Source organism: Bubalus kerabau, chromosome X (assembly GCF_029407905.1).
Source record: "Bubalus kerabau isolate K-KA32 ecotype Philippines breed swamp buffalo chromosome X, PCC_UOA_SB_1v2, whole genome shotgun sequence".
NCBI classification, from domain to species: Eukaryota; Metazoa; Chordata; class Mammalia; order Artiodactyla; family Bovidae; genus Bubalus; species Bubalus kerabau.
The window spans coordinates 5,905,829-5,976,689 of NC_073647.1; the positions used below are offsets into that span (position 1 = coordinate 5,905,829).

Sequence of the window (70,861 nt, forward strand, 5' to 3'; positions counted from 1 at the left end):
TGGACAGGGAGGCCTGGCGTGCTGCAGTCCATGGGGTTGCAAAGAGTCAGACACGACTGACCGACTGAACTGAACTGATTATCCCTAGTTCCTCAGATGTAAATTATCCCATTTGTTGACTCTTCTGACTCCTCCCTCAAGCAGAGGGAAGATTTCCTGATGTGGTCTATAATCTTAGCTATAAGCCCATATTCACTGGGCTTGCTCTCTGTAGAAGTCTCATGTGTCTGGGTATAAGAATTTCCTTACAGATAAATTTTATGTTTGCCTTTACTGGGTCCCTTGATTTCCACCAGTTCAGGTCTGTTTTACTGTCATTTTTGTTGTTACTATTGTTTGTTTCTCAGCTTGAGGGACCCTGCATTTTGCAGGTGTGAAGAATTTAAACTGTACTCCCAAGCACCTCTGGGCCTGATGCATCCTTGATGTTGAACCCCTTTTGCAATTGTTTGCTGCTGCTGCTGCTGCTAAGTTGCTTCAGTTGTGTCCAGCTCTGTGCCACCCCATAGACTGCAGCCCACCAGGCTTCCCTGTCCCTGGGATTCTCCAGGCAAGAACACTGGAGTGGGTTGCCATTTCCTTCTCCAATGCATGAAAGTGAAAAGTGAAAGTGAAGTCGCTCAGTCGCGCCCGACTCTTAGCGACCCCATGGACTGCAGCCTACCAGGTTCCTCCGTCCATGGGATTTTCCAGGCAAGAGTACTGGAGTGGGGTGCCATTGCCTTCTCCGTTGCAATTGTTTACCCTTATGCAAACTACCTCAGGCCTCCTGGGATTCTGTTTTGCTCTTCTGCTTCAATGCGATCTTGTCTCCTTTTGGTCTTCCCAACTCAATTACTTAAGATTAAATTTAATACTTTTTAAAACAAGATAAAAGTCTATTTGTTTCTCCTATAAATGAAGTCAGAAAGCATGAAGTCCAAGGTGGGAATAGTGGCTTCATGTTCATCAGGGACACAGGCTTGTTCTCTATTGTTGCTCTACCATCCTTAGCATGAGGCTTCTGTTTCATGTCCAAAATAACTGCTTGAAAACAAACAAACAAAAAATCCCCAAATAGCTGCTTGAGCTCCAGCCAATTCATCTGCATTCTAGCCAAAAGGAAGGAGGAAGGTAAGAAGAACATGCCCTCCTCTTTTAAAGGACACATACCACTTTCACTTATATCACAAGACTAGGACTTAGTAAGGGAGGTTGAGAAATGTTTTTACTAGGCAGACATCAGGGCTTCTTTTATTCAAGACAAAAGGATAGAAAGGATAATGGAGGATAATTAACAGTTTCTATCACACCCATTAAATTGTAAACCACCCTAGAATTAGGATCCTGCTTTATACCCTTTATGAAATTCAGTGCTCAAGGAGCTCAATAAAAATCTCTTAATAATGATGATTAATCCTTTTAGCAAACATTTATTCAGCACCTATATTTTAATTTTACCTTTTCTTCATTCAGCACCTACTCTATGCCAGGGACTGTGTTAGGTACTGGAGCTTAAAAAAATGAAATTAAGGTGGTCCAGTAGTGACTCTGCACTTCTAATGCAGGGGTCACAGATACGATCCCTGATCAGGGAATTAAGATCCCACATGCTGTGTGGCATGGCCAAGAAAAAAGAAAAGAAATTAACACAGGAAACAAAGACTTTACCCAAGAAAGGTGTTTTAAGCAGGTATTTGAACCATTAACAAATGTCAGGCAGAGGAGGAGGCGGGAAGATATTACAGATGAAGGAAATAGTTTATGCAAATTATCCGAGGTATGAAACAGCATGTCATGTGAGGGAATGCAGGCTGGCTGGTATACCTAGACCAGTGGTTTCAACCAGGGGCTGTTTTTCTAGAAACAGGTGCTAACCTCTCTGCCATAGTGACTTAGTTTCCACTACCCCAAAATTAGGACCCCTGATCTGACAAGTTTGATTTTGTTTTATTATCATGAGATAATATTTATTAAATGCTAGCCACACATGTCTCTATAAATAGTAGCAGTTGTATGCTGCAGAGAAATAAAATAAGGTAAATTCTAAAAACTGTAATTTGGAACTGGGTTATACTTTAGAAAAGTATAAACCTTTTGTTAAGACTGGGTGACCTTAGCAAAAGTCATTACAGTGGAATGCTGAATTTGGGGGGTTCAGATGCAAGTAATAAAGCAGGACTGAAAATACTGTGTAAAGATGCAGAGATCTATAAGAATACAAATGCAGGTTTGCTTGTCTTTGAAGTTCAAAGAGAGGAAAATAACCTAACAGCAATTATGAAGGGAGTGGGGTGGGAATAAGGAAGAGGGGAGGACTAAGGCCTTTTTAAGTTTTGGGATATTTGAACTGTGTGAATGTATTGTCTATTCAGACAAAATTAATAATCATTTAGCTCTACATCTGTTGAAATTAACCTCAATTCTTCATATACTGACCCCTCCCGAGCCCTCCTTTCCCCAGGCTCAGGACTAACCTGATTCCCCAACACTTAAGGCTCTATTTTGTTCACTTGACCTGCCTGCTCTTGTCCATGGGGAAATCCAAGGTTCCTGTTCTATGTCCATCCCCCGCATTGCTCCATCTGATGTTAATTTGGTATAAGTCTCGTGTTTCTGGCTGATTGATCCTAAAACTGTAGTCCACCATTGCTCTGACTATGCCACTAGGGTCCTGGGGATTCCTGGGGACCCTAAGGTACTATAGGGTGTCCGTCCCGTCTGTGTACCCAGGACCAGCTTTTACGAGCTCTGACCATGTGCCAGGCACTATTATCTAGGTGCCTGAGATGTGGAGTCACCAACTTGTCCCCATCTGCCTAAGACCTTCCTGGTTTGAAGACTAAGTATCACATTCCAGGAACCCCCTCAGTCCTCTTCATGTCTGCTAGCCTGTGTCCTCTCAGCTTCACTCCCCTTCCCAACCTCGGTGCAGGTGCTATCATGATGCCCTTTACAGAGATGGGAAAACCAAGAACCAGGATGTGCATTCAACCTCAGGAAACTCAGTGCAGGAAACCAGGCTGCCAACTATACCCAGCCAGGCTCACCAGTCTTTCTACCAAAGCATAACCTAGGAAGGCCTGGACCTGCTTCCACCCCTGACCTGACTGAGAGGCAGGAGCCCCCAAACCCAGGTCCCTAACTGGCATCCAGGCTGTGAAGTTGTAGGAGGGGAACTTGGGCCAGAGTGGGGATCTGCAGAGCCAGGAGGGAGGTGCCTCCCAGCCCCCATTCCAGTAGGCGTGTCTCAGCAGACCCCAGTCCCCGCTGTCAGTATGGGACTGCTACCCCCAGCTTTCAGTTATTCAGCTCCCTCTCTTCTGAGCCTTGGTAACTGGCCAGAGGATTGCCCCTATCTAGAGCTTCCCAGGGACTGGAATGGGTTCTGAGGGTGGCCAGGGACAGTGTCTGAGCTTCATGTCCTCAGGGACCTTCAGGCCATCCTGAGGTGGGGGATTTGTGTCTCTTCTACAAAAGGTAAAACAGGCTCAGAGAGGCTAAGTAACTTGCCTATGGTCACACAGCCAGGGAGACCTTGGGTTTCAAACCTAGTTGTCCGTGTTTAGTCACTAAATTATGCCTGACTCTTTGCAACCCCATGGACTATAGCTAACCAGGCTCCTCTGTCCTTGGGGTTTCCCAGGGAAGAATACTGGAGTGGGTTGCCATTTCCTTCTCCAGGTGAATTTTTTTAACTTCTTTATTTTTTGGCTGCACCACACAGATTGTGAGATCTCAGTTCCCCCAACTAGGGATCTAACCCAGGCCAAGGCAGTGAAAGTGCCAAGTCCTAACCACTGGACCACCAGGGAATTTCCTGGAATGCTGAATTTATCAAGACAGGGTAGATGATGTTGCAATACAGACAACACCAGAAATTTCAGTGGTGTGAGACAAGACTGTCCCTTTCCCTAAGTCTGCATCAGGTCCAGAAAACTCATCAAAACAGCTGTCCCCCCTGGGGTGACTAAAAATTGATTATGCTTTGATATGTTAACTTCACCATCTCAACAGGAGGCTTCCAGGTTCACTTGGGCAGGGGAAGGGAGAAACTGGAGACTCACATAGAGGCTTTGTGCAGATATTGCTTCAGTTCACATTTCCTTGGTCAGATCTAGCCATGTGGCATTGTGTAATTCAGGGTATTTAGAAGTGTAGTCTCCTGTGCCCCAGAAGGAAGGGAAACAAGATATTGGTCATCACTAATAATGTCCCTGAGAAATGGTAAGGCCAAAAGAAGGCTTTTTGGTGAGCTAAAGAGGAAATGGGAGAAAAGACTGAATTCTTATAGATGGCATGAGGAGCTCCATGGACCCATTCCCCAGTGAAACTGGTGAAGATTATTAAAAAAAAAACAACAACCATTTACTGTCTCTGGAAATAATCCTAAGAGTATACACCAAATGAAGAAAATACCTATCCAAGAAAATCTACTGGGACCTCCCTGGCCATTCAGTGGTTAAAACTCCATGGTTCCACTTCAGGGGGCTCAGGTTTGATCTCTGGTTGGGAAACTTAAGTTCCCATGTGATGCAGCAAAAAGAAAGAAGGAAGGAAAGAAAGAAAGAAAGATCTACTAAGATTCTATAAGAACAGCAAGAGCCTATGGTATTTGAACCAAGGCTGCTCTCTTCCTCCCACTTCCCAGCTCAGTGAGATGGAAGCTCCATTCCAGACTGGTGTAGCCAAGAATACAGGGCTCCCTCTCTTTGTAGCTCCCATAGAGGGCTATCTTCCTCGGAAGGGCAAGACATTGCCATTTCTCATCCTGCCTCTGGCTACCTGTTGCTATGGCTAAGTACTGGGGTAATGTGGGTGAAAGGTCGGGGTCCCTTCTTTCACCCAGCTCCCTCTGGTGGGACAGAGGCTCTATCTTGAGCACGGTGGGGCCGAAAATACTGGGGCCCTGATCACCACTGCCCTGGCTGATATGGTGGTTCCATACTGTTAGAGGCAAGCTGAGAAGACCTGAGTCTATTGCTGCACCTCTACCTAGCACTCAAGTCCTAAAGTGTGGCGGTTGCACAGAAAGAAACAACCTCAGCCCTCAACCCCAGAGTCTTGGCTTGGAGCTTTTTCTTTGGGGGAGGTCACAAAACAGTCGGTAATCTCATCCCAAAGGAACTGACTTCATTAGCAACACGGGATGAGGAAATTTGAGCTTTAAGGGTATTCTCAAACACAGTGGCTGCTGCTGCTGCTAAGTCACTTCAGTCATGTCCGACTCTGTGCAGCCCCATAGACGGCAGCCCACCAGGCTCCCCTGTCCCTGGGACTATCCAGGCAAGAACACTGGAGTGGGTTGCCATTTCCTTCTCCAATGCATGAAAGTGAAAAGTGAAAGTGAAGTCACTCAGTCATGCCCGACTCCTAGCAACCCCATGGACTGCAGCCCACCAGGCTCCTCCATCCATGGGATTTTCCAGGCAAGAGTACTAGAGTGGGAAACACAGTGGAGGTCATGGTAAAAGGAGGAGTTTGCTCTTTGGGAGGATTTAAGATTATTAGATTCAGTGGAGATATAAACTAAACTGTAGGCCAGCTCCTCTAAGAAGAGAACTGTGTAAGGAGCCCTCCTAGGTGCAGAACAAAGCTCAAACATTGACCTCAGGAACTGGTCCTCCAAAGGAGCTCTCGTTTGATTGGGATGGACAGTAGAGCAGTTTATGCCTCAGGGTGCTGTAGAAGACAGTAGAACAACAATCTTGCAAATAAAGGAGTCTAGCAGCTGGGTACTGTCAGGAAAAGAGAGAAACCTGTCAAAACCACTGTCATCTTGGGAGACTATGGGTTCACCAAGGCCATACTCCTTGAGGACCAACATGAGAGGTGTACACTGGGAGGGGTACAGTGGGGCATGGATAGCAAGGAGAGACTTCATTAATGATCCAGCCTCTCAGTAAGCAAATAACAATAAGAAGCCCAGAGTGGTGGCTGGGGAGCCTACACCCAGAGTCAGTATATTACCTAAAATGCCCAGATTCCAATGAAAATACTAGGAGATATACAAAGAAACAGAAAAGTATTACCCACACACTTGGGGAGGAACAGGTAACAAAAACTATCTGTGAGAGTAATCAGGTGTCAGATTTTTAAAAAATATTTATTTATTTGACTGTGCCAGGTCCTAGCTGTAGCATGTGGGATCCAGTTCCCTGATCAGAGACCAAACCCAGGCCCCCTTGCATTGGGACCACAAAGTCTCAGCCACTGAACCACCAGGGAAGAACCAGGTATCAGATTTAACAGACTTCAAAGTATCCATTATAAATACATTCAAAGAACTAAAGAAAACCATGATTAAAGAAATAAAAGTATGAGACAATGTTGTATGAAATAGAGAACTCAACAAGAATAAATTATATATAACGAATGAAAATGAAAACACAACAACCCAAAACCTGTGGGACACGGTAAAAGCAGTCCTAAGGGGAAAGTTCATAGCAATACAGGCACACCTCAAGAAACAAGAAAAAAGTCAAATAAATAACCTAACTCTACACCTAAAGCAACTAGAAAAGGAAGAAATGAAGAACCCCAGGGCTAGTAGAAGGAAAGAAATCTTAAAACTTAGAGCAGAAATAAATGCAAAAGAAACAAAAGAGATCATAGCAAAAATCAACAAAACCAAAAGCTGGTTTTTTGAAAAGATAAATAAAATTGATAAACCATTAGCCAGACTCATCAAGAAACAAAGGGAGAAAAATCAAATCAATAAAATTAGAAATGAAAATGGAGAGATCACAACAGACAACACAGAAATACAAAGGATCATAAGAGACTACTATCAACAATTATATGCCAATAAAATGGACAACGTGGAAGAAATGGACAAATTCTTAGAAAAGTACAACTTTCCAAAACTCGATCAGGAAGAAATAGAAAATCTTAACAGACCCATCACAAGCACGGAAATTGAAACTGTAATCAAAAATCTTCCAGCAAACAAAAGCCCAGGTCCAGACGGCTTCACAGCTGAATTCTTCCAAAAATTTAGAGAAGGGCTAACACCTATCCTGCTCAAACTCTTCCAGAAAATTGCAGAGGATGGTAAACTTCCAAACTCATTCTATGAGGCCACCATCACCCTAATACCAAAACCTGACAAAGATCCCACAAAAAAAGAAAACTACAGGCCAATATCACTGATGAACATAGATGCAAAAATCCTTAACCAAATTCTAGCAATCAGAATCCAACAACACATTAAAAAGATCATACACCAGGACCAAGTGGGCTTTATCCCAGGGATGCAAGGATTCTTCAATATCTGCAAATCAATCAATGTAATACACCACATTAACAAATTGAAAAATAAAAACCATATGATTATCTCAATAGATGCAGAGAAAGCCTTTGACAAAATTCAACATCCATTTATGATAAAAACTCTCCAGAAAGCAGGAATAGAAGGAACATACCTCAACATAATAAAAGCTATATATGACAAACCCACAGCAAACATTATCCTCAATGGTGAAAAACTGAAAGCATTTCCTCTAAAGTCAGGAACAAGACAAGGGTGCCCACTTTCACCATTACTATTCAACATAGTTTTGGAAGTTTTGGCCACAGCAATCAGAGCAGAAAAAGAAATAAAAGGAATCCAAATTGGAAAAGAAGAAGTAAAGCTCTCACTGTTTGCAGATGACATGATCCTCTACATAGAAAACCCTAAAGGCTCCACCAGAAAATTACTAGAACTAATCAATGACTATAGTAAAGTTGCAGGATATAAAATCAACACACAGAAATCACTTGCATTCCTATACACTAATAATGAGAAAACAGAAAGAGAAATTAAGGAAACAATTCCATTCACCATTGCAACGGAAAGAATAAAATACTTAGGAATATATCTACCTAAAGAAACTAAAGACCTATATATAGAAAACTATAAAACACTGGTGAAAGAAATCAAAGAGGACACTAACAGATGGAGAAATATACCATGTTCATGGATTGGAAGAATCAATATAGTGAAAATGAGTATACTACCCAAAGCAATCTATAGAGTCAATGCAATCCCTATCAAGCTACCAACAGTATTCTTCACAGAGCTAGAACAAATAATTTCACAATTTGTATGGAAATACAAAAAACCTCGAATAGCCAAAGCGATCTTGAGAAAGAAGAATGGAACTGGAGGAATCAACCTACCTGACTTCAGGCTCTACTACAAAGCCACAGTTATCAAGACAGTATGGTACTGGCACAAAGACAGAAATATAGATCAATGGAACAAAATAGAAAGCCCAGAGATAAATCCACGCACATATGGACACCTTATCTTCGACAAAGGAGGCAAGAATATACAATGGATTAAAGACAATCTCTTTAACAAGTGGTGCTGGGAAATCTGGTCAACCACTTGTAAAAGAATGAAACTAGAACACTTTCTAACACCATACACAAAAATAAACTCAAAATGGATTAAAGATCTAAACGTAAGACCAGAAACTATAAAATTCCTAGAGGAGAACATAGGCAAAACACTCTCTGACATACATCACAGCAGGATCCTCTATGACCCACCTCCCAGAATATTGGAAATAAAAGCAAAAATAAACAAATGGGACCTAATTAACCTTAAAAGCTTCTGCACATCAAAGGAAACTATTAGCAAGGTGAAAAGACAGCCTTCAGAATGGGAGAAGATAATAGCAAATGAAGCAACTGACAAACAACTAATCTCAAAAATATACAAGCAACTCCTACAGCTCAACTCCAGAAAAATAAATGACCCAATCAAAAAATGGGCCAAAGAACTAAATAGACATTTCTCCAAAGAAGACATACAGATGGCTAACAAACACATGAAAAGATGCTCAACATCACTCATTATCAGAGAAATGCAAATCAAAACCACTATGAGGTACCATTTCACACCAGTCAGAATGGCTGTGATCCAAAAGTCTACAAGCAATAAATGCTGGAGAGGGTGTGGAGAAAAGGGAACCCTCTTGCACTGTTGGTGGGAATGCAAACTAGTACAGCCACTATGGAGAACAGTGTGGAGATTCCTTAAAAAACTGGAAATAGAACTGCCTTATGATCCAGCAATCCCACTGCTGGGCATACACACTGAGGAAACCAGAAGGGAAAGAGACACGTGTACCCCAATGTTCATCGCAGCACTGTTTATAATAGCGAGGACATGGAAGCAACCTAGATGTCCATCAGCAGATGAATGGATAAGAAAGGTATGGTACATACACACAATGGAGTATTACTCAGCCATTAAAAAGAATACATTTGAATCAGTTCTAATGAGGTGGATGAAACTGGAGCCTATTATACAGAGTGAAGTAAGCCAGAAAGAAAAACACCAATACAGTACACTAACGCATATATATGGAATTTAGAAAAATGGTAACAATAACCCTGTGTACGAGACAGCAAAAGAGACACTGATGTATAGAACAGTCTTATGGACTCTGTGGGAGAGGGAGAGGGTGGGAAGATTTGGGAGAATGGCATTGAAACATGTAAAATATCATGTATGAAACGAGTTGCCAGTCCAGGTTAGATGCACGATACTGGATGCTTGGGGCTGGTGCACTGGGACGACCCAGAGGGATGGAATGGGGAGGGAGGAGGGAGGAGGGTTCAGGATGGGGAACACATGTATACCTGCGGCGGATTCATTTTGATATTTGGCAAAACTAATACAATTATGTAAAGTTTAAAAACAAAATAAAATTAAAAAAAAATAAACTAAAGTATAAAAAAAAGAATAAATTATATATAAAAAAAGAATTGGAAATACTGGAATGAAAGGTACAGTAACTTAAATGAAAAACTTACTAGAGGGTCTTATATTAATTACCTTTGGCAGGCAAGTTCTTTACCACTAGTGCCACCTGTTGTCGTTGTTCAGTCTCTCAGTCATGTCCAGTTCTCTGTGACCCTGTGGACTGCAGCATGCCAGGCTTCCCTGTCCATCACTGTCTCCCCAAGTTTGCTCTAATTCATGTCTGCTGAGTTGATGATGCCATCCAGCTATCTCATCCTCTGTTGCCCACTTCTCCTCTTGCCCTCAGTCTTTCCCAGCATCAGGGTCTTCCCCAATGAGTTGGCTTTTCACATTAGGTGGCCAAAGTGAAGTCACTCAGTCATGTCTGAATCTTTACGACCCTATGGACTGTAGCCCACCAGGCTCCTCTGTCCATGGGATTTTCCAGGTAAGAATACTGGAGTGGGTTGCCATTTCCTTCTCCAGGGGATCTTCCCAACCCAGGGATTGAACTCAGGTCTTCCACATTGCAGGCAGACTCTTTACCATCTGAGCAACCAGGGAATCCCATCAGGTGGCCAAAGTAAGCCCTATATTACCTTGCTAGGACCGCCATAACAAAATACCACACACTGGGCAGCTTAAACAGCAGATACTTACTTTCTCACAGTTCCGGAGGCTAGAACTCCAAGATCAAAGCGTCAGCATGTTTTATTTCTGAGGACTCTCTCCTTGGCTTGCAAATGGCTATCTTTCACTATGTTCTCACATGGTCATTCCTCTATGTACATGCACCCCTGATGTTTCTTTTTTTTTTTTTGGCTGTGCTTGTGTCTTCCTTGCTGTGCACGGGCTTTCTCTGGTTGTGGTGAGTGGGGGGCCACTCTCTATTTATAGTATGCAAGCTTCTCATTGCAGTGGCTTCTCTCGTTGTGGAGCTTTAGAGTGCAGGCTCAGTAGTTGTAGCATTCAGGCTTAGTTGCCCTGAGGCATGTGGAATCTTCCAGAAGCAGGGATCAAACCCATGTCACTTCCACTGGCAGGCAGATTCTTAACCACTGGACCACCAGGGAAGGCCCCTGATTTCTTGTATCCACATTTCTTCTTCTCATAAGGATACTGCTCAGTGGTAAGTAGACTTATTATGGTGATCATTTTGAAATGTATATAGATATGGAATCACTATGCTGTATACTAGTAGCTAACCTAATATTGTAAGTCAGTTAAACTTCAAAAACAAACAAATTCACAGAAAAAGATATCAGATTTGTGGTTACCAGAGGTGGAGGTGGGGGGAGGGGGAGTTGAATGAAAGTAATCAAAAGGTACTGGAAAAAACACAATGTAAAAACTGTGAGTTAAATCTACTCTGACTCTTGCTGACGACTGTAGCCCAGGAGACAGCCTCTCAGAAAACTCGGAGAAATAGTTTCGAAAAGGTAGGGGAAGAGCTAGTACATATAGTGCAGTCAAGATCTTGGTGAAAGTTTACTGCTCATGAGGATCAGTATCTCAGTTAATGATTTTAGTACTTTTCTAAGTATGGGAAGATGCAAGATTAATGGAGTCATTGAAATTCTTCCTTAGATATGCATTTTAACTATCTGGGGGCCCATATATCTAAAACACACAATGTTTCATCCTAAATTCTTTCAGGGTGCCTTGTAGGTCAGTGACTGCAGTGGCCAATGACTTGATCCTTGTAGAACTGGAATGGCACTCCACATTGTCTGTTTACAGTACAAACTTCAATTTATAAGAAAAATAAATGTAATTAACACTGCTGTACATTATATATGAAAGTTGTTACGAGAGTGAATCTGGTGGGTGGATGTGGGATTTCCTCAGCTTGCAGCTACCCAAGACAAGCCTCCTATGTAACTTCCCTTGCTTATTAAAACTGCAACCTGAAAATCTGGAGAGGTCTGCCTCTTTTATTGGTCTCTCCTTATGCTCCATGTAAGGGGGTCAATTTCAGATTTCACTCAGGGAACTCCTGAGGTTACAAACCAATAGTAGTTGTATAATAATTTTTTTTGGGGGGGTGCTCCAAAATCACTACAGATGGTGACTGCAGCCATGAAATTAAAAGATGCTTACTCCTTGATAGAAAAGCTATGACCAAATTAGACAGCATATTGAAAAGCAGAGACATTACTTTGCCAACAAAGGTCTGTCTAGTCAAAGCTATGGTTTCTCCTGTAGTCATGGATGCATGTGAGAGCTGGACCATAAAGAAAGCTGAGAACCGAAGAACTGATGCTTTTGAACTGTGGTGCTGGAGAAGACTCTTGAGAGTCCCTTGGACTGCAAGGAGATCAAACCAGTCCATCCTAAAGGAAATCAGTCCTGAATATTCATTGGAAGGACTGACACTGAAGCTGAAACTCCAATACTTTGGCCACCTGATGCAAAGAACTGACTCATTTGAAAAGACCCTGATGCTGGGAAAGATTGAGGGCAGGAGGAGAAGGGGACGACAGAGGATGAGATGGCTGGATGGCATCACCGACTCGATGAACATGAGTTTGAGCAAGCTCTGGGAGTTGGCGATGGACAGTGAAGCCTGGTGTGCTGCAGTCCATGGGGTTGCAAAGAGTCAGACACGACTGAGCGACTGAACTGAACTGAATTATTAAAAAACAGTATAAATGTGTATTTCTTCTCCCTTCTTCTCTCAACCAATTTATATATTAACTGTATAAAATAATATATCTGTACTGTATTGTTGGGTCTACAACAGAAATGTAATATATTTTCCAATAATATCACAAAAGAGGTGGGTGGAACAAACATGTATTGGGCTAGAAAATGACTCCAGATGGTTTTTCAGATCTACCAGAATAAATAAAGAGAATCAGAAATGATAAAAAGAAGGTTAATATAACAGAAGGTATAAATATATAATTGTTTTCATTTCTTAGGTCCTATAAAAGTCATAAAAGTATATAAATAATATAATAACACAGCGGTCCCCAGGGACCAGTTTCACGGAAGACAATTTTTCCATGGACTGGGGTGGTGGTAGGGGTGGTTTCAGGATGACTCAGATGCATTACATTTATTGTGCTTCTCTGAGAATCTAATGCTGTTGATGATTTGACAGGAGGGGGAACTCAGGTTCATGTTCCCGGGGAACTGCTGTAAATACAGATGAAGCCATGCTTGTTCACCCACCACTCACCTCCTGTTGTGTGGCCTGGTTCCTAACAAGCCACAGAGTGGTATCAGTCTGTGGCCTGGGGGTTGGGGACCTCTGTAATGATGTATTGTTAGTTTGTAACATTTATAGATGTAGTATGTATCATGAAAAGGGACAAAAGAGAATAGAAGTATATAGGAATGTTTTATGTCTCACTGGAATTAAATTACTATAAATCTGAAGCTGATTCTGATGCACTAATACATGAATGGTGGGCTTCCCTGGTGGTCCAGTGGTTGAGAATCTACCTGCCAATGCAGGGGTTTGATCTCCTGGTCCAGGAAGATCTCACATGCCCCAGAGCAACTAAGCCTATGCGTCACAAATACTGAGTCCACGTGCTGCAACTACCGAAGGCCGTGTGCCCTAGAGCCCGTGCTCTGCAATAAGAGAAACCACCGCAGTGAGAAGCTCACACACCACAACAAAGAGCAGCCCCCTCTCACTACAACTAGAGAAAGTCTGAGTGCAGCAACAAAGACCCAGAATATCCAAAAAACAAACAAACAAACAAACAAAAAAAAACCGCTGGAAAAGTGTATTTCCCAACTAGACCTAAAGCAAGCATTAGGAAGGCAATAATAAAAACTAGAAGGAAATTAATGAAAGAGAGACTAGAAAAACAACAGAGAAAAATCAATGAAACCAGAAGTTGGTTCTTTGAAAAGATCAATAAAATTGGCAAACTTTTAGCTAGATTGACTCAAAAATAACAAAAGAGAAGAGGATTCAAATGACTAGAATCAGAAATCAATAGGAAATTTCCTGACAGTCCAGTGGTTAGAACTTAGCATTTCACTGCCCAGCCTAGGTTTAACTTATATCCACAAGACATGCAGCATGGCCAAAAAAGAAAAAAAAAAAGAAATGAGGAGGGCACATTACTGCTGATCCTATACAGATAAAAAGGATTACAAATGAACACCTTGAATAATTGTAAAAGAAATTAAAGATTAAAATGAATGGAAAACCATCCTATGTTCACTGAGTTTGATTAGATTACTATTAATTAATATTGTTTATTTATTTATTTTTGGCCTTGCCACCTTTCAGCTTTCAGGATCTTAGTTCCTGATGAGGGGTCGAGCCCAGACCCCATGCAGTGAAAGCATGTAGTCCTAACCACAGGACCACCAGGGAATTCCCCATATTAGTTAACATTATTTAGATGGAAATAATCCCTAAATTGATTTACAGATTCCATGAAATCTCTATTAAAATCCCAGCTGATTTATTTGTAGAAGTTGATGAGCTGACTCAAACATTCATAAAGAATTTTGGAGATCCAGAATATCCAAAAGGATAGGGAGGTTCACACTTCTGATTTTAAAACTTTCTATAAAATGACAGTAATCAAGACCTTGTGGTACTGGCATAAGAATAGACATATAGGTAAATGGAGTAGAACTGAGAGTCCAGAAACAAGCCCACTTGGCTACAGTCAACTGATTCATTTTAAAAGAGTGCCAAGAACATTCAATGGTCTTTTCAACAAATGGTGCTAGATCACTAGATAGCCACAGGCCGAAGAATGAAATCAGACCCTTATCTCATGCCATACACAAAAGTTAAAATGGATCAAAAACCTAAATGAAAGAGCTAAAACTATAAAACTCTTGAAAACATAAGGGTAAATCTCTATGACTTCAGATTTATCAATGTATTTTCAGATGTGACACCAGAAGCATGAATAACAAGAAAAGTGGTTAAATTGTACTCCATCAAAATTAAAAGTTTTTGTGGTTCAAAGAATACCAACAATAAAGTAAAAAGACAACTCAGATTGGGAGAAAAATTTTGTACATTATATATCTGATATGGGCCAGAATATATAAAGAACTCTTACAACTGAACAACCCAGAGTCAAAAAACCCAATTAAAAAATCTGTAAAGGACTTGAATAGACAGTTCTCCAAAGATGACATACAATGGCTAACATGCACATGTAAAAATGCTCAGTCATTAGTCATTCAGTTCAGTTCAGTCGCTCAGTTGTGTCCGACTCTTTGCAACCCTATGAATTGTAGCCAGGCCTCCCTGTCCATCACCAATTTCCGGAGTTCACTCAAACTCATGTCCATCGAGTCGGTGATGCCATCCAGCCATCTCATCCTCTGTTGTCCCCTTCTCCTGCCCCCAATCCCTCCCAGCATCAGAGTCTTTTCCAATGAGTCAACTCTTCGCATGAGGTGGCCAAAGTACTGGAGTTTCAGCTTTAGCATCAGTCCTTCCAAAGAACATCCAGGACTGATCTCCTTTAGAATGGACTGGTTGGATCTCCTTGCAGTCCATGGGACTTTCAAGAGTCTTCTCCAACACCACAGTTCAAAAGCATCAATTCTTTGGTGCTCAGCTTTCTTCACAGTCCAACTCTCATATCCATACATGACCACTGGAAAAACCATAGCCTTGACTAGACGGACCTTTGTTGACAAAGTAATGTCTCTGCTTTTGAATATGCTATCTAGGTTGGTCATAACTTTCCTTCCAAGGAGTAAGTGTCTTTTAATTTCATGGCTGCAGTCACCATCTGCAGTGATTTTGGAGCCCCCAAAAATAAAGTCTGACACTATTTCCCCATCTATTTCCCATGAAGTGATAGGACCAGATGCCATGATCTTAGTTTTCTGCATGTTGAGCTTTAAGCCAACGTTTTCACTCTCCTCTTTCACTTTCATCAAGAGGCTCTGTAGTTCCTCTTCACTTTCTGCCATAGGGTGGTGTCATCTGCATATCTGAGATTATTGATATTTCTCCCGGCAATCTTGATTCCAGCTTGTGCTTCTTCCTGCCTAGAGTTTCTCATGATGTACTCTGCATAGAAGTTAAATAAGCAGGGTGACAATATACACCCTTGACGTACTCCTTTTCCTATTTGGAACCAGTCTGTTGTACCATGTCCAGTTCTAACTGTTGCTTCCTGACCTGCATACAGGTTTCTCAAGAGGCAGGTCAGGTGGTCTGGTATTCCCATCTCTTGAAGAATTTTCCACAGTTTATTGTGATCCACACAGGCAAAGGCTTTGGCATAGTCAATAAAGCAGAAATAGATGTTCTTCTGGAACTCTCTTGCTTTTTCGATGATCCAGAGGATGTTGGCAATTTGATCTCTGGTTCCTCTGCCTTTTCTAAAACCAGCTTGAACATCTGGAAGTTCATGGTTCATGTATTGCTGAAGCCTGGCTTGGAGAATTTTAAGAATTACTTTACTAGAGTGTGAGATGAGTGCAATTGTGTGGTAGTTTGAACATTCTTTGGCATTGCCTTTCTTAGGGATTGGAATGAAAACTGAGCTTTTCCAGTCCTGTGGCCACTGCTGAGTTTTCCGAATTTGCTGGCATATTGAGTGCAGCATTTTCACAGCATCATCTTTCAGGATTTGAAATAGCTCAAGTGGAATTCCATCACATCCACTAGCTTTGTTCATAGTGATGCTTTCTAAGGTCCACTTGACTTCACATTCCAGGATGTCTGGCTCTAGGTCAGTGATCACACCATCATGATTATCTTGGTCACGAAGATCTTTTTTGTACAATTCTTCTGTGTATTCTTGCCACCTCTTAATATCTTCTGCTCCTGTTAGGTCCATACCATTTCTATCCTTTATTGAGCCCATCTTTGCATGAAATGTTCCCTTGGTATCTCTAATTTTCTTGAAGAGATCTCTAGTCTTTCCCATTCTGTTGTTTTCCTCTATTTCTTTGCATTGATCACTGAGGAAGGCTTTCTTATTTCTCCTTGCTATTTGGAACTCTGCATTCAGATGCTTATCTCTTTCCTTTTCTCCTTTGCTTTTTGCGTCTCTTCTTTTCACAGCTATTTGTAAGGGCTCCCCAGACAGCCATTTTGCTTTTTTGCATTTCTTTTCCGTGGGGATGGTGTTGATCCCTGTCTCCTGTACAATGTCACAAACCTCCGTCCATAGTTCATCAGGCACTCTGTCTATCAGATCTAGTCCCTTAAATCTATTTCTCACTTCCACTGTATAATCATTAAGAAAGCGAAAGTGAAGTCACTCAGTCGTGTCCGACTCTTGGCGACCCCATGGACTGTAGCCCACCAGGCTCCTCTGTCCATGGGATTCTCCAGGCAAGAATACTGGAGTGGGGTGCCATTTCCTTCTCATTAGGAAAGTACAAATCCAAGCCATGATGAGATACTGCTTCACATCTACTAGGATTGCTATTAAGAAAAAGGGAAATAACACGTGCTGGTGATGTGGAGATATTGGAGCCCTCTTACACTGCTGGTAGGAATATATTGGGTTGGCCAAAAATTTGTTCAGACGTAGAGGGGTGGGAGGGAAGTTCAAGAGGGAAGGGACATATATATACCTATGGCTGATTCACGCTGATGTATGGAAGAAACCAACACAGTACTGTAAAGCAATTATCCTTCAATTAAAAATACGTAAATTAAAAAAAAAGTTTGTTCGGGTTTCCTAAATAAAATGCCTTAGCTGCTAAAAGAAGACAGTTGCCAGTGCTTCAAAAAGTTAAAGATAGCATTACCATATGACCCAGCAATTCTACTTCTAGGTGAATACTCAAAAGAATTAAAAACCAGGTACTCAAAGATATATACACTCATTTTTCAGAGCAGCACTATTCACAATTGCCAAAAGGTGGAAAATACAAAAATATCCATCAATAGAAAGATGGATAATAAATTGTGGTATATACATACAATGGAATATTATTCTGCTTCAAAAAGGAAGTGCTGATACATACACATACTACAATGTGAATGAACCTTGAAAACATTGTATTAAGTGAAAGCCAGACACAGGACTATATACTGTATGATTCCTTTTACATGAAGTATCTAGAATAGCTAAATCCACGGAAACAATGAAGATTGGTGGTTGCCAGAAGATGCTGAGAGGAGAGACTCGGGAGCATTTACTTAATGGGTATGAGGTTTTCTTCTGGGATGATGAAAATGTCTTGGAATTATATAGAGCTAGTAGTTTCATAGGGCTTCCCAGGTGATGCTAGTGGTAAGAAACCTGCCTGCCAATGCAGGGGACATAGAGATGCCTGGGTCAGGAAGATCCCCTGGAGGAGGGCATGGCAACCCACTCCAGTATTCTTGCCTGGAGAATCCAGTATTCTTGCCTGGACAGCAGAGCCTGGTGGGCTACAGTCCATGAGGTCACAAAGAGTTGGACATGACTGAAGCGACTGAGCGCACACACACAGTAGTTTTACAACATTGTGAATGCCACCAAACTGTTCACTTTAAACTGGTTAATTTCATGTTATGTGAATTTCACTTCAGTTAAAAAACAGTTTTTAAAAGGTTAAGCATTTAACCATATAACAGCATTTCCACTCCTATATATCTCCCCAAAAGAAATGAAGATACACCTAGACACAGAAGTATGTGTCCATGAATGTATCATTATTCATAATAGCCAAAATGTGGAAACAATCTAAAGTCCATCAATTGATAAATGGATAAACAAAAGGTAGTATCTCCGTAAAATGGAGTATTACTCAGCCACATCAAGGAATGTATTGATATACTTGACAACATGGATGAACCCTGAGAACATGCTAAATGAAAGCAGGCAGACACAAAAGGCCACACATTGTATTGGGTTGGCCCGAAAGTTCAGTCCAGGCTTTCCATAAAAAACCCAAATGAACTTTTGGGCCAACCCAATATGATTCCACTGATACAAAATGTCCAGGAAAGGCAAATATATAGAGACAGAAAGATTGCTGGATGACTGGGGAGATGAAGAATGACTGCTAATGGGTATGCTTTTCTGTTTTATCATTAGCAAAAATTTTAAAATTTTAATTTTATTGGAACATAGTTGATTTACACTATTGTGTTAGTTTCAGATATAGGGTATGCTTTTCTTTTTGAAGTATTGAGAAAATGTTCTGAAATTATAGTGGGGATGGTTGCACAACCTTGTGAATATACTTGTGAATAAAAGCCACTCAAGGGCATATTTTAAAACGGTGAATTATATGATATGTAAGTTGTATCTCAGTAAAGCTGTTATAAGAAAATGAAAGATACTAAGTATACATTATTCTTGGCTTGGTGAGAGGGAAGGAGAGAGAAATAGTTAAAGAGGAAGATCAATGGAAAAAGCGCAAGGGAGTGATTACCATAAAAATCAGCAGAGTGGTTACCTGTGTGTGCCATCTGGAGAATCCGGATACTTGAGGGGCTTCTTGAGCATTGTTACTTTTGTATTTCTTGACCTGGGTGGTGGTTATGCCAATGCTTCCTATGTAGCTACTTGTATACTGCAAAGTTGTGTTTTATGTACTTTTCTGTATGTGCCTCTCTCCATCTCACTAATTGGTACCACCTTCCACCCAGTTACTCTAGTCAAAAATCTTGGAGTCACCTTGACTCTTCTCTTTATCTTACACCTCATATCTAAGACACCTTGTCAGTTTTACCTTCAGACAACATCTAGAATCTGACCCCTTCTCATCACCACCTGGTTTGAGGCACTTGCCATCTCTCACCTGGACAATAGCAGTAGCCTTCTGATCTCTCCGCTTCATCCCTTGACCTGCCTACCCTGGAGTATTTTCTACACAGCAACCAGTTTCTTTTTTCTCCTTTGACTTGAAGGTATTTCTTAATGAAATATTAATCACATACAATGAAATGCACATACATGTACATTCCAATGAGTTTGACAAATGTAGACACTAGTGTAACATATACCCCAGTTAAGATATAAAACATTTCCACTACCCCCCATAAGTTCCAGAAGGATCCTCTCTAAAGCCAGTGTCAGATCATGTGAGTCCTCTGCTTAAAACCTCCCAGTGACCCTCCTTGTCACTGACAATAAAACCTCAAGTTCTTGCAATGGCTCATAAAGCTGTACACAGTCTGCCCTCACCCCTCATTACCTCTCTTATCTCATCTTAGCGTTCTTTCCTCTTCCTTGAGTTCATTCTGTATGGGCTCCCCAAAACAGATCATTAAATTTCTTCCTCAATGTTGTCAGGACAAATTGGGCACTTTCCTGCCTCAGGGCTTTTGTACTGAGTGTCCTCTGTCTGGAATGCTGTTCTCCCCGATTATCTGCTTCATTTAGGTCTCCGCTCAAATGTCACCTTATCAGAAAGAGATCCTCCCTGACCACCCTATATACAATAACATGCCCCCTCCCTGCTGCCCACTTCTCTCTCATCCCCTTACCTTGCTCCAGTGTTCTTTATAGCACTTAGCTCCATTTATTATATATTATGCATGTGCGATTCTGCTACGCTCTCTCATGTAAGTTCTAGAGTGTGGGGATTCGAGTGCCTTTGCTTTGGCTGTATCTCCAGTGCAAAGCACCTGACTTGGTGGCTCAGACGGTAAAGCGTCTGCCTGCAATGCGGGAGACGTGGGTTGGGAAGATCCCCTGGGAGAAGGAAATGGCAACCCACTCCAGTACTCTTGCTTGGAAAATTCCGTGGATGGAGGAGCCTGGTAGGCTACAGTCCAGAGGTCACAAAGAGTCGGACACGACTGAGCGACTTTCCTTTCCTTTCCAGCGCATAACTCAATGCATGGCATATAGTGGGTGCTCAAAAACTATTTATTAGGCCAGCGGGAGCCCCGGAGGTCGGCGGTGCAGCCGAGGGGCCAGCACAGACCGCGGGCGGCCAGGGCGTTGGTCCTGGGCCGCGCCTTTCTCCCTGCTCGACCTCTCCGGAGCCGGGGGCGGGCCGCGCGAAGGTGACTTAGGGAGACCTTGCGGTGTCGCCCTGGATTGCGCCTCCCGGCTGGGCTGAAAAATAGGCGGAAGAACAGTCCGAGCGCATTCGTGCGGGAGCCTCGAGCAGCCCGGGGCAGAGCGAGCAGCACCAGGCGGAGTGCGCCACCAGGCAGCGCCCCGGCCCCAGCCCAGGGGAGGAATTTGAAATTGGAACAGGAACAAGAAAAAAACAAAAACAAAATTTTATCACAAGCGCTGGCGACTCTAGCCACTGAACATCACGAATTAGAGCAGTCTCTGGTCAAAGGCTCCCCGCCTCTGAGAATCTTTAGTGAGGGTGAGTTCTGTCCCTGAGCAGACTGGAAGCAGTGACTGACCACGCACTCCTTGGAAGAGGAAGCAGAGCACCCGAGCAGTAGACAGCACAGAATGTCGGAAGGCAAGGACTCTGGTGGTGGAGACGCATTCTCCAAAGGCATCAAAAAACAGAGAACAAGCCTGCCCTCCCCTATGTTTTCCAGAAATGACTTCAGTATCTGGAGCAGCCTCAGAAAATGTATCCGAATGGAACTCTCCAAGATCACCATGCCAGTTATATTTAATGAGCCTTTGAGCTTCCTCCAGCGACTCACTGAATTTATGGAGCTTGAGTACCTCATCCACAAGGCCAGTTCGTTTGCAGATCCTGTGGAAAGGATGCATTGGGGAGCTACCTTTGCTGTCTCTGCTGTTGCTTCTCAGTGGGAACGCATTGGAAAGCCTTTCAACCCACTTCTGGGAGAGACTTATGAATTAGTTCGAGATGACCTTGGTTTCAGACTCATCTCTGAGCAGGTCAGCCATCACCCACCCATTAGTGCATTTCATGCTGAAGGATTAAACAATGATTTCATCTTTCATGGCTCAATCTATCCCAAACTGAAGTTCTGGGGGAAAAGCATAGAAGCAGAACCCAAAGGAAACATAACACTGGAGCTTCTTGAACACAATGAAGCATATACGCGGACAAATCCTACCTGCTGTGTGCAAAACATCATTGTGGGAAAGCTCTGGATCGAGCAGTATGGGAATGTGGAGATCACAAACCACAAGACTGGGGACAAATGCATGTTGAATTTTAAGCCATGTGGCCTTTTTGGTAAAGAATTACACATAGTTGAAAGCTACATTCAAGATAAAAGCAAAAAGAAGCTCTGTGCTCTCTACGGGAAGTGGACAGAATGTTTATACAGTGTTGACCTGGCCACATTTGATGCTTAGCAAAAAAATGATAAGAAAAATACTGAAGAGAAGAAGAACAGCAAACAGGTGAGTGCTTCTGAGGAGTCGGATGAAATGCCAGTGCCAGAATTCCAGAGCGTGTTTGTCATCCCTGGGAGCGTTCTCCTGTGGCAAATAGCCCCGCAGCCTCCGAATTCAGCCCAGATGTATACTTTTACTAGCTCTGCAATGGTTTTGAATGAAGTAGACAAGGAGATGGAGAGCATGCTTCCTAAGACAGACTGCAGGCTGCGACCTGACATCAGAGCCATGGAGAACAGGGAAATGGATCAAGCCAGTGAAGAAAAAAAGCGACTCGAGGAGAACCAAAAAGTGGCACGCAAGAACAGGTCCAAGTCAGAGGACTGGAAGACGAGGTGGTTCCATCAAGGCCCTAATCCCTACAGCGGAGCCCAGGACTGGCTTTATTCTGGAAGCTACTGTGACAGAAACTACTTCAATTTGCCTGACATTTACTAAAATGTAGACAAATTGGGGTGTTTTGGCTCATCCACAGATAAGTCTTAAATCTATATTTTAAAATTTTCTTCCTTAGTTTCTCCTTATCTTTTTTCAAAGGGAAAAACCGTCTCGTGATAACTTGCACTTCACCCAAAAATAGTGGGGCATAGGGTGATACTGGTGATGAAAGTCTTAGGTAAAATGGGTAATTCTGCTATCCACTCATGCTTCTTTGGAATACTATTTTATACAGAGGTATGGGAAACTGCTGGCAAATATGCTTTTGATGTTTGCTGTTGCCATATTTACTGAAAGTTTATACTTAAATGTAACTTTAGCTTTATGGAATTATACAGTAACCCAAATCAAGTTTTTTGAATATTTTTATGCTGTCATGCTTGAGTGTTTTAGATTTAACTTTGTAATGGTTAGAATTCTCCTATATGAGGTTTATATGCTCAAATATAGAGAAGGTTTTATGTCATTTTTGTAAAGACTACATTGAAAAGATGGCTTTTCTTCATACTAATCCTATCAATTTTACTCCTTCCCATTCCTAAAAAGAAAAAAAAAATGCCTGAATGTTTGGAAGAGACAGTCCTGATTTGAAAATTCTAAACTGGAAAAAGTATTTCATTTGCTTATTTTAGTACTCTGAACTTACTTGTACAGTTTTCTATAATTAATGTCATTAGAATTAAAAAGTGAATAAAACCTAGCAATTCACAAAAATACCATAGAAATTGAGGTTTTAGGCACCATCATTACATAATGACAAACCTTTTTAAATGCTTCAACTTCCATTGACAAATGCCACCAGAGAAACTCAGTTGTATCCATGTATTATAAATATCAAACTATATAAAAGGAGGTCTTGTGCATTTCAGGTTTGCAAGGCACCTGTGTACTTAAGATATGTATGGAGACCTACTGTACAGTAGCTTTGCTCCTTTAATTGGGGTACATTAATTTTTTGGTATTTATCTACCCAATCCCAGACTGAGATTTTGCTCCTATGGGCCTTAGGTAACCTCCAGCAAGTTATTTCAATGGCTGTCTTGAAGTTAAGAAGTTATAATGAAATAATCTACCTGATGCTAATAAAGGCTTTAGAAAGGGAAAAAAACAAAAAACAAAAAACTATTAAATGAATGTCTGCAGTCCCCAGTCTAGTCCAGTCTGCCATGATATCACGTGGACTGGTGCACCAGCCTCCAGACTGGTCTGTCTTGTGTCCAGATTCTACAGTCCATTCCCCACACTGAAGAATTATCTTTTTAAAATTCAAATCTGATCAGCTCACTTTCTTTCTTAAAACCTTTTGATGGCATCCCTTTGCCTTTCTGATAAAGTCCAGAGTCCTTAACATGACAGCAAGGTGGCTGTTCTTTGGCCCTGACTACCTGGCCACCTGTCTTTTTCCTCCAGCATCCTGGACTGCTTGGAGTTCTTAGCTGAAGCCAGTCTCTCACTTCAGGTCCTTGGTATATACTGACCCTCTGATTTGGATACTCTTCCTAATCCCCATTTACAGGTCTCTAGTTGAGGGTCATCTCCTAGGGGAGCCTCCTCTGAACTCTCAGACTAGGTTAGCGCCTTTAGGGTCCAGCTGCAACTCATCTCAGCTGGCATGCTCTTTATCCCCCCATATTTATTTATTTATTTTTGGCCATGCTGCAAGGCTTGCGGGATCTCAGTTCCCTGACCATGAACTGAACCCGGGCCATAGCAGTGGAAGCCCAGAGTCCTAACCACTAGGCCACCAGGGAACCACCCCTGTATTTAATTTTTTTCTAATTTGTAAGAAGAACTATTTAGTTTTCACCTATGAAATGAAGTTGCACCATTTAATTAGAGTAATAAAATAGTTCTTTTAAAAATTTTAATCATAAACTTTGTAAACATGAAAAATACCTTGAGTATACCACGATTTTTGCTACTCATTGTCCTGTTTCTTTCCATAACATTTGTTAGAACACTGTTTCCTTTGCCTTCCACCTTAGTGTGTGTGTTAAGACTCTCTGTGACCCTATGGACTGTAGCCCGCCAGGGTCCTCTGTCCAAGGGATTCTCCAGGCAAGAATACAGGAGTGGGTTGCCATGCCCTCCTCCAGAGGATCTTCCTGACTCAGGGATCAAATCTACATCATTTTACATCTTCTGCATTGGCAGGCAGTTTCTTTACCACTAGCGCCACCTAAGTTTCTCTTTCTCCAATTGCCTCTAAAACTTTTTCTTTCCTGTTCTCCTGGGTTTTTTTTTTTTTTTTTTTTTTGTCTCATCCCTTAAATGCTGTTTTCTGTGTCATACTTTCTTAAGCCTTTTTCCTGCTAGGCTTCTCATGTATCCCCACTGTACTTAATACATTCTGTTAAAGAATATATGACATTGTATGAAATAACTTTGATTCTGAATTCTCTCAAGGGCTGGAATTGGCTTAATCCTGAGAGGTCAGCCCAGTGCACTTTTGTTTTTGTACTCATCAAACATGCACTGTGTAATGTCCAGCTCCATGAGGTCAGGGGCTATGTCTATCTTCTTTGCTAATATCCCATATGCTAGGCACAGTGCCTGACAAGGGTGGCTCCTCAAAGAATATCTTTAAATAGATTAATGTATATGAATATAAAAACTCTAACCAACAATTTATTCTTACATCTTTTCCCTGGGATCAGCCCAAATTCTAGTCAGATGAATAAAAATTTACTAGTCATTTGTCCTAACTGGCCTCCCTGCCTTCCATCTTGCTGCAGTCTGATAGCCTGTAACCATAGTTACATTAAAAAAAAAGTTTGATTGTGTTCCCCTCCCCAAATCTCTTTACCTACAGAATATAGTCAAAGCTCCTTGGCTTGGGTTCAAGGCTTTGGCCCCGATCTCCTTTTTCAGACCTCTCTGAGTTTATTTATTAAGTGCTTATTATATGCCAAGCACTGGCCATGTCACTGAGGAATTCACAGGCTAGTTGGGAAAACAGGTGCATAGATTAATAGGGCATGATCAGCTCTATGAAAACACAGTTTCAGACACCAGATTATAAAATATTAGGCTTTTGCCTTCTGCAGGTTCCAAGTTCAGTCCAGAACTGCATAGCGTCACTACCAGCTACATTTCAAATGTTCAACAGCCACATGAAGCTAGTGGACCCCGGAGCACGGACCATTTCAATCATCCATGGAAGGAGTTACCTATGCTTCAAGGAGAGCAAGGAGCAGTGCCCATACACAGGGTGCAGGGCTAGCTAGCAGTCCCCAATCCTAATTCTCCCACTCTTACTGCTCCCCCAACCCCTAACACACACACCTTGGCTGGGGTGTATTTTGAAGTACTACAGGCTCCCAAAAGATCATGCATGAAAATACTTTCGTAAATTAAGTGATGCATAATTGTGATATAATAAATAGGCTCAGTTCTTGTTTTTATCACAGCTTTGGTCACTTCAAGCAAATTCTAGCTCTTTTGTTGAATCCCCCAAATTTATATAAAAGGGTTATGAAAAGTAACTGTTACACACAGGCAGCATTTATGCCAGGTAAAACTCCAGATTTTACCTACCTTGATGATTTTGCAAGCCATCCATCCAGGACCCCACTTCACCACCCACCTTTTCTTCTCCCTCACTTTCCCTAGAAAGAAAGGACGAGAGTTAAAATTTCCAAAACAAAACGTTTATTTTGAAATTTGAGAATAATGGGAAAATTTAAGTAATGGGAACTGGATCCTCATCGGGGTCTTCTGGGAAATCTGAAGCACCACCTCCTTCTGCAGATCGGTGCTTCTCCAGTTTAGCAATCAATTCTTTCGCTGGATTGAAGACGCCATTGGTCTGCTGGTCACAGACATAGCAGCGCGGGGTGGTGCGGAAATGCTGCAGCGCGCAGCTCTCGCAGAAATAATGCCTGCACTTGGTGACAACTGGGTTTTGGAAGGTCTGGCGACAGATGAAACACTTGAATGGTATTTCCTCCTCATCGCTTCCCACTTCATAGTTTTCGTCCTCATAGACACCATAGCGACCCTCATCAAGCTCGCGTTCGATCTGCCACCCGTGCTTGTAATCTGAACGGTCATGGAGGAATTTGCAGCTGTCTCCGAAGCCGCAAAAGCCAGTCTCCTTGTAGTCCTTACAAATGTCGGGCTGGTAATCCCAGCGCACGGTGGCACGCAGATGCTCGGGAGCTCGGATGGGGCCCTTCCTCACCATTCCGGAGGAAGCATTGCCCATAGACGTATCCTTGGGTTTCATGTATTTTTGATAATTATTGATTCCCCGATAGATCTTGTCATCTTCCTTGCCCCTCAGCTCCTCCTGGATCTTCTGGCTGCGCTCAAAGATGGCTTGTGCGTCACGCTCCTTCTCTGTGTCTAGCTCGTAGACAGCAGTCGCCCCCATATCTTCTGGCCCCACGGGTTTCGCCGAGCGAGTGGACTTATAGACCACGCCGAGACTCTCGGATTTATTCTCCTCCTCCTCCTCGCTACTCAGGTCGCCGTATGCCACCTTCTGTTTACCACTGCCACGGGTCTTCTGTATCATCGGATTGTGGACCGCTCGCTTCTTTTCCGGGCGAACCACGGTGTTCCCTTCGTCACTGCTGCTGCTGCTGTCTCCGGACTCCTGGTTGCAGATCGGTCGCTTTCTGCGGCCTGCAGCCACTTTTCGCCCAGGCTTTTTGAAAAGAAAGGTGCACACCTGGTCTGTCGTCTTTCCTGGGGAAAGTTGCTCGGCCATTTTTAGAGTCTTGAGGTCCGAAACGGCGATGATCTGCTGGCTGGCGCGGGGCTGGCTGGCGTTACTGCACGTCGGGCGCACGACTGCAAGTTGATGCAAAATCTGCTGCAGAGAGAGGACTGCGGGAGCAGGGAGTGTGCGAGAGCGCAGAGGACTGCGGGAGCAAGGAATGTGCGAGAGCGCGGGCGCGCGCCCCTCTTGAGCCCTGCCGCGCCCCGTCGCTTCCTCTGGTGGCTTAGGTGACGCCTACCCCGCTCGCGCGCAGCCGCGGAGCTTACCCGGAAGAGATCGAAGCCGGGTCACCTTTAAGGGGCCTGGAAGGGAGTGTTTGGCCTCCGGAACGGCGTCGCGATGTGGTTCGAGGTTCTTCCCGGGATCGCCGTTATGGGCGTGTGCTTGTTCATCCCGGGAATGGCCACCGCGCGCATCCACAGGTTCAGTAACGGGGGCAAGGTAAGGCAGCTTCTCCGGCCCGGCGGCTGATTCCATCGCTGCCGTTACGTAATGGATGGTGGTGTCGGGAGGCCCTTAGGACCCGGAGGCTCTCTCCGAGATGGTAATACTGAGATCCGTCCTCGCCAGTCTTTTTTATTGCCTAAAAGCGGAGACTTGCGAAACGAAACCCGTCCGGAACCATATTCCACTTGAGTAAGGATTTAGTAAGGTTGCTGGGTGAAGCCAGGGCCGAAGGGTGGAGCAGAGACTGGGGGCTGGAAAGTTAGGAGATTAAAAGAGGTTAAGTCCAGACTTCCTAGGCAGAGGAGAAAGAACATTGAAAGTATTAGTCGCTCAGTCGTACCCGACTCTGCAATCCCATGGACTGTGGCTCCACTGTCCATAGAATTCTCCAGGCAAGAATACTGGAGTGGGTTATCATATCCTTCTCCAGGGGATCTTCCCGATCGAACCGGGCTCTCCTACATTGCAGGCAGATTCTTTACCGTCTGAAGCACCAGGAAAGCCCTACCTAGGCAGAGGAGAGAGGCGTCAATTAGTCTTGCCTCCACCCCAAGTCTCTTTTCTGGCTGGATTTTGATTTTAATTTTTCGCATCCATATCTCGGTAGCTTCTCGTTTTTCACTTTTTCCTAGCCTTGATTTAATTAGTTTGTTTTGGTTTTTTTTGGCCCTGACGCGCTGTTTGCAAAATCTCGTTTCCTCGATCAGGGATTGAACCCGGGCAACTGGCTGTGAAAGCGCCAGATCCTAATCACTGGACGGCCAGGGAATTCCCCTTAATTAGGTTTTTACCTTGACTTTTTTTATCCCCCACTTTCTCTTGCAAGCCTTTAGGAATTTAGCTCAAGCTCCTGTTTTTCACTTTAGGATTGTGATTTTCCTCTCTAACTAGTTCTTTAGTCAAGTGAAGTCGCTCAGTCGTGTCCGACTCTTTGCGACCCCATGGACTGTAGCCTGCCAGGCTCCTCTGTCCATGGGATTTCCAGGCAAGAATACTGGAGTGGGTTGCCATTTCCTTCTCCAGGGGATCTTCCCAACCCAGGGATCGAACCCGGGTCTCCTGTAGGCAGATGCTTTTACCTTCTGAGCCACCAGGGAAGTCATAAAGTATCAATGTATTTGGTTTCTGGTTTTGTGATTGTCTTTCACTTGTGACCTACTGCTGTTCTTTCATCTCAGTGTCCCCAAAAGGAACAAGTAGTCATGACTTTAAAAAAAAAAGAGGAAAGAAAAAAAATGATGCTGGTTAAAACAAGTCATGGTTACCGTCTTAATTCTAAAGTTTAGTGGTCCGATTTTATTTAAGATTCTGTCTTAATTTGGTTTTTATATGAGTGATGATTCCATTTTTCTGGAACGTCACTTATTAACTAAAGTTCTAATATCCCTCTATTGGCTCACTCACCTTCATGAACTGCAATAATGATTTCCTTTCATTGTAGGAAAAAAGGGTTGCCCATTATCCATATCAGTGGTATTTGATGGAAAGAGATAGGCGCGTCTCTGGAGTAAACCGTTCCTATGTGTCAAAGGTAAGATGGCTCTGATGGTAGCTCACCTGTCAGGGTTGAGGTGCATTCTGGTTAACGTTTTCCAAAGGGCTTACGGCAGACTGGGAGAATGCAAATTAAAGTAGCACAGTGCCTTTTACATACTTAATGATCATCTTATTCTCTGCATTGTCTGCCTATATCCTTTCTTGTTCTGTTGTCTTTTTTCTTTATAAAGGTTCTTATTATACATTACAGATGTTAATCATTTGTCTCTTTAATATGTGGCAAATATTTTTCTGTCTGCTGTCTTTTTTACTTTATCCTGGCTTTCATCAGATATATTTTTAGTCTGGATGTTTTATCATAGTTTACATTGATACAAAGGACTTTCGTATCCAATATTCTAAAAAATATTTCTACAGTTTCTCCAAATACAATAAACAGTTCTTTCCCCTTTTTCACAGTTAGTACTCTGACCTGTCTACAGGTCATTTGGGGGTATAATGTGAAGCAATGGTTTAACTTTAGTTTTTTCCAAGAAACAGCCAGTTATAAGAATTATCTTATAGAACAGTCCATTTTTTTGTTTGTTTCAGATACCACTCTAGTAAACTAAATTTCCATATACACATGGGCCTGTTTTCACTAATGTACTCTTCTGTACTCCCTTGGTTTGCCAATTCATGCACCAGTATATTAAAGAATTACTATAATTTATATTTGAATCATGAAATGACTTTTTGTGGGTCAAAAATGGTCAAACAGTAGCATTTTCATATGGTTCGGCCTAATAGTATGTTCTTATACGTTGTAGAAGTTTGTCCTCATTCTTTAAAAAGATTATTCCTACAACAGAAACAGAATGCCTGGAGTGTGTTATTTTAACAACCTGGAAGAAATGTCATCACTGATGACACTTTTACTCTATAGTCTCTGAAGCATTTGGTTGTGAACTGAGTGTGATAGAATGGTCTTCTGAATAGTATCATCCTTACAGGGCAAAAGTTTTGCGGGGGGCGGGGGAGGGTGGTCCCTGAACTTGAATTCTGACTCTACTACTTCCTGACTGACTTAAGCAAGGGATTAACCTGGCTGAGCCTCCGTTGTTTTTTTGTTTTTTGTTTTTTAAACTTTTTTCATTTGTAAAAAAGTAGAATAAGGCTAATCATCTCTTCCTGATGTTGGCTGTTGTTTTATAAAACAGTTTTAAGTGATATGTTTGCTACTGTCAGAAAATGAAAACTAGGAATCATTACAGGTTCTAGGAGTCATTGTACATCTTTGAGAGGAACAGAATTGTCTCATTTTCCTTTTTAAACTGTTTTTCAGGGTTTGGAGAACATTGATTAAGGAAACGTTTTCCTGGTTGATGAAGAACAACTCAGTCATGCTCTTCTATCCCTGCTAGTAGATTATGCAGCATATTGTGTAGCATGCATTGTATTTTGTAGTGTGTAATAAAAATAAAAAATAAAATCAGAGGTTTTCTTTACTTTTTAAAATAGTACTACACAAGATCAGGACGTCTACCCGATGTAGCGTTATCACTTAAAAAACACTAGAAGGCAACTGAGGCTTGTAAAATTACAGCTGTAATATACACCAAGCACCAATAACTGCCCAGCACCCGCTGTGTCACAAAGGGAGTTCCTACTCTTGTAGTAGATATTAAAATATCGGAAAACAGTGTTTCTTCGGAGATTGCTAGAAGGATACAGAAAAAGTAGTACTTTTTTTTCCTCGTTCCTTTTCTGAGTGAATCCCTGTATGCTTAAAATTCCAGACTGCACCTTCATCGTCCGTGCATCCTGTATCCACATATAGTAGTCACTTAAGTGTTGATTCTTATTTTAGCTTATTATGTAGAGCAGCAACGATTATGTTTATTAAAATGAATGTATTTGAAATAAAGAATTGCATGTCCAGTGCTGAAGGTAACCAGATAATATTAAGATCTGAAAAGGTGTAACTACTGTGAAGAAGGTGATAATCCATGTGTATAGATCAACACCCCAGGTGACCACGGAACCTCTAGGTGAGAAAATTAAGTTACCTTTCTTCTCCATCTTTTATCCGGGCCTTCCCCAGATGGTAAAGAATCCACCAGCCAATGCAGGAGATGCAGGTTCGATCCCTGGGTTGGGAAGATCCCATGGAGAAGGGAATGGCAACCCACCCCAATATTCTTGCCTAGGAAACCCCATGGACAGAGGGGCCTGGTGGGCTACAGTTTGTGGGGTCGCAAAGGAGTCAGACATGACTGAGCAACTAAACAACAACAGGTTTTTTTTTATCCAGTGTAACATTTGATCTACTGATGGATTTAAACACACCTGCACTGTATGGCTTCTGTTGACCTCATCTTACAGGACAGGGCTTACAGAGGACCGAGCTGGCAGTCACACTCAGGAATACTCTATATTGTGCCACCTTAAAGGAAAGCTGTGGTCATGATTACAAATTTAATACAACCTCTGGTCTTTATGTAATGCTATTACACGGGGCTCATTTTATGATTGTTATGAGAACTATCTGGAAAGGAAGAGAGAGCAGGTAGTACAGAGAGGAATACAGGAGACTTAACAACATTACTAAATCTGTCACTAAATATTGATTTTTAGGTCTGTTCTCTGTCCATGGCCTCTAGGTGGGGCCCATCCACTAGCAGATCCATCCTTAGATAAATGTCAGGGCTTGTCACAGCAAGGAGCTGCAAAGTGACAGAAATCAGTTGGTCAGGTTCAGCATTAGCATCTGAATTCTTCAACTCCCTTTTTGGTAGCACTTGCTATGAAACTTAGCTTTATTTTTATACTCTACTGCCAGGGAGTGAACCAGATTAAAACACTTTGAAGCCAGAAGACTATAGTGATGCTTTGCAGCCCATGTTTCTCTTGATTTTTTGAAAGTGCAGTTAGCCAGAAGGGTTTTCTTACAGCAGCTCTGACAGGTGTGGTCTGGCTACTGACCTCAGATTCACTACTCACCTGCTTTTAAGGCCAGTTGAAAGGACGCTTGAGAAATGATGCCATTCATTTGGTTTTATTACCTTTTTGATTAAGTATAGTTGATGTACAATATTATATAAGTTTCATGTACACAACAAAGTCACAATTTTTAAAGGTTATACTCCATTTATAGTTATAAAATATGGGCTATGTTCCTTGTCCTGTACAAGGCATCCTTGTAGCTGATTTTATACATATGGTTTTATTCTTTAATTTTTAAAATAGATACCATACATAGCTCAAAAATCCGACAATATAAGTTATTCAGTGAAAAGACTGTTCAAGTTCCCTGCCCATCACCTACCCCACTGTCACACTACGCTGATGGGTTTCTATGCATGGAGAAAAATAAACACATGTTCTTCTGTCTTCTGTGATGGTAACACTTGACACATATTTTACCTCTGTCACTTGTTTGGAAGAATGGTTCTTATTTGAAATTATATTTACCAGGCTGCCATCATTATTTCTAGGGTCAAATGAAATCATCACTAGGAAAAGACTTTGAAAAAGGTTAGAGGAAGCCATACACTTTCAGAAGGGAGAGGAAGAGGATGGCCCTACCCTTTGTTTGGGAAACACTTTTAAGTGAAATATTTATGGGAAAAAAAGACATTCTAGAATCAGCAATTCTAACTTATAAGGACCCTTAGACATTTAGTCCAAATTCTGATTCTTCAGATGAGGAAACCGGTTCAGGGATGGGGAGCAGTCACCTGGCTAGCTAGTAGCAGACCTAGGGACTGGAATCCTGGTGTCTTGACTCCCAACCTCCTGTGCTTTTAGTCTTTGTGGCTCACTTCAATAAACCCTTCCTTTTATCTGGGCTTCCCTGATAGCTCAGTTGGTAAAGAGTCCACCTGCAGTGCAGGAGGAGACCCGGGATTGATTCCTGGGTCGGGAAGATCCCCTGGAGACGGGAAAGGCTATCCACTCCAGTATTCTGGCCTGAAGAATTACATGGACTGTGTAGTCCATGGGATCCCAAAGAGTCGGACTCGACTGAGCGACTTTCACTTTCTTTTCGCTAAACCCTGCTGAGTGAATGCCACACCAGGCACTATGCCCCAGATATGAACAAGACACAGCCCCGCCCTTCTGGAGCTCAGTCAGTGGGACTGCAAGGCCATTACAGGATGGGGTGCTGAGTACTGTCACAGGTCTGCAGAAGGTGCTGCGAGCACAGAGTAGGGGCCTGACCCAGTCTTCGGATGGGGGGAAGGGAAACGGCTTCAGGTAAGTTCCAGGTGATGCCCACAGCAAGCCAAGCCTTGAAGGTTGGAGAGCATTTAGGAGATAAGCAACTGAGGTGAGAAAAAAAGCATGAGTGTGGGCACACCACACTAGCATGGCTGCGTGGGAAAGCGCCACAAGTCGTTGTGCAGAACTAGAGCAAAGAGGGGCGTGGCAGGAAGGAGTGGAAAGAGAGACTGCAGAGGCTGATCTGTCTTCCGCGGGTGTTGGACTTGCTCCCAGGCAGCTGGGAGCTCTGCGGGCGGCAGCCAGGAGAGTGAGGTGAGGACCCGCCTCCGTCTGCGGGGCTGTTCTACGGAGCACCGACTGAATGCAAGCCGTGGTTCTCAGCCAGGGCGAGTTTTGTTCCTAGGGACACATGAGGTGCTACTGTCATCTAGTGGATAGAGGCCGGCAACGCTCCTCAATAGCCTCAGCGCAGTGGCTGGCCCTCCCGGGGTAGTTTTACGAAGTCCATGATGACATCAACACTGCTGAGATTGAGAAACCCTGAAAACAGCCAGGTCTCCATCAAGTAGCATGGCTTCTTCCTCCTGTTCCTTGTCCTTTTTTCATTCAAGTTCAAATCCCAGATTCTCCCTTGTGTGTGCGTGCCTTAAGTTGCTCCAGTCGTGTCCCACTCTGTGCAACCCCATGGGCTGTAACCCGCCAGGCTCCTCTGTCCATGGGATTCTCCAGGCAAGAATACTGGAGTGGATTGCTATGCCATCCTCCAGGGGATCTTCCCCTCCCAGGGATTGAACCTGAGTCTCTTTACGTCTCTTGTATTGGCAGGTGGGTTCTTTACCACTAGCACCACTTGAGAAGCCCCGGTTCTCCCTTCGCTCATCTGTAAACCTGAACTTTATCCCATCCTCGGAGGCTTTTGTTTTCCCACAGGTGTATCCCAATTCGCCACATGTGATGCATCTCAGGTCGAGAAGGGCAAAGAACAAACCGTTTCTTTTCCGAAGGGCTGTGGAGACTGGGAACACTGAGGGTACCAGCACATCAGGAGGCTCTGCCCCCTATCAGCTGTTTGACCTCAGGCAAGTCACTTCACTACCCTGAGCCTCAGATTTCACATCTTTTAAGGGAGGATAGTCGGTGCTCTGCACACATCCCTGGGTATCTCTGTCCTGACATCTGTCAGGACGTCGTGTCTGTGGAGTAGTTTGTAACTGGACGGCATTGTGCCTGTGGAAGCTGTCTAGTCTGCCCCCAGCAGGCACCCAAATGTGGTGTCGGGAGGACCCTCAGACCCTGTGCGTAACCAGGTGTAGGCAGTGGCAGCAGTCTTGGCTTCTCTCTTGGAACCTGTGATTACAGCCTGGGGGTTCACAGAACACTGCAGCAAAGATGGCACTAACCTTGATAAGGCTACGAATTGCTCTGAAGTTGTGTTCTGAAAGAGAGAAAGATGCAATTTCCTGCCACTGTGTGAACCCAGGTCCTGGTTTACCCCTCCAGGTAGACGCTGCCTGCTCTGTTCCAGGCGAAGGTGGTGACTGGATGGGACTGAAGCTTGTCGTCCTCAGCAGGAAACTTCGGGATGCGGGGGAGAGACTTAAACATCACTTGGTTTTCAAGATTTCACATCACCCTGATGCTTTTGTGACCCAAGAACTCAAAATTATTCTATTACACTTTTGTACTTTCACACTTTTGTGACACACAAGACATGTGAAACGATTATAGAGGTTTTTCTTTTCCAAGTGTGTTGATGCAGATTTTGCGTGTCTCAGCTGGTAAAGCATTTGCTTGCAATGTGGGAGACCTAGGTTCAATCCCTGGGTTGGGAAGATCCCTTGGAGAAGGGAACAGCTACCCACTCCAGTATTCTGGCTTGGAGAATTCCATGGACTGTATAGTCCATGGGGCAGCAAAGAGTTGGTCATAATTGAGTGACTTTCACTTTCAAAGACACTAGCATTCAACTTCTTGATTTGAGTCTCTGTGTGCTTGTATAATGCTGCCTTCCTCTCCCCACCACATCCACATACTCCTGACCAAACAGCTCACCTCTGAGGTTTGCATACTCGGGAATGCTCTTTTTGGGATATGCTCTTCTTATGCTTCCCAGATGAAGCTGGAGTAGAGTCTGAGCTGGGGAGGAGAATGTTCTTAGGACCTTCACAGTTTGATGCATGGTTGAGAAAAGACAAGATGAGGACGTTTCTGGAAAGAATCAATCCAAGGCTATGTTTGCATAATCTTTCATCATTAAAGGTTTCTTTGGTATATTAGTGTGTCCTCTGTGTCTGATGCTGTTGGCCACCCCCAAAGTCTCTTTGGCAATAAAGAGCCAAATCACCAGTTTGGGGATTTCCACAAATCTTCACTGAGGACTAAAGACCTAACTGTTCTTTTCAGGGCATCATTGAGAAAATGGCCTAGCAGATCTGACTTGTGTTAACCCATGTAAATCCTGCTTTATTTGTTTGCAGACATTTTGTTTCATCTGTTGTTTTGTTTCGTAGCAGGTGTCTTCCTCAATTCCAGAAAACATGGAGAAATCAATTATTATATGGGCTAGAGGGTGGTTGAGAAATAAAATTTACAAATGAGTATGCAATTTCTTTTTTAACTTTATTTTTTATTTTTGGCTGCAATGGGTCTTCGTTGTAGCAAGCAGGGACTACTCTCTAGTTGAAGTGCACAAGGTTTCATTGCAGTGGCTTCTCTTGTAGAGCATAGGCTCTGGTGCACACGGGCTTCAGCAGTTGCAGCATGCAGGCTCAATAGTTGTGGCTTGCAGGCTTAGTTGCTCCGTAGCCTGTGGAATCTTCCTGGACCAGGAATCAAACCCATGTCCCCTGTATCAGCAGGGGGATTCTTATCCATTGCACCACCAGGTAAATCCAACAAGTATGCAATTTCAGTTATGACACCAAAGAACTGTAATGCCAAAGGCAGTAGGAGAAAAGGGAAGACAATGGAAATGCTGAGTGTCACTTGCCCCCAAGAAAACAAGAAGCTTTCCTGTGTGTTTAAGATTTTCTTTGGCATACCTGCCTGTCCCCCTGTGTGCCACCTACCACACGGCTGAGGAATGTCTGTTTCACTTAGCAGACAGATTGTTTTCCTTTTAGGCTTAATACTCTTTGTTTCTAGAGGCCAGAAAACAGTGCAGGCCCCCAGAAGCCCACTCCCATCTCTTAACTTTAAGATCCTAGTCTTTGGGTCAAGCTGGGTCAGGTCTCTAGGGCAACTCTGGAGTTTTCATCCAGTGTCTGTTAAGGGCGGCCCAATGTGGGACTGACCATCTAGGCATCCCCATCAAAAGGCCAGCCATCTGGGAACAGTTCTGCCATAGTACTTGTGTTCTGAGCAGGAAGCTATTCAATGAGGCACTCCCCCAATATCAGACCTGCATGCTCAAGGACTGCTGGGAGGTCTTTGTGACATCACAGCTCTCAGTGATCTGCCCACCTGGGGCTGACAGGCACAGTACTCAGGGTGTGTGGCCTTTATGGATGGAGAACAGGCCTCCGTTTAGGAAAGGCCCTGGGCTCCCCTCACCTCCTCTCCCTTCCTGGGGCAGTCTGGTCAGGCCTTTTATGGTGGAAGTGAAGTCAGTCAGCCACACTTGCTGAGAAGCTGCCCAAACCCATGGTGCCTTGCTACATTTGACTCACTGCTTCTTTTTTCAGGTAAGCACAGTTTATCCTCCCAACTAGACTGTAGGTGCACTGAGGGTGGGAAACTTGTTTCAGCTTCACTTCACTTCAGGGCCTGCAGCACTCAGAAGACCCATGCTAGCTGACTGGGATCACTTGCCAGGGGATCGTCAGCATATAGCATGAGCTTCATCTCTGAGAACAGCCTTGTGGGGCATAGGCTGGGGTTGGGGCAGTAAGAAGATAAACAAGGGAAGGGGATGACAGGCTTAGCATGAAGGTACCAGGAGAGGTGAGGGCAGGAGCTGATAGGGAACGAACATGACTGAAGGGCTACACTGAGGCCATCTGATTGCGGGTTGGAAAAGAATTTCCAGACACAGGCCATTTCAGAAGGGAGTGAGTTTTTATTAAGAACAGAGAGCAGAGATAATGTGGGCACTGTGAATGCAGTGGGACGACCTCCTGACAGAGGAGGGAAAGCTGACAGTTTTCATGAGTTAATAGCCAATTTTTATAGCCTCAAGACAAAGAAAATTCCTGCTGGAAGGCTGGCGTTAGGTGATGGGTTGGGGTGCTATGGGGTGTTTAGTGGAGTGGGCACCTTGGCTTAATTGGGAATCAGGAACTTATTAGTGATGATCGGGGGGCTTTTGGCAACCATTACAAAGGGGCTCAGTCAGCTTGGGGGGTGTCCTTGGTTCTGGGCTTCGATTCTTTGGCCTTGGTGCAAGGCCTCGCACCTGTGGCCTTGGACAAGCCTCAACAGGTTACAGGTGGGAAGGAAGAAAAGCCAAGGCCCAGGGTGTGGCTGTCCTTTCTCCTGCGCTGATGTCAACTGCCCCTGTTGGACCCCCTTCCCGCTTCTGCCCCCCTCCCCAACTTGTTCCTCCCCTAACTGTCCTCAAGTCAGAAAGAAGCTGACAGCGACCAAAGCAACACACCCCCACAGAGCACCGCATCCTGGGTACCAATTCACCCCACTTTCCACACGCGGGGCAAGCGAGGCCCCGTCCCTTCTCCCTCCCCTGGCTGGAGCAAAGGATGAAGCCTGGGAGACTGCCATTTCTGACCCCGTGTGACCCCGTGTCTAAGGTCCCCCACAAGCAGACCGTGCACACTCACCAGGCTGCCCGCAGGGTCTAGAAGGGCCCTGAGGCGGGGCCCCGGGGCATGTCTTTGCACACAGGCTCCATGTTCTCGAAGGCACAGGCTGGCGCACTGCTGGAGCAGGCGCTGCAACCCCCGCCCTCCACCCGCTCCCGCTCTCCCTGGGCCTGGCCCCAGCTCCAGTGCAAGAGCTTGGGGACCAGGGTGTGTGAGAGGGGAGCTTCCAGAGGTTTATTTCCTGCTCTTTCTCCTCCTGCCCCACCTGCTTCTCTCCCATCTGCGCCCCCACTTACAAACCGCCCCCTCCCCTCAATACTCTTGTGCGGCGCAGCCTGGGGAGGAAGCATCGGAGGAGGGCATGGTTCGGAAGACCCTGTCCTCATTGCTGATGAGGGTTCAAAAGGTCTCTCAATCTGTTAGGCCCAGAGGCCAGAGTTTGTCACTTCAGTGAGGGGCTTGGCTGGGGGTAGAAGGTGACGTTCTGGCCACCCACTTGAAGCTTTTGCCTCAAAGAGGAGCCTTTCTAATCAGCTGGGAAATCTTTCCTGGCTCCCCCTAGAGAACATTTTTACCTTCTAAGAGCGTCTCATCGGTGGATTGCACATCTCTCTCCTCTGGGCAGTTAAGAATCCCACTGCCCACCCTTCCATGCTCACCCTGGGCCTCGCACCAATGGCCCAGGGCTGCTTAGGTCTCACCGCACAGGCGGCTGGAGCTCTGTCCTTTTGGAGTGCAGGTGCCACCCGGCCCAGTGTCTCCATTTCCCCCTCTTTCTCCCAGGGAACCCAGGAGAAGGGCAGGGCTGTGGATCAGGGCCTGCTGAGGCACTAGAAGGTTCATGGCAGTTGGTCCGATGGGCCATATGGGAGTCAGATCAACAAACAGAACCCAGGCCAGTCCTCATCATCCAGCGTTTTCACAGCTCATGAACCTCTGTGCTCCCCAATGCCAGTGTCCACACGAGCCCTCCTCCTGCCTTGGCTCTGATGTACCAAGCACTGTTCTCAGCCTTTTCTGCAAAACTGATTTGATCCTCATTAAGAATTCTATTCCACAGGCACTGTCATCCCCATTTTATAGACAAACTAAGAAAGGTTAAGTAAATTGTTCCTGGGTATGTGCTGATAACCATTACAATATAAGCTTGTCCTGGATTCATAAAAGACATCTTTGAAAACAATCAGGCACACAAGGGAGATCCTAACCTCAGAAGTTGGGAATAAATAAGTGAAAGCTCAGTCAATGAAGGTGGACAGCTCTGGGTTTGAGTTTTAGCCAACTTATGTAATACACTCTGTGCCCCTGCTCAACTGTAATGAAAACACCAACACCTACTTCTTGGGGCTATTGTGATGTATCGCTTCCCAGTGACTGGCACACAATAAGGACTCCCAGTATATACCAGCTGCGAGGCTCACTACTCCTGGCACGGCCCTGCAATCCCACCTGCTGCGGGGAAGCTAGCTTGGACAGGACAGCCTAGTCCTGATCCATAGGTCAGATTGCTCCTGTGACTAGATTAGCCCCCTCTCTCACTAACAGAAGAAGTCAATCATTTGGGCTTTGGTTCCTATTCGCTGAAATTGGTGTTGCCCTGGTAGCACATGTAAACATTCCAGCCAGGAAGCCTGGGGAAAAGCTGCCCAGTGACTCTTTCTGAGGCTTCCTGGGCCGCTGCTCTTTCATACAAGGATCCAAGATCTGAGGATCCGGTCACTCAGGTATTGTGGGTTATGAAGGGTGGGAGGGCTCTGCAAAAGGGGCCTGCCCTTGTTTTCCCCATTTGTCACTCACACCTCAAACTTGACCCCAACCCTTCATAGCCATTCTGCCTTCTGGCCTCTCATTAGGAAGGGGAGGGAGAGAAAGGGCTAGAAGAGGGTGGTGGGAGGGAGGCTTTGGGTCTGTGGTCCACAGGCATGTGAGGATAAGATGGGAACTGCCTCCTGAGCCCTGCTCCCCACTGGAGCACAGGGTTCCTGGGGTCCTTCTATAGACAAGGCTAATTTGGTGGGTTTGAAGGGCACAGATTTGGCTTCCAGTAAATTCATCAAGAGGCAATTTACTGAAAGTCAAGTCACCAAATGACCAAGTAGCCAAATGGGCTGTTTTCTGAAGGATCACATTGCTGGATGGGGTTTATGACAAACTGCTTTGGCCAAATTGGCACGGGCCTCGGGGTGGGAGAGCCAGTTCTTGAGGGCTAAGGGCCTCCAGATACCCTTACCCCGACCCTTCAGTCCCTCCTCACTCTGGGATGGGCTGCCTGGGAAGATTCCGTTTTCCCCCAAAGGATGAGCCTATCCACCCCTCCACTGCACCCAGGGGAGCTGGGTTGCCTAGTACAGCACCCACCACAGTCTGGGACCAGTGATGACATCCAGAAAGGGAACAAAGGATGACTTTGAAAGAGGCTCACAGTGATGAGGTCAGCACTCATTGTGAAGCGTGGAGGGGAGGAAGGAGGGCAGGGTGGAGAAGAGGCAGGCTGTGGAGCTGGATGGCCTGGTGTGAGGTTGGCTTCCTGGTTCACGTGAGTCCTTTTTATGATTCAGGGCCCCAGTGGGGAAACTGCTGGCATACAGAAAGTCAGAGAGAAGGGTTAAGTAAAGGGAATATTTACAAAGGTATTGGCAGAGGGTAGGGAAAGGAGGGTGGGACGGCTCCTTGGGGCTGGTAACAGTGGGGCCATGACATTGAGGGGAGAGGATGGTTACCTTCACCAGACTGAGAAGTGAGCAAGCTGCCCTGGGACTGGTGGCCACCTCCTCCATGCAGCCAGTCAGGGGTGACCCGGGAGGCGGAGAGCCCTGGGGGAATACCTGCCTGGAGCTCACTTTCCTTCTTTCAGTCTGATCTCCCCATTGTGTGGCACCGCCTGGAAGCCAGAGGGCATGCACAGCCCACTGTTACAGTCCTGGCAGTTCAGTGTTCCCGGCTGGAGAGCAGGGGAGGTGGGGAAAGTGGGCCTAGAAGGCATAAGATTTTATTTATTTATAGAGAAATAAATAGCTCCCTTAGGAGCGAGAGAGCCACTTTCAGGCAGCACTGGCCAAGCAGGGATTGCCTGCAGGGGGTTTATAACTATGCTAGAAGTGAGTACACCTCAGTGAGGAGACTTCAGCATAGCAGGGAAAGAAAGACTCCAAGACTCAAGGGAAAAAGATGGAAAATGTGCAAAGACTTCTAGCTCTGTGATGAACCCTTTACAGTCATGATAACTAATTTCCACAATCTGGATAAGTGTTAAACACACTTGGAAAATTTTAATTATCTCTTACAAACATCTTAGGCTTCCCTGGTGGCTCAGATGGTGAAGAATCTGCCTACAATGTAGGAGACGTGGCTTTGATCCTTGGGTCGGGAAGATCCCATGGAGAAGGGAACGGCAACCCACTCCAGTATTCTTGCCTGGAGAATTCCATGGACAGAGGAGCCTGGCAGGCTACAGTCCATGGGGTAGCAAAGAGTCAGACATGACCGAGTGACTAACACACACAAACATCTTACTAAAATAGGAGCTGCTGCTGCTGCTAAGTCACTTCAGTCTTGTCCGACTCTGTGCGACCCCATAGATGGCAGCCCATCAGGCTGCCCCGTCCCTGGGATTCTCCAGGCAAGAACACTGGAGTGGGTTGCCATTTCCTTCTCCAATGCATGAAAGTGAAAAGTGAAAGTGAAGTCGCTCAGTCATGTCTGACTCTTAGCGACCCCATGGCAGACAAATATTTTCTTAACAAATTTCAAGCTCTGAGCCAGCATCATACTTACTGGTGCCACACCAAAAAGCACACCCCTTGAAGCCCGAAGCAAAAGAAGCCACTGTCTTGTTTCCCTTCCATTTTTCTGGAAGTGTTACCCAACGCTAACACTTATATATTGCAGGGAAAGAGATGGCAAAAGAAAAGGTAGTTTCTGACAGATAATTGCATATCTGTAAAATCCAAGAGGAAAAAAACTGAAAAGCAAACTCCTCCTCTACTGTACTGCCTCGAATCCTTTTAATTCACTTTATCTTCAAAGAGCCACATGTCCTCAGTAGCCTAAAGTGGGGTTTGAAGTTGTTGTTGTTGTTTTATAATTTTATTTATTTATTTTTGGCTGTGCTGGGTCTTCGTTGCTGCATAGGCTTTCTCTAGTTGCCACAAGTGGGGGCTCTTCTTTGTTGCAGTGCACGGACTTCTCATTGTGGTGGCTTCTCTTGTTGCAGAGCACCCGCTCTAGGGCCTTTGGTAGTTGCAGCACGTGGGCTCAGTAGTTGCGGCTCCTGGGCTCTAGAGCACAGGCTCAATAGTTGTGGCACAGGAGCTTAGTTGCTCCGTGGCATGTTGGATCTTCCCAGATCAGGGATCGAACCTACATCTCTTGCATTAGCAGGCGGATTCTTTACCACTGAGCCACCAGGGAAACCTGGGGGTTGAAGTTCTAATAAAGACTCAACTAGAAATCAATACTGTTAGAACTATAAGGAAGTTAGGAATCAGTTGGCTACACCTTCCTTGACTTAAGTCTTCATGGTTATGAGAATAAGAAAATCCTTGGTTTTCAGTAATAGTGGATCTCAGCATCCAGGCACAGAAGGTAAACTGTGAGACCCCTCCTACCCTAACACCTAATACCCTCTCTAGAGGCAACAACCATTTCCTGTGTCTTGTGATTCTTCAAGAGATAGTCTGTACTTAAGATGAGTTTATACAGGCATGCACACACGCGCATGTACACACACACACACACACACACAAAGTAACTTCTTGAGTTTCTTTTTCCAGTGAAAAGAAAATGAATGGGACCAAAAATGTCAAATTTGAGAAGGAAGCAAATGAGGATAAAGGTTCTACAAGCCAGGCGATGGCTACAGAAGATCCTCAAGACATAACAAAAATAGCTCTAACTTTAGCCAAGGATGCCATCACTGCTGCTGTCAAATCTGCAGAAGGTAGTAAACCTGTCTGGGTGCCTATGGTCTCATTAGGTAATGCTTCACTAGGAAGTAACTAATACATTCATACTTTGTTTGCAGAAGCTGAAAACCCCGTCAAAAATATCGATTGGATCACCCATGGTGAGTTCACAGAAGAAAAGGGCCGTCAACAAGTTGAGGAGTTTGTTTTGGTAAGTTCTTTGGCCACTCCAGCTTTGCACACAAGGGAGAAGAATGACACAAAGGCTCCTGTTTGATGAAAAGTTGGAAGTCCTGCTAGAAAGCCTAAGTGATGATACCACAGGCGACTTGAATAAATAAAACCTGTCTCATCTGGATTTCAACTGGGATAGTCTTTGAAGGTGAACAGCACAATCGTATTCCCAGTGTTTGTATTGTCTTCACCATACACTTCCCTAAGAAAATCAGATATTCTTAGCTAAGCAATTTTCCCATGCCACTGCCCTAAATGGGGGCCTAATGGCCTAAGAAGGAATTGTTGTTTAGTTGTTAAGTTGTGTCTGACTTCTGCGACCCTGTGGACTGTAGCCCACCAGGTTCCTCTGCCCACAGGATTTCCCAGGCAAGATTATGGGAGTGGGTTGCCATTCCCTTCTGCAGGGGATCTTCCCAAACCAGGGATCGAACCTGCATCTCCTGCATTGGCAGGCAGATTCTTTACCACTGATTCACTGGGGAAGCCCTTTTAGAAGGGGGGAGATGCCTCTTTAAAAACAGGGGTTCTGTAGTCCCAGCTCTAGAGTTCTCACGTTAACAGGGGGGATGTAGAGAGATCACAATGCATTTTGCCTTAGCTCTGGAATGTGTTCACTGTACAGTCAGATGCACATGCTCCTAACTCCTTTTCTTTTTCCTCCTGGTCCTGGCTCTAACCTATTTGTGGGGCTTATCCTGGCAGCTCTCGGGAGAAGGCCCTGGGTTGCTTTGCATACTGGTGGGGTTGAGGAAGAAGACTGGTCTGAAACCCCCACTTGGTCTATTTCCTTGGAAGAGAAACCAGTTGAAACTGGTGGAGGCAAACTCCCGGAGCCTGGAAGAAGTGTCCAGCTGTGTCTGTTCCTCTGGTCAGTCCATCCAAGCCTTCTGGCCTAAGGGCACTTTCCCAGCCCCAGGAAGGCCCCAGTCAAGTGGGAAAGAGGAAAGGTCAGGGGTTTGGGACTCCACACCCTCCATTTGTGATCCAGCGGCACGACTGCTGTTGCCATTGCAAGGGGTACCAGGAACACAATGAAGACAAATGGTGCAAAGTTCTGGTTCCCCTTGGGCCTTCCCACTCGGAGAATATCTCCCATTTGGGTTTGGGCCAAAGGTTCTGCCTGCTGCACCCAGGGCTTATGAATCACACTGAATGGAATAGAGAACAAGCAGGAAAACGTGCCTCTGGAGATCCTACTGGTCCCGAGTAAAAGGCTAAAAGTCAGTCCTGCCTGGGCTACAGGGCCCCATGTGATCCGAGTCTCCATCCCCATCTCCTCCTAACTGACTGCTCAGACCCCATCACCTACCACCTTCTCCCTGGTCACCTTTCTCACTCAAGTTGTACTTGCAGTTCAACTGCCAGGCATGCTCCCACCTCAGGGTCTCTGCACTTGCTGTTCCCTCTCCCCTGAGATCTAATCTCATGGGTAATGTTTTCCCTCTCTTCAGGTTTTTGTTAAGACGCCTTATGCTCAGAGGCCTTTCCCTGCCACCTGATTTAAAATTGCACCCATTTCTCCTCTGACTTATTTCTTTCCCATCAGAACTCAGCTCTATCTAGGATATTAGATTTTATTTACCCTATTGCCTTTTATCCGCCATCAGAACACATGGTCCATGAAGGCAGAGATTTTTGTTCACTGTCATGTCCCCAGGCCTTAGAAAGGTCAAGTACATAGTAGTGAAAGTGAAAGCCACTCAAGTCATGTCCGACTCTTTGCGAACCCATGGACTGTATAGTCCATGGAATTCTCCAGGCCAGAATACTGGAGTGGGTAGCTGTTCCCTTCTTCAGGAGATCTTCCCAACCCAGGGATCGAACCCAGGTCTCCTTCATTGCAAGCAGATGCTTTACCAGCTGAGTCACCAGGGTATATAAATATGTGTTGAATATATGAACAGATTTATTCTCTGTGCCATTATTTCTTCACAGATGAAAAGCTAAGTCAAACTATTTGTCTTACTCATTGGTAGGACTGTTGTGAGGACAGAGACAAATTAGAAAGTAGAAGGTGATGGAAAAGGTAGAAGCTCTATGTAACTCCTGACATAAAACCACCATTTCCAGTCCTACTAATGCAGCAAGCTCTAGAAGTAAAGCCTACCATCTAAGTGCCAGGCATTTCTAATGGAGCACTTTCTCAAGCTTACTGAAGATTTCTTAGAGTTCACCACACACCAGGGGATGGCAAATTAGGAGTTATTACCATTTACTGAGCGAGCACTGCAATGTGCCAAGCACCACTAAGCACTTCACATGCATTATCTCATTTAATCCTCACAATAGGTACCTCAGTGTACCCATTTTACAGATGATGAATCCTGAGGGTCAGAGAGGTTGGGTGATCTGTCCAAAGTCTATCTGATTAATCAGCAAAATGAAGTTTTGACTGTAGGTCTATCTGATATACTTTTCTCACCATAATAGGAAGAGTCCTTTTTGATGCCCAAAATAATACAGTTTACTATCAATGAAAAATGCAAATTCAAAAGATTTTAAGGTATTACAATGTGAATAAGAATGATTCAATCTGGTATCAGAAGGCTTGTGTGTTTGTGGGGAGGGAACGGGTACACTTATACACTACCAGTGGGCATAACTGGTTTATTTTCTTCAGCAATGCAATGTGGTAACAAGAACACACAAAACAGTTCTTTAAAAAAATTGTTTTTAATTTATTTTTATCTTTTGGTGCACTTCACGGCATGTGGGATCTTAGTCCTCTGACCAGGGATTGAACCCATGCCTCCAGTGCTGGCAGCATGGAGTCTTAACCACTGGACCACCGAGAAGTCCCAAGAATACACAAAGAAGTTCTTTATACAAGAAAACCTGAAAAAAAAAAAAAAAAAAAAGAAAACCTGGAAAATCCCTCATGCCTATCACACACTTACAATATTTTCATAATAAAATTAAGATATCATTATTAAAAAAAAAAACTCAGTGAGCAAAAAGACACAAAGTAGACAATGAAAACCCCCTTCTAACCCCACAATATCCAGTTCTACTCCCTCAGATGTCACTTACCAGGGATAACAGTTTTGTGCATATACTTCCAGGTGCCTGTTGATTTTGAGTGTCTAATAGTATGTAATTGTCTAAGCCATCCATGGCAGAATAGCACGATGAAATACTCTTTTCCTGGAAGTGAGTATATAAAGCAATGTTATGTAAAAATGACAAAACATGGGATAACACACACTCACAGGATAGAGATGAAAATGGGAAGATTGGCTTGATGGAGACAGCTGAATTTACTGTATCTAAACCCGCTTTAGAATATCCTAGAGCTGAGACATCTGATGGGGTGGAGAGAGCACTGAGCTGGCTGCCTGGGAGCCTGGGTCCCAGTCCCAGCTGTTTTGTTTGTCCTTTGCTATTTCTAGGTGCCGGGATCCTCATGTGCAAAGCCAGGGGCTCTGTTAGATGATCTTTAGGGACCACTCCAATGCTATAGAGCCTGTGACTGTGTGACAGATTATTTTTTAAAAAATTTTGGCTGCGCTGAGAGGCATGTAGGATCTTAGTCCCTGACCAGGGATTGAACCCATACCCCCTGCATTGGAAGTACAGTCTTAACCACTGGACCATCAGAGACCATCTGTGACATTAAGCATTAGGCCTAAAAAAGTGTATCAAGTATAACACAGAAAGGTTGAAAATAAAAGGCATGCTCCAATGGTCCTCATAGGGTTGACTGTTGACTCCTTAATTCAAAGGAATAATGATCTATGTAAGAACACACAGACCTGATCTCAAGAAATTTAGAGTCTGATGTTCCTCTCTGGCCAACTCTAACAGCCAATTGGGTATAAGTTTGAAATAAAATCAGCTGAGGCAGAAGGTCAGCCTATAGTTTTTGTTTCTTTTTATTATTGTCTGCACTGGGTCTTTGTTGCAGCATGCGGGTTCTTTGTGTGGCATGCAGTCGCACAGGCTTTAGGTTCCTTGCGGCATGTGGCATCTTAGTTCCCCAATCAAGGATCAAACCCACGTCCCTTGCATTGGGAGATGGATTCTTAACCACTGGACCAGCAGGGAAGTCCCAATATTTATGTTTTTAAAGGAAGGCCTGAAGTTTTTTACCATCTCCTCCCAAACTCTCTTCTGATAGATATCACTGGGATTGTTAGAGAATCCTACTCCTGTCCTTCTGTGGACCTTCATCTTATTTTAGGATCTTTTCCAATTTGGAAGCTTTCTGTGCCCCAACAGCCAGAGCAAGGGGATTTCGTTGAACTTGATGAATATCTCTGGCTTTCAAGGCCTGGTGCTAAGGCTCAAGGGTGCAACGTGACTTGTGTGGACCTGAGGTGTTATTAAGGTGTGTGCTTTGGAGGGGGAAGCTTCTCCAAGCCATCTGGATGATCCTGACCTATTCCTTTTCTGACCTTATTTTACTTACCACTTAGGGCTGCAATGAAGTGAGTCTGGTTTTCCCAAACAGGTGATGAAATCAGCCTCATCACTTTCCTTTTATTTTTTAAAAAGTCTTTATTGAATTTATTACAATATTGTTTATGTCTTACGTTTTGGGCCATGAGGCATGTAGGATCTTAGCTCCCCGACCAAGGATCGAACCTGCATCCTCCTGCATTGGAAGGTGAAGTCTTAACCCACTGGACCACCAGGGAAGTCCCAGCCTCATTACTTCCTAGTCACACATTTAGGTCTCCTGGAGTGAGCAGAACACACGTTCTAAGCACTTTCTAATTATTTGCCAATTAACCAAACTCGCCTTCCAAGTAAGGGTCTGGAAGGAAGTCACTGTGGACATGCATGCAGTGTGTATGTACACACACCTGAGTGTGAGCCCCTGTGCTCCAAAGTCCAATCTCAAGCAATGTCTGCACTGTTAGCTTATTTCCCATTTTAGCTCCACCTTTTCTCTCCTCTACCCTTGGAGATAAGTGAGAGTTGACTGTAGTTTGAACCCCGGTCTAAAAGGTTAGAAATGGAGTCCCCAAGTGGGGCTATAATCCCTACTGTTGTGTGCTGCCTTCATCGCAGCGGTCCCCAACATGCGGGCTACACACCGGAAGGTACCTCCAGTAATATCAGCGGCAGCATTAGATTAGAAATAAAAGTGCCCAATAAATGTAATGCACTTGAATCAGCCCCAAACCATCCCCACCCCCCTGGCCGTGGAAAAGCTGTCTTTCACGAAACTGGTCCCTAGTGCCAAAAAGGGTGGGGTGCGCTGAGAGGACTTGAACAGAAGTCTGCTTTTCTTCCTCTGTGTGCTTTTTCTTTTCTCCTGTGAAATAGAATTGGGAGTATCAAGGCTGCTGGGAGCACTACACAGAGTTTTTAAGGAGGGAAGATGTGCTTCACAGCTTCTACTACATCTACTGTGTACGGTGGAGCATCCCAACTGCTCGGAGACCCACAGCCCAAATCACTGCCAGTGTGTACTTCACCATCAAGATCAACAAAAACAAACCTCTGGTAAGCGCTTCCTTGGCTGCCCTGTTCCCTTCAGTGAGACTTCAATGAGAACAGACTTGGCATGTCAAGGCCATTGATGGCCCCTTCCTTGTGAAACTGAACAGTCATATTTCTGTCTTCAATCTGGTGGAGCCCAGCTGTAGCACTTGCCATCGCTGATCACGCCCTCCTCTGTGAAATGTTTCATTTGGCTTCTAGAACAACATTCTCTCCTGGTTTTCCTCTTGCCTCACTGACCACTGTTTACTCTACTGGTCCTCTGGTCTCTTTCTCTCACTGACCTCTTCATGTTTGCATGTCCCGAAACTCAGCCTTTGGGTATCTTCTCTAGCCTCTTTTCTTGCACAGTCTTATCCAGTCTCCTGGCTTTAAAGGCTACCTCTAGCTTATTTTTTAAAAACATTGATTTTTTTCTACATTGGGTCTTTGTTGCTCTGTGTGAGCTTTCTCTAGTTGTGGTGAGCAGGGGCTACTCTTCATTGTGGTGTGCAGGCTTCTCATTGTGGAGCACAGGCCTAGGGTGCATGGGCTTAGTTGCTCTGCAGTATGTGTAATATTCCCGGACCAGGGATCGAACCTGTGTCCCCTGCATTGGCAGGAGGATTCTCAACCACTACACCACCAGGGAAACCTCACCTCTAGCTTGATTCCCAAATTTCTGTCTCCAGACCAGACTTCTGTCACTTGGATATTTAAACATCTCCCTTACTGTATCCAAAGCTGAACTTCTGATTTTCCTTTCAAAGTCTGACCTATGCCTTCCTCATCTCAGCTGATGGCCAAAATCCTTGTCATCTTCCTTGACTCTTCTTTTTCAGTCACATCCATTAGGAAATCCTATTGGCCCTACCTTCAAAGTAGGTGCTCAATCCAAGCCTCTCTTCCCACTGCACCTCTACCACCTTGGGCCAAGACACCATCATCCCTCACCAAAGTTATTTCAATAGCCTTCTAGCCAGTCTTTCTGCTTCCACCTTTACCCGCATCCTCTTTTCAGCTAGCCAGAGGGAATCTTGGAAAAATGAAGTTATGTCACACCTCGAATGTTCCAACATGCTTCTCCAACTTTAAAATGCATGCGACTTACTCAGGGATCTTGTTAAAAGGAAGATTCAGATTCAGCAGGTCTGAGCTTCTGCATTACTAAGAAGCTCCCAGGAGCTGCTGATGCTGCAGATCCACAGACAACACCCTGAGTAGTGAGGGCCTACAGCCCTTGTGTGATCTGGTCCCTTGTTATTTCTGCTTTCCTATTACCCCTACCCCTTCACTTACTCTGGTCCAGCCACTCTAATCTTGCTACTCCTCAAATAAGCCAGGTAGAGTCCCACCTCAGGGTTTCTGTACTTGCTGCTCCTTCTGACTGGAACCCTCCTTCCCTCCCTAATACTTTACCATCTTCTGATCGTCTATGTAATTTCTTACCTTGTTATACTCTGCAACCCCACCAGAATGTAAGCTCCATGAAGGCAGGGATTTTGGTGCTGCTATAAAACAAGACCTGGCAAATAGCTGCCACTGAGTATTTGAAGGAATGACTGCCTGTCCCCACTAGGTTGACTGAATATGAAATATGCTGACAGCTGCTGTGAAAGGAGTCCAAATGACACCATGAATCCAGGGTCAGGGTCCTTAGAACCGGGGCGGTACTAACCATGATGTCTGGGATACAGGAGACATAAAAGTGTTACTTGCCCTTTGCCTTCATCCTTTCACAAGCTATTTGAGGCTCTCCTGACTCGAAGGATGACTACACCATAGTCAGCCAACCATGTCCTATATTTATCCTATCCTAGTACAAACTTACCTATTTGGAGAGTTTGGAACCTGGAGTGATCTAAAGAGGTAGACTACAAGGAGTTCTCATTTCTCCTGGTCATACAGTCTACCATCAGCTATCTTGCTAACTGGCAAGCTCTAAGATTGGAAAGGGAGGCTGCTGGAGGTACACGAGACCACGCAGAGAGAAGACTTGGGGCTGAGCAAGAGCCTGGCTCAGAATTCCAAGTATAATTTTGGAGGGGACACTGGATGGGGGGGTCACTGAGACAGAATTATAACTGTAAAAGACATTTTTAAAATGTCTTTGAACCGTGTTCATCTATATGGTTTCATTCTTAGGCTGTCCCTACAAGGTAAGTTGGTTCTGTTGGCTGAGTAAACTGGACCACGTAAAGAAGGCACATGACTTCCTCATGCTCCTAGTAATGAGAGCACAGCCTCCCCTGACTTGTTTTCAATTTTGTGGAGCCTCTTAAGGTATTTATTGCCTAAAAGATCTTTTGGGGGAACACAGGTTTGAAGTGACAAAGAACTACCACCCACAGATCTCCAATTCACAGGGAAGATGAATTCTAGAAATTAAAGAGTATACTTGTGGATACATATAGCAATGTAAAGAATCATGAGTTGGTATGACTGGTCTTGGCTGACAGTTGTCTTTTTCTCTTAGGACACACCCATTGATGTCTCTTATGTCTTTGAGGGCCATTCATTAGTTCACAGGTAAAGAAAATTTAGAGATTTTAAAAGGGTAGTAGGACAAGGTCATCACACTCCAAGAAGCCAGTGGGCCTGTTTTGTTGTTGCTGTTGTTTAGTTGCTACATCGTGTCTCACTCTTTTGTAACCCCATGGAGTGTAGCCCTCCAGACCCCTCTGTCCTTGGGATTTCCTAGGCAAGAATACTGGGAAATCTTTCTCCAGGGATCTTCCCAACCCAGGGATTGAACCTGAGTCTCCTGCATTTCAGGCAGATTCTTTACCACTGAGCTACCTTGGGAAGCCCTCAGCAACAGATAATTTATGTAATGGTCACTTTTCTTCTTTGGACCACCTACTCCATTAAGATGGGCTGAAATTAAGAATCTGCTTTTGTTCTAGAAAATGGATTTTATCTGTAATGTCTTGCTTTTCAGTGACTAACAACTTGAGGTTAGTTGCTGGAGTAGGGTGCAGCCAAAGGAGGTCTCGTCTATTGTTTCAATGGGAAACTTCACAATCACATGGAACTCACTCATAAATAATATTCAATAATTCCTTTTATTTGTACAGCAGCTCTCTTACAGAATCTTTACATATAAACTCACCCTTTTATTGACTGGGCCTAAGGAATGGAGACAATCTTTGCCTCCACCCCCAAAAGGCATTTTGCTCACTAGGAATGTAACAGAGTAAACAGGGAATCAATGGATCCCTGGCTCAGTGTTTTGTTTCCCTTTAAAAGCTTTTGTTGTGTTTGTTTTTCCTCCTCTGCAGACCAGGAGAGATTCGCTTTCGAGAAAAATGGCTAAGGGACATTATTGAGGCCAAATATGTTTTAATGAATCCAAATATCTTCCAATTCAACAGTATTGGAATCTTCTAGAATATTTTAGGAGATTTCTAATCAGAGCATATTAAAAATATGATACTGTACATCAAACCACAGAATATTTATTGAATAATAAATTTGTGGCATACGATCTAGCTGCATTGTTTTTCTTTGCATTCATTTTCCAGTTGGCAACTTCCACTACATTAGCAGAGTAACCACTAAGTTGTCTTCTATTTTCTAAAAGGTTTTTCCCGTCACTATCTGTATCCCTCAGAGTCTTTCAGATACAAAAGCTGAGTTTAGGGAGTAGATAAAATTCCCCTGTCAGACCAAACTGAGATTGGTCCTTGGCTCTTTGTTCCCCCATTTGAGCCTGAGTCTCCAGCCTGAACATACCTCTTTCATGGGCACAACTGGGGGACAGAAAAATGGCAACAGTTCTATAGCTCATAATATAACCAGTCTGAAGGGTTTGCCTACTCACAGTTGTCTTTATTTAATGCAAGTTAAGCCTCATTGTTAAGCAATACATTCTGAAATTCTGCAACTGGACATGCTGCCTGCCACAACACAGCACCACAACTGTGACGGCACCAGGCTGGCTTGAGGATTGGCTTGAAACAGGGAAGGTTCAGTCACCACCCTTACTATTTCTGGCCTTCATCCATCCTCACACCAGATCATTTCTTCCTACCATGTCTGTTAAGCTGTCTTGCCTGGCTGTAATATCTTAAACATCAAAGACAAAATTATGAGTGATTACTTATAGGTATATCAGAATACGTATTTATGTAGACAAGCACTGGAAAGGAACACAGAATACTAAAGACAATTGATGGGGTAAAACTGTGGGTAATTTTTCTTTCTTCTTCAACTGTTACATTTGTGAAATACATTGAAAAGGAGGGAAAATCTTATCAGAGCAACAGGTGAGGAGGTGGGAGAACTAGGTAAGTCTCCTTGGAGAACAAAAAAATATATTTCAATTACAACAGCCCTCCCATTTGACTTATGGCTCAAGTGACTAAAACACAGTTTGAAGCAGTAACTCTAATGGGCTGAAAATAAAATACTCTTAGCCCTTTTATTCTTCCCTCCTCTTTCCCAAAGAATATGCTACTGAAGCTATTCTTTGGCAGATCTTTCCTGAAAAAATCTTAATGAAAGATATGATAAAATTCTGAAATAAATTAATATATTTTCTTTCACTTACTCAATAAGCATTTATTGAGTATCTACTCTGTGGAGGATACAGAAGAATCCAATGGAAATCCATAATATTCACATATCACAAAATTGTTACATTTAGGGGAAAGGATGGGGGTAAGGGTTAGGGAGTTTGGAATTGACACATATACACTGCTATATTTAATAATGGATAACCAACAAGGACTACTGTATAGCACAGGGAACTCTGCTCAATGTTATGTGGAGGGCTGGATGGGAGGGGAATTTGGGAAAGAATGAATACATGTTTATGTATGGCTGAGCCCCTTTGCTGTCCACCATCATGACATTGTTAATCAGCTATAGTCCAATACAAAATAAAAAGTTTTTAACAACTGTTGCATTTAAACTACCTTGCCTACTGAATGAAAATCAGAGAACAACCCCATTCAGTCTCTAGGAACTAGTAACAAAAACTAATGTTCTTAGAGAACAAAATTTTAAAAAAATGTGGCCCCCTTTTGCACAGTTTGTGGCATCTCAGTTCCCTGACAAGGGACTGCACTTGGGCCTTTAGCAGTGAAAGCACGGAGTCCTCACCACTGGACTATTGGGGAATTCCTGAGAATAAAATTTTTAAATGGGAAATAAAAATTTACGTTTTATTACACAAGGAAATGGACAGATTATGACTCACAAATTTGGGACCTAGTTTCAACTTTTGGAAAGAATAGATTTATTAGGCTAGGCAACAATGATGATAGATCACAATCACTTCAAATTCAGGCATCATAAATGTTGCCACGTGCCAACTGGCTGTTTAGTTCATTACTTGTGGGTTAAAGGTAGACATTTTCCTAGAATATATGTTAAGTAGTAAACTTTTTATCTATACTTTAATAAAGTATGTCAAGTATACTTTCACTGTTTTGTTTTAAAACTTCAAAAAAAAAACTTTCAACTATTATAATACTGGGGTGGGCTGCCATTCCCTTCTCCAGAAGATCTTCCTGATCCAGGGATCGAACCCAGGTCTTCTGCATTGCAGGCAGACTCTTTACCATCTGAGTCATCTGGGAAGTTAGCTTATAAGGAGGGCATTTTGTAACAGCAGAGTCTGAAATTCCCCATCATTCAGATAATTTATACTTATCTTAGGCACATAATAATGCAGTTCAAAACAACCTTAACAAAAACAGCCAAAACTTCTACTATCCCCTTCCCGCTTCCCTCCTATGTCTTAACAACTAAACTTGAACAAAAGGAGGGAAGAAAAAGATCATGATCTCATAGTCCCAGAATTTTTCATTTTTCCCCAAGTCAAAAGTCAATAGTAGCCATAAAAAAGTGATAAAGTGAGAAGTTAACCTGAATGACAGATGTAAAAAAGAAACTGAAAAGTTTAAGCATGTTTAAAATGAAATCTGCATTTATATGAAGTACAGACTTTAAAAATTTTTAATATCACATTATCTTCATCCTTATGACATAATGAAGTTAAAGCAATGATTCATTATATTTTTCCTTATTAAACGCATGACTATTATTGATTCCTATTCATTTACAGTGTTCAAATAATGATCTAAACACAGTTCAGATGGAAATAATGTACTTACATTTACACAATAGACTTCCCAATATTTATATTTGAAAGAGCCATTCTTAAGTAACCTGTTAGGAATTTTAAACTTAATGTTCACATTTTCAATTCAGTAAGTCTATGGGTTAGTTTGCTGTTTGGTCTGTTGGTTGGTTTTGGGGTGGAGGTAGGGACTAAAATCAAAATACATTATTTCCAGAGCAGACAGCATATTGTAATAAACAAGTCAATCTTCAAATTCTAGATTTGCTTTTTTTCAGCCATGCCTTCTTTCTGTTAACAAAGGTGGCCTCCTGTATCAACATAGAGGAATGATTAACTTCCACAAGTTCACTTGGGGTGGGCATCATGTAGAACTCGTGGCAGCACTGTCCCATAACGTTAGGAGTTCAGTTCCTCGTTTCACCAGCACTCTCTCTCAATGCCTCCTCCCCCAACACAGTAGAATTTCACTCATAATTTGGATTTTTAAACCAGAAAGTTTTGGTTAATCCAAAATAACCCAAAGAGCTTGCTAAAGTTATATCAATACGCAGCTTTTTTATAGGACTGAAAGAATTAAATAGAAGGCACAGTAGCACTGTAAAGCTTTTTCAGATCATAATCTTTTTGTGTGTGTATATATGGAACCCAAACTTTCTTTTTTGTTGTTAAAAACGTCTGATGAACAATCAGAAAATCCTTATTTGTCCTCTTTCCCTTTAGTTTTTCTGTATACCATCTCCCGAAAACTGGCCAGGATCTTGTTTTCTCTCTTTCGTCTCTCTTCTTGGTTAAAGGATGCAAGGGCTCTCTTCTCATCAGCACTATAGATCTGGTTCTCTTTTCGCAGACGCACAGCTTCCATTCGGCGATGCCTGGAGATAATTGTATTTTTGGCTTAATTTCTCAGTAGTTATTCTCATAGTGCTTCCTCACTAATCCTTTCCTAATACACAGTGGTCAATTTAAAATGCTGACAAATAGAAACTTTCTCTAATGGGTTAGATTTTCCAAGGATCATTCATTTTACCCACTGACTTGTCCTTTGATTAATTTCTAGTAAGTAAATAATGATCTCTGAGGTTCTGTCAATAGAGTGAAGTTATTAATTTCAAATTCTAAGGGCATAAGTCTAGTTCTGTTGTTTCCAGTAAGACAAGCAAACAGGCAAATTATTAAACTTCCTAAGTGGTATGCAGACTTGATAGTAGGACAGATAAGATTTAAGTTGTCATCTAGCTGGTAGAACTTCTTCAGAGTTCTAATTTATCCTATAATCAAAAGAACTAGGTTTAAATCTACAACTGAATCTTTGGATGTTTTGTGGGTGGATTTAACTTCCTTAGAATCCAGTAGCAGTTCACAGAAAAGAAAGAAGAGATTTTAGCCCAAGGGCCAAATCAGGAAAGCATAGGCTCTGAGGCAGAGGGAAACTCTTAGATCGTCTTCAAAAGGTCTGCTTATTTAGAAGGAAAACTTCAAGAAAACCTGCTGCTTTTATGTGTATGTACGCAAACCTACACAATCAATTACAGATGAAGCTTGAACTATGCCTAGAAAAACAGAGCAAACTGAGTAAGGTGAAGAGGGGAGACTCATTTCAGGTTAGTGTGAAGGTGGGGGAGTGGCAGGTCAAGGAGTCAAGGAGATGACAATGTATTTAGGTTGCTCAGGGTACAGTGAGTAGAGGAAGTGATCTGGAACAGAAAGTGCTATATGAATAATGCTGTAGTAAACATCCATATACACATCTCCTGGTACATGGGAAAGATCCTCTTGGGTACACAGGTATGGAATTGCTGGGTCATAAACTATGTGAATGCTCAACTTTCTAAGACAACATCAGACTGTTTTCCAGAATGGTTGTTACCAATGTATACCACCTCTAGCAATACTTAAGAGATCCTATAGACCCACATCCTACCAAATGCTTGCAGTTGTTAGAACTTTGAACTTCTATTGAATGGGTGTAAAACCATATGTCCATAAGTTGATTTCCATTTCCAATGATTATGAACATCTTTTTCAGTTTAGTTCAGTTCAGTTGCTCAGTCATGTCAGACTCTTTGTGACCCCGTGGACTGCAGCATGCCAGGCCTCCTATCCATCACCAACTGCCAGAGTCTACCCAAACCTGTGTCCACTGAGTTGGTGATGCCATCCAATCATCTCATCCTCTGTCATCCCCTTCTCCTCCTGCCCTCAATCTTTCCCAGCATCAGGGTCGTCTCAAATGAGTTAGCTCTTTGCATCAGGTGGCCAAAGTATTTGAGTTTCAGCTTCAACATCAGTCCTTCCAATGAACACCTAGGACTGATCTCCTTTAGGATGGACTGGTTGGATCTCCTTGCAGTCCAAGGGACTCTCAAGAGTCTTCTCCAACACCATAGTCCAAAAGCATCAATTCTTCTGTGCTCAGCTGTCTTTATAGTCCAACTCATATCCATACATGACTACTGGAAAAACCATAGCCCTGACTAGACGGACCTTCGTTGACAAAATAATGTCTCTGCTTTTCAATATACTGTCTAGGTTGGTCATAACTTTCCTTCCAAGGAGTAAGCATCTTTTAATTTCATGGCTGCAATCACCATCTGCAGTGATTTTGGAGCCCAGAAAAATAAAGTCAGCTGCTGTTTCCCCATCTATTTCCCATGAAGTGATGAGACCAGATGCCATGATCTTAGTTTTCTGAATGTTGAGCTTTAAGCCAACTTTTTCACTCTCCTCTTTCACTTTCATCAAGAGGTTCTTCAGTTCTTCTTCACTTTCTGCCATAAGGGTGGTGTCATCTGCATCTCTGAGGTTATTGATATTTCTCCCGGCAATCTTGATTCCAGCTTGTGCTTCCTCCAGCCCAGCATTTCTCATGATGTACTCTGCATATAAGTTAAATAAGCAGGGTGACAATATACAGCCTTGACGTACTCCTTTTCCTATTTGGAACCAGTCTGTTGTTCCATGTCCAGTTCTAACTGTTGCTTCCTGACCTGCAAACAGATTTCTCAGGAGGCAGGTCAGGTGGTCTGGTATTCCCATCTCCTTCAGAATTTTCCACAGTTTATTGTGATCCACACAGGCAAAGGCTTTGGCATAGTCAATAAAGCAGAAATAGATGTTTTTCTGGAACTCTCCTGCTTTTTCGATGATACAGAGGATGTTGGCAATTTGATCTCTGGTTCCTCTGCCTTTTCTAAAACCAGCTTGAACATCTGGAAGTTCATGGTTCATGTATTGCTGAGCCCTGGCTTGGAGAATTTTGAGCATTACTTTACTAGTGTGTGAGATGAGTGTAACTGTGCGGTAGTTTGAGCATTCTTTGGCATTGCCTTTCTTTGGGATTGGAATGAAAACTGACCTTTTCCAGTCCTGTGGCCACTACTGAGTTTTCCAAATTTGCTGGCATATTGAGTGCAGCACGTTCACAGCACCATCTTTTAGGATTTGAAATGGCTCAACTGGAATTCCATCACCTCCACTAGCTTTGTTCGTAGTGATGCTTTATAAGGCCCACTGGACTTCACATTCCAGGATGTCTGGCTCTAGATGAGTGTGAGCGATCAGACCATCTTGATAATCTGGGTCATGAAGATCTTTTTTGTACAGTTCTTCTGTGTATTCTTGCCACCTCTTCTTAATATCTTCTGCTTCTGTTAGGTCCATACCATTTCTGTCCTTTATGGAGCCCATCTTTGCATGAAATGTTCCCTTGGTATCCCTAATTTTCTTGAAGAGATCTCTAGTCTTTCCCATCCTATTGTTTCCCTCTATTTCTTTGCACTGATCACTGAGGAAGGCTTTCTTATCTCTCCTTGCTATTCTTTGGAACTCTGCATTCAAATGGGTATATCTTTCCTTTTCTCCTTTGCTTTTCACTTCTCTTCTTTTCACAGCTATTTTTAAGGCCTCCTCAGACAGCCATTTTGCTTTTTTGCATTTCTTTTTCTTGGGGATGGTCTTGTTTCCTGTCTCCTGTACAATGTCACAAACCTCCGTCCATAGTTCATCAGGCACTCTGTCTATCAGATCTAGTCCCTTAAATCTATTTCTCATTTCCACTGTATAGTCATAAGGGATTTGATTTAGGTCATACCTGAATGGTCTAGTGGTTTTCCCTACTTTCTTCAATTTAAGTCTGAATTTGGCAATAAGGAGTTCATGATCTGATCAAGATCATGAACATCTTTTTATGTGTAGCCATATATTTTTTTCTTCTGACAAATGCCTGTTTGTGTAATTTTCTCACTTTCCTTTTGTTTACAGAAATTCTTTAAATACTCTCAGTATTGACTCTTTATCAGTTGTGTGTATTACAAGATCTTATCCCAGCTTGGAACTTGTCTTTTCACTTATTTTAAGATGTTCTGATGAACAAAAGTTGTTGCTTTTATCTCAGGTAAAGTTATCAATATATTATTGTGTGGTTGGTGCATTTTTTGGTCTTCTTTAAGAAATACTTCCCCACCCCAAGATCTAATAGATATCTGTTCATATTCTATACTAAGAGTAATGAAGTTGTTTTTGACGTTTAAGTCCATAATCTAGCTGCACTGACTTTTAAATATAGTGATAAAGGGTTCTACTTTCATTTTTCTCCATACAGGTGACCACTTTCTTCCTGCTCCATTTACTGCCTAGTTCCTTCTTTCCCCACTGATTGGAGAAAGCAGCTCTTTCATGTAATGAAGTTCCATATATGCATTAACTCTACCAGGCTCTCTATTTCATTCCACTGAACAGTTCATTTGTTTCCCCACTCTTTGTGAAGTGAAGTGCTGCAAGCTTCATAATAAGCCCTCATATCAGTAAGAAAAATCATCTTCCTGCTCTTCTTCAGAAATGAGATGGCTACTCTTGGCCCTTTAGTCTAACATTTTAATTTTGCAAGAACTGATAACTCAGTATTGCCTTCCTATTCATGAACATGGTATCTCTCCATTTATTTAGGTCTTCTTAAATGTCTCAGTGTTTTATAGTTTTTCCTATAAAGATCTTAGACTTCTTTTGTTAAGATTTACTCCTAAGTCCTTCATATTCTCTGATGATACTATTATAAATGTTTTCCTTTCATTTAATTATATTTTCTAGTTGTTTGTTGCTGGTACACAGAAATGCAATTGATTTTTGTGTATTAACTTTATATCTAACCATTTGTTAAACATTCCTGTTATTTATAATTCATCTGAGGATTTCTTAGGATTTTCTATCACTCACAAAAAGTGACAGTGTTACATCCTTTGTTCTAATTCTTGTGCCTCTCATTTCTTTTTCTTGTCTTATTGGTTCTTAGATATAATGTTTTCAAATGTCAGTCCTCAGAATTCCAAGATTCTGAAGATGCTTCAGGGGTCCTGCAAATATTTGCCCACTTTTAAAAGTTTATGAAGTTTTAAAATTCAGCTTGATCTTGGTATTGAAACCCTATTAGTTCACTCTCCTTGTTCTTCCTGGTATTTTGCTTTTTCTTCCCCATTTTATATTCCTTTTCTCACACTGAAACTGACCTCTGTCATATCCTTTTTCACTCTTCATTCTCAGTATCCAGAGGACTAGAGAGTCCACGTTCTCCACAGAGAACTACAGGCAAACTCAGAAACTTTTACTGTCTTATGAAAATGCTTTTTTAACTACAAGAATGCCACATTGCTCATGGGGCACTGATAAGTAACCAAATTTAACTATCTCCTCCAGAAAATAAACTATCTGTATCAAACTATGAATGAGAAAACGACACTGCAAAGACTAATTCTTTGACGCTGGAGATACAACTGAGTTGCATACCTACCTGGAATTTTAGACAACTATATTTATACCAATAAAACCAATAAAAAACCAACATTTATACTCTACTTTTCATTAGAAATGGGCACTTAATGAACATACCTGCTACCACTCATTACATAACCTGAACATTCAAATGATGCAATTTCTTCACTTGTCAAGCCAATTTCACCTCTTCGTGGGATACGTTTTCCAGCTTTTACATATTCAGCCATAGCTGCACCTTCACCGGGTAACAAAGCATGGCCATAGCTACAAAGTAATATAGAATTAAGAAAAGGTTCATTATAAAAGAAAGCACAAAAATCATTTCTCTCAGAAAACAGTAGGAATAACAGTTACTGGGCAGCATGCTGGGAAGCCTAATGTAAATTACCTTAATTTAATTAGGGAACACTGCACTGTGACCTATATTACTAACCCAGAAATGCAGAGATACTTTGGAAGAATAAAAGGACTGATGTTAGTGAGCATATATTCATGGTTTACAATTATGGATCAATTTTCCCTACAGCTGTTGTCTTTATTGCTTCTGCCTCCAGTGAATTCCCTTTCCCTTTAAATACAAAGTAGAGAAATAATGTATCTCAAATTAACATATTTTTTAGACTTACGGCCAATAATAATGCTATACAGTAACAGTTCTCAATTTACTTTCATTCAAGGGGACTTTGAAAACTACCATCCTGGGACTTCCCTGGTGGTCCAGTAGCTAAGACTCCATGTTCCCAGTGCAGGGGGCCTGGGTTCGATCCCTGGTCAGGGAACTAAACCCCAAATCCCACAACCAAGACCTAGTACACTTGAAGAAAAAAATTTTTTAAACAAAAAACAAAAACTACCACCCCTTCATTCAATTCACTAAATTCTTCATATCTATTAAACTCAAAGCTTATAATATACAGTAAAAATAATCTCTGTCCTTGTGGAATTTATATATTAATAAGGATATAACACTAATACAATGTAGAATATATATTACAATGCACAAAAGAAAATGCTGTGAGTACTAAATAATTAAAGAGGGGTAGGAATCACACCTACCTGTGGAGGGAAGGTATTGGGAATCAGCACATGCCCCTCCTTTTGAAAAGGGCTTTGAGAAATGTTAGGATTTTAACAGGAAGGAATTGGGGTTAATGAAGAAACCAGGACTGGGAAAAGAAGGGAAGGCATGTTGGAGGAAGAAGGTGAAAGTGCACAGAAACTTTGGGTCTAAATAAGGGAGTAGTGAAAGATATACTTGGAAGAGTAAGTTAGGACCATACTCTTGGGAAGGCACTTTAGAGATTATAAACATGCTCTTACTTTAGAGGTTTATCATCTTGAGAGGCAAGTGTTTTGGGAGCTTCTGGGCCAATCAAATCTGAGGGTTCTTCAGGCTCTGTAGGAAAGATATTCAGAAACATATTCACATTTTGACTCATCAGTTAATTCAGTGTTTTATCTGTTCTGAAGTCAAACTCTATCAGAAGAACCTACTTGATCGATCCTTCCAGGGATTCTCCAGAAATTCTTCTTGGGACTCTTTAGAACTTGAGTCGCTGGAATCTTTTCTGCTCTTCTTAGACTTCTTTTTCTTATATTTCTTCCTGCATTGATTATAATTTGATATAAATTGATTTAATATTCCCAGGCTAAAGGGCATCTTACTTTTTCAAGGCAATGAAAGACTGATTGAAATGATTTGGATGCTTAGCTTATTCAAATGTGTTAGAGAAGAATTTGTATTAAAAAATTTAACTTATTTATTTCACCATAAGCTGGCTCAGACAGTAAAGAATCTGCCTGCAATGCAGGAGACCCAGGTTTGATTCCTGGGTTGGAACGATCCCCTGGAGAAGGGAATGGCAACCCAATCCAGTAGTCTTGCCTGGAGAATTCCATGGACAGAGAAGCCTGGTGGGCTACAGTCCATGGGGTCGCAAAGAGTCAGATAAGACTGAGCAACAAACACTTTCACTTTCAAGGGAACAATAAAATATAGTTTTCATGTTGTAGAAAGATAGCAGAAATAAAGCAGTTTAAGAAAACAGCTCTTATCAATTTGAACATCAGTAATTTTCAGTATAATGGATTAAAATACACCAAATATGTTTGAATCCTTGGGCTCATGATGATAAAAACCTCAAAAAACCTCAACTCATTATTTTGAAAACTCATAAAACAAGTAAGCAATTATTCCACCCTTCCTATACTTCAGGGTAACCAAATAGTTAATGAGGGTAGGCTTCTCATATAGAATTATTTTACCTAATAAATGAAGAATCATTTTGCAATCCCTAATGAAGTAAGGGACCTAAACAAAGACTATTGATACAGGTTAATATGACAAAAAGAGATGACCAGATATTATCTGCCTCTTGCTGGAAGTACACAGTACTACTTATGAAGTATTCCTACCAAAAACTCAAATCTGAACCTTATCAGTGTCTAGACCTAACTATCTATCAATCTACAGGAAATATAAAGGACAGAAAGCATGTTAAAAGGACACCGTAAGAATACAACCAGCAAAATCCACACTGTAGGAAACTCTCCAGGGCAAATGATATTGTTTCCTCTACAACTAAACTGCAGGAACAAAAAGGGAAGGGAAAGCTATCTATTTAAAAAGATGGAAAAGACCTATCAACCAATCACAATTCATGTACATTGTTTAGATTCTAATTTGAGGAAACTATTTGAAAAACTGCTGAGACCTGAATGAAGAATTATTATTAAATATTTTATGTGGATTAGTAGTACTGTACTTTTTTTTTTAAAGAATGCCTATCTTTTAGAGAAACTTGCAGCTTTATGGATGAAATGATATCTGGGACCGGTTTCAAAATAACAGTGGGGGTGGACAGCAGAGACTGTCAATAAGTTGATAATTGTTCAAGCTGAGTGATGGTTACATAGAAGTCCATTATACTATTTTATATAATTGTATATATTTTTGAAATTTTCCATAATAAAAATTAAAGAAAAAAACTGACGATCTGTGTTTCTTCTTCTTTTCCTTTTTCTTGGCTTTCTTTGCTCTCCTTTTTGTATCTTCATCTGCAAATTAAAGCATATTATAATTAAAAATTTTTTAACTCTAAAACCTTAATACCTTTGAGTAGATAAATACCTTATAACTCTTCTATTTGTTGTTACAGAGGATTTAATTCATTCAAACATTTATTCTTAGGAAATGTGCAAGGAATGAGGAACATAGAAATTAAAGTTGCACTAAGCATTTGGTTCTATAGGGTATTATTATTAACTTGATTGCATGAGATAATAGTATTGTGATTAGATAGGAAAATGTCCTTATTGTTTAAAGATGTACACAAAGATATTTAGGGTGGCAGTGTGATATTTTAATTTACCTTGAATATCTCAACAACAAAAAAATCCATATTTGAAGCAAACATGTCAAAATGCTAACAAATGGTACACCTGAGTGACAGGCACTGTTATATGGCATTAATGACACTACTCCCTTCACTTTTCTGGATGTTTGAGTGTCTTCATGATGTTTGTGTTTGGGGGGATGATTTCCAGGAGCTCAGTCTAGTGGAGGAGACAGAGGGAAAGGGGTCAGTAGAATCCAAGTGACAGGGAAGTGGGGGGCGGTGTTCTGGGCGCACAGAGGAGTCTTACCATCAGGCTGGTTTGGAGAGGGTGGGTGAGGAATGGTTGACCGTGAAAAGGTGACTCTTAAGCTAGTTCTTTCTAAAGTCAGTTTTATTACAAAAGTAACGCACGTCCATCCATGCAGTGAGTAGGCCAAGCCACATGCAAGGAGAGACTGGCACTGTAGGCAGCCGGACTCTGTACCACATGGCAGAGTCAGGAGAAAGGACGTGCAATATGTGGAGATGAAAGTCACTCTCAGGCCACACAGGACGCTGCAGGAGAGTGACAGAGTACCTGTGATGAGAAATCCACAGAAATGTGTCCCCAGAGGAGGCACCCTCTGTCAATCACCAGCCATGGGAAGGCACTAAAAGACATCTTTGTTGTGATGCAGCCCCACAGGAAGTGTCTTCTAGAAATCAACTGCTGGCCTGAAGGGTCCCCTATGTTGTGCCTCTGAAAATCACACAAAGCTGACAGCTGAGTGTGAGAACCTCACAAAAGAGATGCTCCACTGGGCTGATGCAGCCCCCTATGGCCTGGTTTGGCACCACATGTCTCAAAGACTGACCCCAACTTGGTTTGGTGCCACACGCCTTGTGCAGCTACACACAACCACTCTGGAGTCACACCGCTTTGCTCTGAATCCCAACTGTGTGACCTTGGGTACCAGCGGTACTTATAACCTGCTCGGGTCCTCTGTCTCCCCAACTCTTAAGATGTGTCTGACAGTGATTGTGTGGATTGAACAGCACTTAGCAGGGTGCCCGACACAAAGTCAGTGCATGTTCAAAACTCTTGGCTATTATTATTTTAAAGAACCTTTTTCTAGCAAAAGCTTTGGACTTCCTTGGTGGTCCAGTGGTTAAGAATCCGCCTGCCAATGTAGGGGGAAAAAGTTCAATCCCTGGTCCGGGAAAATCCCACGTGCCGGGGAATAACTAAGTCCATGCGCCACAACCACTGAGCCTGCACGCTCTACAGCCTGAGCTCCACAAGAGAAGCCACTGCGATGAGAAGCCTGTGTATCACAATGAACAATAGCCTCCGCCTGCCACAACTAGAGAAAGCCCCCACGTAGGAACGAAGATCCAGCACAGCCAAAAATAAATACAAGTAAAATGAACTTTAAGAAGTAAAACTAGTTTTGAAGCAAGGCGGGCAGAATGATATTGGCTTTCTTACCACTGGAGTCTGTGTCAGAATCAGAGTCGCTGTCACTATCATCAGAATACTTCTTGTGTTTTCTTTTAGATGATTTTTTCTTCCTCCTTTTCTTGGATCTTTCTTTTGAATGACTAGACTTCTTCTTCTTCTTCTTTTCTTCTACATAAAAAACAAATACACTTACTTCTAAAGAAGTATTTCTTTTTAAATTTTTTCTAAAAACTTATTTTGTACTGGGCTATAGCCGACTGACAATGCTGTGATAGTTTCAGGGGACAGTGAAGGGACTCAGCCACACACATACAAGTATCAGAAGTATTTCTGAGTATCAATTTTATTGTATTTGAAATACTGAAAAGGAAATGATGACAGGCAATTTGAGTAAAAGTAAAGTCTAATGTTCAACTATTTATAAATGTATTTTAAAAAATTTCTCAATAAAAAAGCTCTCAATTAAAAAAATACCTTCTGAAGTAGAAGCTGAACTGGTGCTTTTCTTTGGCTCTTCATCCTCTACTGGTGTATGTTCATCAGAGCTGAATTTAAAGAAAATGGTAATAAGAATCAGAAGAGTGTTAAAGGCAACCTACTGAATGTTGTTGTTCAGTCACTCAGTTGTGTCTGACTCTTTGCAACCCCGGGGACTGCAGCATGGACTGAATGAGAGACACCATTTGCAAATCATATCCGAGAAGAGATTAATATTAAAAAAAAAAAAACCCAAAACCCAAAAAATAATGTGATTTTACAAATAGGCAGAGGATCTGAATAGACATTTTTTCAAAGAAGACACACAGATGGCCAATAGGTAATGAAGAGATGTTCAACATCATTAATCATTGGGGAAATGCAAATCAAAACCACAATGAGATATCACTTCACACTTGTTTGGATGAATGCTATCAAAAAGACAAAAGATAACAACTGTTGCTGAGGATATGGAAAAGAGGGAACACTTACACTCTGTTAGTGAGAATATAAAATGGTACAGCTATTATAGAATCCAGAATGGAAGTTCTTCAAGAAATTAAAAATTGAACTTCCATATCACCTAACAATCTCATTTCTGGATATATATCTGACGGAACTGAAATCAATATCTCAAAGAGATATCTGGACTCTCATGCTCACTGCAGCATTACTTACAATAGCCAAAATGTTAAAACAACCAAATATCCATGAATGTATGAATGGATAAAGGAACTATGAGAAGCACACACGCATACCCCACAGCAGAATATTATTTATCTTTAAAAAAGAATGAAGCTTGCCATTTTCAACAACATGGACAGCCTGTGAGGGCATTTGCTAAATGAAATGTCAAACAGAGAAAGATAACACATGATCTCACTTATATGTGAAATCTAAAAAATGAAAAACCACCACACCACAGATACAGAGAACAGAGTGATGGTTGCCAGAGCGCAGAAGGTGGGGGCAGGGCATGGGTAAAACACATGGCGGGGATCAAGAAGTACAAACTTCCAGTTATAAAAGAAGTAAGCCATGGGGATGTGATGCACAGCATGGCGACTGCAGTTAATAATGCTGTATTGCATATCTGACAGTTGATAAGAAAGTAAATCTTAGAAGTTCCCATCACAAGAAAAAACTTTTTATAACTATATATGGTGATGGATGCTAACTAGACTTACTATGGTGATCATTTTGCAATATATACAAATATTGAATCATCATGTTATAACATGCCTGAAACTAATATTGTATGTCAAATATATCTCAAAAAATTATAGGGGGTGGGAAAAAATAACAATTTTTTAAGAAGAAAAAAGAACTTTCAGATAATAATGCTTTATCACCCTGTCGCAAATTACAGGTTTACCTGTCAAGCACCTTGTCTCAACTCTAAAGAAAACACAGAAATAGAGCAAAGGGTAGATGCAGCTTCTGAATGGCACCAAAGAGAGAAAAGCCGCAGTCCATAGGGTCGCAAAGAGTTGGACATGACTGAACAACAGCACAGAGGAAAAAAAAAATAAGGAAAAGGAAAAAGCATTAAGCCTTTAATAATACTGAATACAGGAAACTAAACAGACTCAGTATATTCATTTTTAAAAACTTTTTGTAATGTTAATGTCTGACATTTAATCAGTTATTGGATTGAGAAAAAATAATTCAAAATAATATAAATGTGTTTGTTTCAACACTGAACCCTTCTATGAATAGGAAATTAGCATCCCATGAATTACAATTCAAAGAGAACAATTAGCATGCTAAAATCCACTAGGAGCATGTTTTAATCCTAAGGTATGTTTAATGTTTTTAAAACTCAAGGCACAGAATAGCATAAATAACAAGAAAGAGGGAAAAAAAGAGCTGTAGTTAAAGTTCTTCACTTAACAAAAATTTTGACCATAGACTCTGGATTTAAACAAATGTTGCATTTAAAAAATATATATATATATTTAAATTTTATTTTTATTAATTGAAGGATAATTGCTTTACAATATTGTGTTGGTTTCTGCCATATAAAAGATGCATTTTTTAATCACTTACTCTGGTTCTGGATTCTTTGGAGAAAGTCCCCACACTTCAGGAGCTCCCAATTCTCCAATCCTCTCTCTCTCACTTAGTCTCCTAGAAGAGATAGGCAGGTAAACTGTTTCCTAAATGTATTATAAGATTCAAAGGGGTCCAGTTAAGTCCTGTTTTCCCTCTACATTTTAAACTTTAAACTAATAACAACTTGGTTTAAACTCAAGAACTTCCCTGCCAGTCCAGTGGTTAAGACACTGTACTACCACTGCAGGTGATACAGATTTGATCCCTGGTTCAGGTACTAAGATCCTGCATGCCACAAGAGGTGGCCAAATTTTTTTTTTAAAGTAAACTCAACATTAGGATCTAACTCAATATTAGGATCTAATGTTCTGATGTACCTGATGTTCTATCAAATAGTACAAACTACAGACAGCCCGATAGGCCTGGCCAGAGATTCAGCCTGGGAGGCGGTCCAGTGTGTCATTTCCAGTACATGCATCACACAGCTCCCAATTGCTCATTTCATCTTCTGCAATATGTGACAAAAATGGTCTTACATTTGGAAATAACTTCATTTGTTTATGTATCCTTATGAAAGTAAAGAGAATTCTCTACTTCTGACAAGGTCAAACCTTCGTTTTAAAAAGTCAGGAATTAATGAAGAAAATACAAATGAAGCATTAGAAGTAGAAAATAAAGGGACCTCTGAAAGTAAAAGAAAAGTTTTGACAAAACTTTACTTAATGAGATATAGCGTTTGTTTTTTGTTTTTCCCCTAATTATTTTTTCAAAAAGGAGTAAATTCTCTATCTATCCTTGGAAGACAAAATTATTTTATATTTGTGATTTCTTCTCTTAATTTTTGATATTCCTTATAAACACACAAACAATACACAACAAAAACTAAGGTTTACTTCTTCAAACTTCAGCTGCTGTGACTCCACTTGTTTAAAAAAAGAACCTTATTAAAGAAATAAAATCCTTTTTGATTTTTTAAAACAAATTATTTTTTTCTTCCTTATTCAGGGGAAAAGGTATAATTGTGCAGAGTTAGACTCAGGTTTCCTACTTGAAGTAACATAAAATTTAATAGAGGACATACTTATAGCTAAACTTTGAATACATACATACAGGATGAAGAATGCTTGACAGGCTAAAAAGACCAAGCAGTAAAGTTCTTATCCCTCCTGCCACCCAACTTCGTGGATACTTTAAAATTATTTATCCTCTAAATGTACAAATGCAAATTTCATCCAAGGAATTCTGACATCTTTTGGTGAGGAATGTCTAGTATGGAAACTGGATGCTTTTTGATGGACACAGCCTGGGGGTAACTTTCTGGAAATTTTAATTTGGAGAAGTCAGTCTCCAATCTATCTTAGGACTGTTTTTACTGTTTTTGTTTCCATGCACAAAATACTAACAGCTAACACTTAAGGGCAATTTATTGTGTTCCAGGCACTAAATCATTACATCTCTAAAAAGCTTTTGTACTAATTTTTCCCTTTTACATGGTGAAGAAATGAAACTAAGAGAGGTTAAGTAACTTGCCCAAGGTCACACAAGTATTAAGTAACAAAGGAGGGCTTCAGACTCAGGCAGTCTGATTCTGGAGCCTGTCCTCTTAATCACTAGACTTTAGTGCTTCCCACTTTTGGAAGAAAAAGACTCAAGCTATCTCCCAATTGTTGAAACCTTAACCTGCCCCTCAATGCCTGTTACACTTTTTAATTTCTTGTATTTTTAAACACATACAGTATGATCAGTACAGTGCCTGACACACAATTTAACACTCAATAAGCATTAGATATTAAGAATTACAAAGCACATAACTGCTATAAATGAAGTATAACCTTTAAAAATAGTGAATCACTATATTATTGTACACCGGTAACTTAAAAACACTGTGTATCTACTATACTTCGATTTTTTTAAGTAAAAAAATTAAAGCTTACAAAACAGTAATTATAATTCTTTTCCTTTCTCCTTAAACTATTCATTTTCCTCTCCAATACTCACTGTCATTAAAGGAGATCTGATGTCAATCTGACCTCATTTTTCATGGTCAAGATTGAGACCGCTTAAGATCTTTCTTAATGTAGTCCAACCTTACAGTTTAGCAGATCCTTGTTTCCTACATTTAGTCAAACATCTTGTTTCAGAGGTTCTCCTCCCCTCCAATTTAAACCTTGTATCTCAGCCTTTCCCAAGTCACTACAAAACAACTCCACTCACTTATCCTATTGTCTCAAACCTGTTTGATCATTCAACAAGCAATGGCTGCGCACCTACAAAGTGCTCCGCACTGTAAATTTTGTGATCAATAATCTGGGCTCTTCCAAGGGCTCAGTCTACTGGGGAATGAAAACGTGATCACTAAAGACAACGACACAACCAAGTAAATGCTGTAATTCCGGCAGGTCCGAGTCTCTTGACCATGCCCGCAACAAGCCAGGAGGCTGGAAGGGGTAGCGGGAGGGAGACCAAGGCATTAGATGAAGGGGCCGGAGGATGAGCGAAAAACCTAACGATGGAAAGGGATGAATAAGGCGTCATCGTGGGTGGACTGAAGGAAGGGATGAAAACGCGCGCCAAGTCAGGGAGAGAGAGCGAAATGCGAACAGTCGGGTGCGGAATGAACGATAAATCGGACTGTAAAGGCTGGTGGGCTTGCTAAAGAAAGTGCGTTTGTCTCACTCACTTCTGCCGCAAGCTCTCTTCTCTCTCCTTGTCCAGGAGGCTAGGCCACGGCTTGTCGCTCCCGTAGGGGCGTGAGTAGCCGCCATAATAGGCGGACGAGGAGGCAGAAACGAAAGGGGCGCCGCGCGGTGCGGAGGGCCGCTCTCGAGAGCGGGACCGCGAGCGCGAACGGTAGGACTGGTTTCGGGAGCCTTGGCTGGAGCCACTCAGCTGATGGCTGAGGCCATTCCGGTCCCCGGACCGAGAGCAAGAGCGCGAGCGCGAGCGGCGGCCGCGCGGGGAGCGAGAGGATTTGCTAGGCTTAGGGCTCTTCGAAGAACTGCGACGCTTCCCCCCGGAGCTCGAGGCCTCCCACTCCGGGCTGCGGGAGCCAGACACCGGAGCCATCGCTATTGCTGGGTCCCTGAATCCGTGGGTGAAGGGGGCGCTCGCGCGAGCCTGGAAAAATTCTCCGTTGCCTTGG

The 70,861-nt window shown here is 42.5% G+C and overlaps 5 protein-coding genes across 5 annotated transcripts in view; 3 read left to right on the forward strand and 2 right to left on the reverse strand.

Annotated features, from left to right (window-relative positions):
- The first annotated feature begins 21,024 nt into the window (after positions 1-21,024).
- On the forward strand, positions 21,025-22,362 carry LOC129639308 (oxysterol-binding protein-related protein 1-like). The gene is given in 1 exon segment (XM_055564384.1): positions 21,025-22,362. A coding segment is annotated over 1 exon segment (1,311 nt). The 5' UTR covers positions 21,025-21,039; the 3' UTR covers positions 22,351-22,362.
- A 3,616-nt stretch (positions 22,363-25,978) lies between these two features.
- Positions 25,979-27,168, reverse strand: RNF113A (ring finger protein 113A). Its single transcript, XM_055564382.1, has one exon. It carries the CDS (start codon positions 27,062-27,064, stop codon positions 26,033-26,035), a length of 1,032 nt encoding a protein of 343 aa, XP_055420357.1. The 5' UTR covers positions 27,065-27,168; the 3' UTR covers positions 25,979-26,032.
- A 215-nt stretch (positions 27,169-27,383) lies between these two features.
- On the forward strand, positions 27,384-30,496 carry NDUFA1 (NADH:ubiquinone oxidoreductase subunit A1). Its single transcript, XM_055564386.1, has 3 exons — positions 27,384-27,517; positions 28,965-29,054; positions 30,345-30,496. Exons 1-3 carry the CDS (start codon positions 27,416-27,418, stop codon positions 30,363-30,365), a joined length of 213 nt encoding a protein of 70 aa, XP_055420361.1. The 5' UTR covers positions 27,384-27,415; the 3' UTR covers positions 30,366-30,496.
- Positions 30,497-36,512: 6,016 nt separating this feature from the next.
- AKAP14 (A-kinase anchoring protein 14) lies at positions 36,513-48,656 on the forward strand. Its single transcript, XM_055564657.1, has 4 exons — positions 36,513-36,909; positions 42,756-42,922; positions 43,007-43,158; positions 48,396-48,656. Exons 2-4 carry the CDS (start codon positions 42,766-42,768, stop codon positions 48,621-48,623), a joined length of 537 nt encoding a protein of 178 aa, XP_055420632.1. The 5' UTR covers positions 36,513-36,909; positions 42,756-42,765; the 3' UTR covers positions 48,624-48,656.
- Positions 48,657-54,464: 5,808 nt separating this feature from the next.
- The window catches only part of NKAP (NFKB activating protein), a 16,537-nt gene continuing 140 nt past the window's right edge, over positions 54,465-70,861 (reverse strand). The window contains exons 1-9 of the mRNA XM_055563545.1: positions 70,400-70,861; positions 67,714-67,794; positions 65,662-65,732; positions 65,215-65,355; positions 63,402-63,465; positions 61,903-62,012; positions 61,729-61,804; positions 60,523-60,672; positions 54,465-55,514 (exon numbers count right to left, since the gene is read on the reverse strand). The exon at positions 70,400-70,861 is cut by the window's right edge and continues 140 nt beyond it. Of these exons, the coding sequence (XP_055419520.1) occupies positions 55,340-55,514; positions 60,523-60,672; positions 61,729-61,804; positions 61,903-62,012; positions 63,402-63,465; positions 65,215-65,355; positions 65,662-65,732; positions 67,714-67,794; positions 70,400-70,785 (1,254 nt within the window). The 5' untranslated portion in view covers positions 70,786-70,861 and the 3' untranslated portion in view covers positions 54,465-55,339. The remainder of the gene's footprint in view (positions 55,515-60,522; positions 60,673-61,728; positions 61,805-61,902; positions 62,013-63,401; positions 63,466-65,214; positions 65,356-65,661; positions 65,733-67,713; positions 67,795-70,399) is intronic.

What these genes read in the sequence shown, in the direction of transcription:
- AKAP14 (XM_055564657.1), top strand. Translation starts at nt 42,766, where the DNA reads ATGAATGGGACCAAAAATGTCAAATTTGAGAAGGAAGCAAATGAGGAT. An exon ending in TGCTGTCAAATCTGCAGAAG is followed by an intron (nt 42,923 to 43,006) that starts GTAGTAAACCTG and finishes CTTTGTTTGCAG; the next exon opens with AAGCTGAAAACCCCGTCAAA. An exon ending in AGAATGACACAAAGGCTCCT is followed by an intron (nt 43,159 to 48,395) that starts GTTTGATGAAAA and finishes CCTGTGAAATAG; the next exon opens with AATTGGGAGTATCAAGGCTG.
- RNF113A (XM_055564382.1), bottom strand. Translation starts at nt 27,064, where the DNA reads ATGGCCGAGCAACTTTCCCCAGGAAAGACGACAGACCAGGTGTGCACC.
- NDUFA1 (XM_055564386.1), top strand. Translation starts at nt 27,416, where the DNA reads ATGTGGTTCGAGGTTCTTCCCGGGATCGCCGTTATGGGCGTGTGCTTG. An exon ending in GGTTCAGTAACGGGGGCAAG is followed by an intron (nt 27,518 to 28,964) that starts GTAAGGCAGCTT and finishes CTTTCATTGTAG; the next exon opens with GAAAAAAGGGTTGCCCATTA. An exon ending in ACCGTTCCTATGTGTCAAAG is followed by an intron (nt 29,055 to 30,344) that starts GTAAGATGGCTC and finishes ACTGTTTTTCAG; the next exon opens with GGTTTGGAGAACATTGATTA.